This window comes from Carlito syrichta, unplaced genomic scaffold (assembly GCF_000164805.1).
Source record: "Carlito syrichta isolate Samal-C Ts95f unplaced genomic scaffold, Tarsius_syrichta-2.0.1 Scaffold306787, whole genome shotgun sequence".
Lineage (NCBI taxonomy): Eukaryota > Metazoa > Chordata > Mammalia > Primates > Tarsiidae > Carlito > Carlito syrichta.
The window spans coordinates 494,430-566,518 of NW_007250883.1; positions in this window are offsets into that span (position 1 = coordinate 494,430).

The window sequence follows — 72,089 nt, forward strand, 5'->3', positions numbered from 1 at the left end:
CTATCACAGAAACAAAGAACTGAGTACCACATGTTATCACTCATAAACGGACCTTGAACAATTATCATAATACTATAAGAAAAGGATTGGCAGTAGTGGGAAACTGCCAGGGGAGAGAGGGGCACACCTCATCAAAAAGGATACCTGCATAATGAACATTCATACCTAACTCTGAATTGTACCCCACATCTTTAAAATAAAAAACTTTAAAAAAAAAACTGAACTAAACTGAACTTTCCAAAACTCATAATGCTTAGTATTCAATCAAAAATTACTGGGCATGCGAGGAAGTAGAAAAATATACCAATGATGAGGAGAAAAATTTTTCAATGAAACCTGACCAAAAAATGACATAGTTGACAGAAATAGTAAGAACACATTAAAACAGTTACTATAATCCTACACGATATGTTCAAGACAGATGAAAGTATAAGCACGTTAAGGAGAGACACAAAAGATATTTTCAAAGACCTAAATCTAAGATACAGAGAAAGAAAATATAATGTCTAAGATAAAAATTACATTGGATAACATAAACTCCAGCCTGGAGACTAGACAGATTTGCAACCAAGAAATACCAGCAGGTTGAAGAAATAGTACAGGCATTTCTTATCCTTTGAGCAAATTAAGCAATGATAGTAACGCTGTGGTTATTTTCTGTTTCTTTGTTGTCACCGTTGTAGCTATTCATTTTGCGTTTTGATTCCTCTTCTAATCATTCACTTTACCAGAAGTGATTAACAATAATTGGGCAAAGAACAAAAAGCTCTCTCTCTCTTTACTGTTTCAGCAAACTAAATAAAGTTTATAATGCAGAAAAAAAGAACCTCACACACACTAGATAGGATTAACAGCAAATTGGACATCAAATTTTAAAAATTAGTAGATTTAAAGAAATTGTTATAGAAACTATTCAAAATTAAACAGACAGAAAAAGACTGAAATAATTAAGAGGACATTGGTGAGCTGTGAGGTAACTTCTAGTGGCCTAATATACATGTATTTGAAGTCACAGAAGCAGGGAGAAAACATTACAGTGTATCCAGATTTTAAAATCTTGTGTCTGAGGACCATCTCTTGGAGCAGGGGATTCGATGAAATCAAGAGAGAAGACCAATTACGCCCTGACATAACAGTAAAGTACATGGTGACAATGAAACATTGTCTGTCATAAGACATTAAAAGGATTGTTCTTTAATTGTAGTTATGAGTATTGAGTGATAGTGGTCAGTCTTCATATGATGCCTGTCTTCCCACTCCTTATAAACATCTTTCTTTGTTGACAGAGTTATATGATGGTCTACGAGATAAGTGAGCAAGAAAGATAAAGCAGTTACAGCTTAGGCAGAAAATAATTTTCATTGCCTCTAAAACTGTCAATTGCTAATCTACTTCCTTTTCTTTCTCTCTTTTACTCATCTCCATCCCTCACTTTCTTCAGACAGAGGCCATACTAGCTCTTGGTAGACCAATGAGCTCCTATTTACACTCACGATAGAAGGAGCAGAAAACTCTATGATGGATATCATCACACTTGAAAGTACAGTGGCAATGAAGATATTTATTCATATAGATCATTTTCTTTATATAAAATCTTCTTTGGGCCTGGCACTATGAAATGTGCTGGGAATATATTAGTGAACAAGGCAGATACATTCCTGATCCATGGCAACTACAGACTGTCTAGTGAAACTGGCAAAATACTCATAACAGCACTGATGAATGTGTAATTACTTAATATACAAACCTTAAGTATTTTCCTCAGCTTAACTTTTTTCTCCCAAGTTGCTTTGTTATATAGTTTGTATATCCTTACAAACTCTATAATACAGAATCCTTTGCCAGCTGGCTTCCATTTAGGTTTGGTTAATAGGAAGCAATGGTGCAAGATTTTAGGAAAGAAGAGGTCATGGGTCTATCTCTCTTGGGTAGTTTTTCCTCTGTCTTGTGATCTGTCTCTTGGCCCTGATTTCTCCTCTTCAGCTATTGCCATGTTGCCTTATTTGGTAGGTCTAACCCCTGCTATGCAACCCCGGGAGTCACAAATATACTTCCTATCTCTGACATTTTCAGTTATTGCTCGTTCGATGCTTTTTGGGTAACTAATCCCCTCTATTAAATTCACTCTTGTTGAAAGATCTCGTATGGTCTTTGTTACCCTAATACACATACCATTTTGATGAATGCTAAATATGCAGTCCAATGATCATATTTCCAGACCCATTTTTGAGGACCCACCAAAAATGGAATTTATTTATTGGAAATTGTCTATTTTTCCATGTTTCAACTTCAATCACTCTCTGTTTGATGAAGTACACCCATCGAGATGCTTTTTCCACTGCTCAAAACAGTTTTCAAAACTCATTCATTTTTATGCCTGTTAGTGCTTCTGCTTTTTTTTGTTTCACCTCTTCTACGTCAGAAAATTGTTTCCCTTTGAGGACTTTTTTCATCCAGGGAAATTTTTTTTTTAAAGTCTCTGAAGGAGAAATCAGGTGAATAGGGAGGGTGGAGCACGGGGGTCAGGCCGTTTGGGGTCAAATTTTCACCACCGCAGGTTGTTCAGTTGAATCGCCCTTCATGAAATGGACACACGCATTTAGAGAATCTCCAAACAAAAAATTCCTGAAGCTGAACACAACCTCTCACAGCAATGCTAGCTGGTACACTGATGCTGATGGATTCCTAGAACACTTACCTAACAGGAGACACCTGTACTGCAAGGGGCCAGCCTTCAAAAAAGATAATTCCGGGGTCTTTTTGGTCCCTCCTTGTATATAATGGGAGATCTAATCTATTCTGAGGAATTTGGAATGATTTCCACTGAGGAATTAATATTTAAACCAAGAACTGGAGAATGAATGGAAGTTAGCCAGGGGATGCTACACAGCAGTGCCATTGAACCTACAGAAAGCCTGCCAGGGTTTACATCAAAGGTTTGAAAGAAAGGTTTGTTTGGTTTTTTTATTTGTTTGTGCTTGTGGTCCTATCAGACTCAGGCACATCTTGCTTTCTATTAGCTCTAATGTCTTTGCAGTGCCAAAAAAAAAAAAAAACATTTTCAGGGAGAAATGTACGACTCGAGAAAGGTCTTTTGCACTTGCTTTTAGTCACATCTCCAAAGTACTATTCCTACTTCACCACTCTCAGGTCACACATTTAATCAGGAACCTTAAGATATCAAAAAGATTAGGTTGGCTGACTGAATAACTACTTATATCTTTCCATCTTTTTAATAACATTGAGATGTGACTGCCTAATTATTGAAATATATCTTACCAGTAAAATAAAAGTTTATTTTCTTTACCACTTCTCAGATCAGCATCACTCGTTGGTTTTTTCCTTTTGCTCCAGGCTCTACAGGCTCTAATATGGATCAGTACTACAGTACCATTACTAAGTCTTTTTTTTTTTTTTTAAGTCGGTGTCACTCCATCGCCCAGGCAGGAGTGCAGTGGCATACTCATGGCTACCACAGACTCAACCTCCTGGGCTCAGGTACTCCCACTGTCTCAGTCTTCCAAGTAGCTGGAGCTACAGGCATGCACCACCACACCCAGATAATTTGTTTAATTTATTGTAGAGACAAGGTTGCGCCAACTTGCCCAGGCTAGTCTTAAACCCTGGATCCAGGCAATTCTCTCACCTCTACCTCCCAAAGTGTGGGATTACAAGTGAAAGCCACCACATACAGCCATTACTGAGCCTTTGATACTTTGCTCACTTTCGAGTTCAGGGCATACATTTTGATTTTTTAAAGTATTGCATTAAAATATTACTTATCTTGATGTCTGAGGGGTTGGAGGGGGCATTCTCTTAAATTTTGTACCTGAGTCAGTTTCTTTACTCTCCAAACCCTGGTCCTTGCCTGAAGGAGTCCTGTTACTCCCTGAAGGAATCTTAACCTGTGTTGATAGCAGAGTGAGATTTGTATGTCTACAGTGCCCCAGAGGTTCCCAGCCATTGGGATGAAAGGAATTGCATGAGGGAGAGAGAGATTACATTCTCTTAAAGCACATTCAAAGACAGGTCATGGAGCAAGTTTGCATAAGCAAATTTGAATGTTAAGTTCAATTATTTCTAAAAAGCATTATTTCTCTATAAAATATATCATGGGTACCAAAATTTGTTTTAAGACGGGCATAGTGACTCACATCTGTAATTCCAGCACTTTGGGAGGTGGAGGCGAGAGAATTGCCTGAGCCCACAGGTTCGAGTTCAGCGTGGGCAACTTGGCAAGACATTGTCTCTACAATAAATCACCAAATTAGTTGGGCATGGTGGCACACGCCTGTAGTTCCAGCTACTTAGAAGGCTGAAGCAGAAGGATCACCTGAGCCAAACAGGTCAAAGTTGTGGTGACTGTGAGCATGCCACTGCACTCTAGTCTGGGTGACAGAAACTCCAACTCAAAAAAAAAATGTTTTTAAGATAAAAAAATCTATTTTAAAAATTGCCTAGATGTTATATCAGTCCTACTTCGAAGATTGCAATCAATTCACAATTAGCAAAAGATATTTAAAACAAGGAAAATGAGATATTATAAAACAGAGAAATATATTCTTCCATATGGGCTCTTCCATAAGTATACCCATTCTTAGCCTTGATTCTTTCTAACAGTTTGGCTACGTAGAAATTGTTCATATGTATTTTAGCTACCTATTTATTGTGATTCTCTAGAATTTCTACTTGCTTTCTCAAGGGCTTGCTTTTGCATTTCCTGAATGTCCCCTGCCAATTTGCCATCTCGCTTATCAATGTTAACAGACTTTCGTTTAATAGGAGAAAACATAAGATGTTGGTTTCTCTGGCTGCTTGTTTGTATGGGGGGACCCCAAAAAAACAGAATTTATTTACTAAAAATTGTGTATTTATTCTTACATGTTTCAACTTCAGTCAAAGTACTCTCCGTTTGACGCAATATACCCATCAAGATGCTTTTTCCACTGCTCAAAACAGTATTTGAACTCATCAATTTTGATGCCTTTTAGTGCTTCTGCCATATTTTATTTCACCTCTTCCACATCAATAAAATATTTTCCTTTGAGGAATTTTTTTCATCCAAGGAAACTAAAAAAAAAAAAGTCACTTGAGGCAAGATAAGGTAAATAAGGAAGGTGAGGAAACAGGTCATGCCTTTTAGGCCAAAATCTGCTGAACACTCAGCATAGTGTGGGCAAGTGTGTTGTCATGGTAGAAGAACCAGTCACCTCTTTGCCACAACTCATGACTTTTCTTCTATAAATCATGATCAATCTTCTCAAAACTTCCAGATTAAAAACTTTGACTGACTGTTTGATCCAGAGGAACCGATTTCAAGTGAACTACAAGAGGCCTGTCCTCCAAAAAGATCTTTCCAGGTTTTTTGGGCTCCCTTGTTTATGGTAGAGGTATTTAGGCCTCCACTCCTCATCTCCTAAATGAAAGGTTTGGACTAAATGGTCATTAACATACTTGGCCATTTTCACAGCCTGTGATCAAGTAACTCTGCTCTACATATACATTTTAGAACATATGGAAGGTTTAGCTTAAGTTGGTCTTATTGGCACTCCTTTTCATCTTAGTTGTTGGTGTAATACTAAATTTTACTTTGAATTATCTATAACTAAAATAGCTTACTTGAAAATAATTTGTGCACTTCCAATCATAGCAAGAGTTTGGGTTTTATAGGTCCTCAACATGTCTCAGATTATCTTTCCTATACTCTCTTATGTTCTATTTTAAATTTTTGTCTTTCCTTTATCATATTTCCTAAAATTTCTCTGTCTCATGTTTCCTTTCACATGCAGTAGATTCACAAGCGTGTGAAAGCATAGAGTTGCCTAAATTTATTAACAAACACTTATTTTGCCTCATCTTTCTCTTCCCCTCTTTCTCTTCTTTTGTCTTCCTTTGACTCACTTTTCCCATTTTCACTTCTTTTTTTCCTCTCCTTATTTCCCTAATCACGGTTAACATGATCTGGATATTTTGACCAAGTAAGTAAGCAAGAACAAATAACATTATTATTTAATGGTTAAGGTTTGCATACTAAATTCAGTGCAGATGGAATAACTCAGTAAGGAAAATACATTCTACAAATAAAGTGAGTTAATGACTTTAAATAGTATGTAGTGACTGAAAATAAGTTTTGTAGGGGATGAACAGTTTTCTTGGGAGAAAATGAAATCAGAACTCTAAGGGGAAACAAAAAATAATATATTGAGTATGAGGCTGGGAAGTGAAAGGAGATGAATAGATACAAAAATGCCCAAAATATATTTTCCTCTCTTTTGGGTAACTGGGCTCCTGATAACTCTCCTGACTGTTTCCTCCTCCTAGAAGCTTTCCCTGAGCACTGCTAGGTTGAATTGTTCAAGGCCTCTTGAGATGTGACTGTACATTATCCAAACTTGTATTCTTCATCTGGTACACATCAGATACCTATATTTAAATTTTATATCCCCTATTTACTATTCATGTGGACACACCCAATTCGTTCTTATCCGAGTTACCATTGCCTCATTTGTACAATTAGGAAAATAATACCTCAGAATTAAAATGAAATAGCTAAGTCTGAGCTTTCCCTAAGCACTGGGGAAACACCTAAACTTTTGTTTTTGAAAGCCTATCACATTTTGGAAATTATTTTTAAAGATTTTTAAAGCCTATTCTCTAGTAGAAATTAGGCCACTCAGAGCAGTTTGCCAATTTATTATACAGTCACTTAAATCATTTCACTATTCCATTATCTTATGTTTTTCTTCATATATTGAAAATCCTTCTCCATTTTCTACATTCAAATTTATCTTTCTAGTATTCTGTGTGGTTCATACTCATTACTATTTTCCCCTTGTATGTCTTATAACATTCTTCTGAGATATAACAATAGTGCCATTTGAACCTCACAGATTTGACTACAAATACAAAAAGAAAAAAAAGTCTTTGATCAGGTAAAGGTAGTAAAGAATCCAACAGAAAAATATTTCTAAAATCCAATTCTATATTTGCCACTTAAACTCTTCAATATAATGCTATGAAAGATGTTTCTGGCCCGTTTTCCAGTTTATAGAGTCTTTTATAGTAATTATATATTTTTCCCCCATCTTCAATAAGTTATATCAGCTGAAATGTTCTGTAGCTTTAAATAAGCATTATGGACAAGAAAAGAAATACCTAAAATGAGTAAACCAAATTATTTAGTTATGTGAAAAACTATGCAAACCTCTGAAGTATGCATTCCCTCTTCTTGTCAGCTTCATGTAATTGAAGCAACTAAATATATCTCTAGCGGAGTTTAACAAGCTCACATCTTAATTATGCTCACTAAGCAATTTATTTTCTATTTTTTAAAACTTCTGACACAATTCCCAAAAAAAGTATGCTAATGAAAATTGTAATGATATCCAAAAAAATTTCTTTTAAGTTTTGAGGTATAAAAATATTTAAGAAGTTCTTTTATACTCTCCTTGCTTATAGGAAAAGATAATGGATAAAAAGCTGAATTTTTAAACTTATTTTACAATAGTATACTACTATTGAAATATAATATTACTTCCTACTATAATAACATAAATTCTATCTTATAGTAGTTTACAAATCCCCATTAATATTGTATAATTGAAGACAGCATTTGCTTATTGTACTTGCTTTTATTTTTGGTATTTGCTCATATTAAAAACCTGAATTAGCAAAAAGTTATCATCAAAAATTTGTTCACTTTTGTCCTTAAAAGATTATAAAATGTTATATTAATTTACTTATTATATAATTTTTATCCTTCAAACAATAATGAAGCTCAATCTTACAAATGTGAATTTGAATAACTTGTTTTATACTGTTCACATAGAATTCAAGTGACTCATTTCTTTAAATGATTTTATTTTTAAGTAACTTCTCTTTATTCAAAAGTCATCTGAAATAAGATTCAACATGATAAAAGAAATAAGCAGTAAGTTCCAAGTGTATTTACTTTTGTAAATAATGAGAAATAAATGCCTCACTTTTACTAAATTGTGAAATTCAAATTTATTTATGCCTGACTTTAATAAAGTATAGCTTTCAGAAGTTTAAGCTTATGAAGTAAATATCTTTATCAACATTATACATTTTAAAATCATATAACTACAAATTTCAACCTAGTTTTAAATGTTTAAATATTATTAACTTTTAACTTTAATTTGCTCAGAAAGTTAGAGATAGATAAGATGCTTAATGCTAGCATTTATTTATTATTGGTAATATTTTATTATAATGCTTTAGTGATAAATTTAATAGAAGGGAGAGTAAATGAGGAATTAAGTAACTGATACGTAACACTTGAAAATATTATTCCCTTTTGACTCTGCAAAAGTGTTTTCTAATTTAAACAAAGTTTGTAGAAAATTGTCATGACTGTATTTCTTTTATCTCATGCAATATATTTGTCTCTGAATATATAATTATTATATATAATGTAAGAAATATTACTCTATCTTCCATCACTCATCTCTCTAACAAAACACAAGTTTAAAAGGTTATTTTATAGAGTATAAGTTAAAAGTCAATACTTAAGCATTTAAAACTAAGTTGAAACTTGTAGTTATATGATTTTAAAGTCCTTAATAAGAGTAATTTATTGATTATCATTCTAATCAAATAAGTAAGAGAAAAAGTTACCTTTAGTAGTGGTTCAGGAATATAATCCGTGAGAGTCAATCTTTCCATTTGCTTCTTATGTACTGTAAGCATTATCTTTCTGTTTGCTCCTACATCTCAACTTTTTCTACTTCTGATGACAAGCTTTATAAACCATGATTTAGTTCCTCTTTTGACATTATATTCATTTCTCACATCCCTGACTATAATGTTAAAGAGAATGAGTAATAATTAACAGAGCATGATTTGGACAACTTGCAGTTACAAAGACCACCTCTATTCTTTTCTCCCCCCCCCCGGTAAAATACCTTATTATTATATCAACACATAGCTATATACAAATAAAAGTTAGAGGTGATCAATATGAAACTGAGTAGCAAACACCGTCTTAAAAATGTAATACGAGCAGCCAACAGATACATGAAAAAATGCTTAACCTCACTAATCATCAAAGAAATGCAAATCAAACCCACACTAAGATACCACCTAACCCCAGTATAGATAGCCATCATTCATAACTCATAAAACAACAGATGCTGGCGAGGATGTGGAGAAAAATGAGCACTTCTACATTGTTGGTGGGGGTGTAAATTAGTACAACTTCTGTGGAAAACAGTGTGGCGATTCCTAAAAAAAAAAAAAAATCTAAAAATCAACCTTCCATATGACCCAGCAGTCCCCCTTCTGGGAATACACCCAGAGGAACTCAAATCATTCTATGAGAAAGATGGCTGCACATGCATGTTTACTGCAGCATTATTCACAAAAGCAAAAACATAGAGCCAACCGTGATGCCCATCAAAAGTGGATTGGATAAAGAATATGTGGTACACATATGCAATGGAATATTACACAGTCATAAAGAAAAACAAAATTATGGACTTCGCAGCAACTTGGATGGATTTATAGTCTATAATATTCAGTGATCTATCACAGAAACTAAAATCTGAGTTCCACTTGTACTCACTTATAAGTGGACCCTGATTTACCATAATACTATAAGAAAGAGATTGGTGGTAGCCAAAAACTGCCAGGGGTGGGGGGATATCAGGAGGCACATAACATCAAAAAGGGTACCTGATTTCAAACTGGGCAAAGTGGGGACCAAAGGGAGGCCCAAACTTTACCTGCATGATGATCACTTATATACCTAACTCTGAATTGTACCCCACATCTTCAAATTAAAAAAAAAAGAAAGGGATCGGCAGTAGTGAGACACTGCCAGGTGGGGGGGTGCACACAACATCAATAAGGGTACCCAATCTCAAACCAGGCAAAGTGGGGACCAAAGACAGGCCCAAACTTTACCTGTATAATAACCACATATGTACCTAACCCTGAATTATATCCCATATCTTTTAAATTAAATAAATAAATAAAATCAATATCATCTAAAAAAAAAGACCACCTTACCACTGTTAGGTGAGAGCTCCCAGGAGAAGGAAATTCATCCCTCATTCATCATAATCTGGCTTCAGTTTCCCTGGATTTTACAAACCTCTTCTGGAGAAGTCAGCAAGTAAAACCAAGTGGGAAACACTGGACTTACCACAGTCAAAGGATCCTGTAGGAAAAGTAGGTTATCGTCCCAGGAAAAAAAAAGAAAGAAGGAAAGAGAGAGAGGGTGAGATATATGAAAGAAAGAAAAAGACAGAAGTGGGGAGGGAGGGAGGGAGGAAGAGAGAGAGAAAGAGAGGAAGGAAGGAAGGAAGGAAGGAAGGAAGGAAGGAAGGAAGGAAGGAAGGAAGAGAAAAGGTAACATATGCACGTGTGTATGTGCATGTGTGCATATTTGTCACTGAGTAGAGGTCACAGTCATTACCAGTGTCAGTTGTTTTCACCCATATTCCATTCTCCTCTTCTTGCAGTTCATTGGAAGTTAGGAGTTGCCATGAAAATAGTTCTGGTCAGTGAAGTGGGAGGGTTAAAACATTGACTCTACAGTCCTCCTTTGCAGCTGCCTTGGTGATCACCAAAGGTGTTCAAACAGAGCTTCTATCAACCTTGGCCCCAAGTGACTCCAATGAACAAAGATTCCCTATAAGTTATGTTGAACTTGTAGCATAAATGAAAAACAAACTATTTTACTAAAGCCACTGGGGGTTATGTACTATGACCTAGCCAATTCTGACTGGCTCAAGGGATGAGATTATAATTACTCTATTTTCAAAAGTAGGGTCCATTTAATACCAAAATCTAGAAGAACAACATCCTTTGCTTACCCATATGTAATATATGGTTCTCTTCTCTCTAGAGTAGATATGTGGAATAGCCATGTGATAGAATGGAATGAGGACAAGGCTAGTTGATCTGACTATTGTCCAAAGTAAGTCAATTAACAAGTCATTTAAGCACTCTATGCTAAGTTTCACATTTGCAAAATGGGGAAAATCGCTCCTCTATCTGTATACCAAGGTTGAATATCAAATACATTTTTATTTGTTGCCATTAACAGAGGATAGAAATAGTTTATTCTTACCTAAATTTCCAATTGTCTAGTAAAGTATATTATAATACAATAGGTACCAAATTGATGTTTAATAAGTAATGGAAAATTCTAATACAATTACTTAAGCCTTAACTAACAGCTGACTCTGGTTTATAAAACACAGTCAAACCTCCTTACCATAACTTTTGCACTTGTGGATTCAAAAAAATGTGTATTAAAAATATTTGTTAAAAAATAAAAAGCAATAAAAAGTAAAAATACAATAAAAATAATACAAATAGGCCGAGCTCGGTGGATCAGCCTATAATCCCAGCACTTTGGGAGGCTGCGACAAGTGAATTGCCTGAGCTCATGGGTTCAAGATCCACCCGGGCAACTTGGCGAGACCTCATCTCTACAATAAAATCAAAAATTAGCCGGACATGGCAGTGCGCACCTGTAGTTCCAGCTACTTGGAAGGTTGAGGTGGGAGGATCGCTGGAGTCCAGCAGATCGAGGCTGCAGTGGCCAGGAGCATGCCACTGCACTCCAGTCTGGGTGACAGAGTGAGACTCCAACTCAAAAATAATAATAATAATACAAATAAAAACCAATACAGTGTAACAACTATTTACATAGCATATGTATTCCATTAGGTATACCAAGTAATCCAGCAATGATTTAGAGGATCCTGGAACCAGACTCCCACAGATATTTGAGGACATGTTCTTTATGAAGTACTTTGCTAGCAGAGTGTTTGTTTGTTTGTTTATTTATTTATTTATTTGAGTCAGGGTCTCGCTGTCACTCAGACTGGAATGTAGTGGCATGCTCACGGCCACGACAGCCTCGACCTGCCGAGCTCAGGTGTTCCTTTCACCTCAGCCTTCCAAGTAATTGTAGAGATGAGGGCTCACCAAGTTGCCCAGGCTGGTCTCAAACCCAGGGGCTCAGGCAGTCCTCTCGCCTCTGCCTCCCAAAATGCTGGGATTACAGATGTAAGCCACCGAGCCCGGTGAGTGTTTATTTTTAATGTGTTACATACTTATTAATCAGTTACCACATCCAGCATTGTTCTAGGCACTGGAGAAATGGATCAATAAAAAAATTAAACAAATTCTCTGCTATCATGAAGGGAAACAGATAGTGATAAGCAAAGGCTATTTGTGGAAGGAGGAGGAGAAAAGAGTGAATTTGATAGATGGTCTCCTATTTATAGAGACAACAGAAGAGTTTTTTAGAAAGAACAGGTCGGGCACAGTGGCTCATGCATATGATTCCAGCATTTGGGGAGGCCAAGGCAGGAAAATCACTTGAGCCCAGGAGTTCAAGTCCAGCCCATAGGCAACATAGCAAGACCTCATCTCTAAAAAAAACCAAAAAAACTATTTTGCAAAGTACCAGGCATGGTGGCACACATTTGACACTTGAGCAGAAAATTAAAAAAAGAAGTGTAAACCACATAGATACTTGAGGAAATGGCATTCCAGGCAGTGGGCAGAACATGTGCAAGGGCATGGAGGTAAGAGTGTTTTTGTGCTCAAAGAATAACATGTAAACCATTTAGATTGAGGCAACTTGAGGAAGAGAAATTATATAAGGGATGAGATCAGAGAAAGAAAGGAGGAACCATATCACTTGTAGGCCATGATGAGGGCAATAAAATTTTTATTCTTAGTGAGTTAGAAAGCATTAGAAGGTTTTGAGCAGAGGAGGAACATGATTCAACTTACATTTCCAAAAGATTCCTCAGTCCACTTTGTAAAAAATAGAATGGGGAGGGGAATGCAATTGTGGAAGTAGGATGATAAGTAGGAAGGCTATTGAAATAGTCCCGGTAAAATATAAATAAAAAAAGAAAGAAAGAAATAGTCCTGGTGAGAACATTGGTTCCAACTACCTTGATGATGTGTGCATATATCTATGTATATATACAGATGGATGGATGGATAGATAAATAGATAGATAGATAGATAGATAGATAGATAGATAGATAGATAGATAGATAGATAGATATTCAAACCAGGTTTCGTACTACAGTCATTCACAGGACTGTCCTATGCTACTATTGGCAAGAATTCAACTGGAGAGCCAAGGAACCTGTCTGCATATGCAGGAATGTATACATATAGCTACAGTCAGGAATAGCATTGTGATATGGAACGGGGGAAAGTGGACTTTGCTTTCATAGATGCACAAAAAACAGAGTTTGTGTAGAAAAAGGGGAAGGAGAGAAGAAGAGGAGGAAAAAGAAGAGGGTAGGAAAAGGAGGAGAGATTTTACTTGCTAAAAATTATTTTCAGAAAGTGTCCCTCAATAGGAAAGATTAGGAATCAAAACAATCTAGATAAAGAAAAAAAAAACATGGAGGCAACATATGTAGCAAAACAAACAAAAATAAAATCTGTGGGCCTATTTATGGAGGCTGCAGAAGAGTATTTTTAGAAAGAACAGGTTGGGCGCAGTGTCTCATGCGTAAAATTCCAGCATTTGGGGAGGCTAAGGCAGGAAAATCATTTAAGCCCAAGAGTTCGAAACTAGCCTAGACAACATAGAAAGACCTCATCTCTACAAAAAAAGTCAAAAAATATTTTGCAAAATGCCAGGCATGGTGGCATACATGCCTGTAGTTCCAGCTACTTGAGAAGCTGAGGCAGGAGGATCACCTGAGCCCAGGAGGTTGAGACTGCAATGTGCCATCATTGTGCCACTGCACTCTAGCACTCCAGCTTGGGCAGCAGAGTAAGATTCTGACTCAAAAAAAAAAAAAGAAAAAAGAAAAGAAAGAAAGAAAATATCCTGTAAGACGTAGGATTGCTGTGACATATCTTGCAAATAATTGTTAGTTTCTATTGCTGCAACAAAATTTTCCCTTGTTACATATGATCAGCAAAATGACCAGAGCCTGGGTTTACAAATCCCAAACTCCATAGAAGTCATTTTCCTAAATTTTAATTAAATTTGAGGCAATCAAAAAGTGACCCCTTAAAATACAGCCCAGTGTTCAATGCCAGCAAAACCAGCTTGACAACTTCTGAGCCTATTAATGTTGGCACAACTCAGATCCATAAACCAGCAGCTCAATTGAGATTTCTGGAATTTCTAAAGGTCTCTGATGTTTCTGACTTGTCACCACCAGATATCAGGATTGTACACTTGAGGGAATAAAGAGCCCACAAATGTGGTCAATTTATCTGGAAACTACCTACCTTTTCTCTAGGTTAGTGCTGAGGGGTTGAATTAGTAGGGCACAGGCTGAGCTTCTAAAAGAGATCCCAAATACAGTGGTTTAAACAAGGTAGCAATATATTTTGTGCTCATTGAATTGTACAGAGATAAGTGGTCCCAGGTGTGGTGAGAAAATCTGCCGTCCTCAGCAGGGGGCTTCCATCTGGGCCACTGTGGCTGTCCCAGTCTCATCACCTTCTAGGACATATAACTTTCTCTCCCATAGATCAGAACTGAGTCTATAAGGGAAACTGGGAAACATAATGCCTAGCTAAGCAGCCACAGAACTCAGGATTTCCTTTTAAAAGAAGGGGAAAATAGATCTTGGTGGACATCTAGGAAACTCTTCCACAGGAACTTGACAAAGCATCACAGATGTGAGACTTGAGGCGAAGATATTTATTGGGTTTTTCCCCCATTTGTAGATGAAAAAACTAAAGCAAAGTTTTGTGACATTTTTAACTCATTCAGAAAATCTGGAAAATCAGTGAGTGACTTTCCTTGCTATCATTTACTGTAAAGACTCCATGTTCACATACTTATTTTCCTTAAGCATTTATATTCTTTGTATTTACACAAATATTACTGGAAATCATTTTATTCCTTCTCCTATTACTTTTAAAATTATCAGTGGGCCAGAGCTCAAGGACCAAGAATTATAAGACAATACTGTAAAAAACTTAGCTATAAGTGAACTCTCCATTGATCACACTAATGAGGAGACATATTTCAATAAACATGTGCAGACCATATGCTCAAAGGAAAACCCCTTTGACTAAGAAAGATTGAGAAATTTGTATGCTATTTCACCCAAAATCATTATTCCCATTAACAAACGATTCCCCGTCTAGAGATTATTTTAAATTCTGATTCTTATTTTAAAGTAAATATACAAGAAAAGAGTAACAAGTAACTATACATTTTTATGCACTGCAGTAATATTAGTCATGCTGCACCACAATTGCTTGAGGTAGTGATAGACATTTTATACAAATCACCCCTAATATGTAATGCCTCAGGGCACGTATTGTGATTCCCATTTTAATATTTAGATGATAGAGGTTTGAAGTATTTAAGCATCTTGCCCAAAATCACACAGCCAGTAAGTCACAGAACTGGAAGCCCAGCTGAGATCTTTCAGTATTCAAGATTTGCATGGTACATACTGAAGTAGCATTTTGTGTTGGCACTGCTGTTGAATGAAGATGAGTTCCACAGACTATTTGACAGTGAACTCCTGAAGGGTGCCAGCACTTGAAATCATTACTACTTTTAAGCCCCTCCTTCCCTTAGTGTCCTTTGATTTTCACTCCATTGCCAACCATTTTCATTTTATATTTTATTTAAGTATCTGGGGAAAAAATCTAAGAAATTTTTACCACATAGAATTAGAAATTTTACTTTTAAGGCATTAATACCAAATGAAGATCTTGGCTAATAGATTATGAGGAATAGAACTCACTCTGTGAACTTAGAAATGATCTGTATCTAAGTTCATGATGCTTATTTGTGACTTGTTCACCCAATTAACCTTTTTGAGACTAGAATGACTTTAGCCAAAATGTCCATCATTAGGTTGTGAACGCTAACTTTATTCCATCAGTACAACTAATTCTCTTTTTTTTTCTGTTTTCAGTATAATTCCTATTTAGAAGATTGACACAGTTATGGAAATAGGGGAATTCATCTAACATACAGACTAGAACAAATAAAGCAAACACTCTCAAAACAAAACCTTCTTCAGGAAATAGATCTATTTTCATAAAGTAAAATCTATAGCGGAGTTTACTCTTTTCAAAAAGCTATTAAGACATAAGCAATTGGCATTCTTCACTTCTCTATTCTTGCTGATATAGTTCCTCTTTACACAACTTGCATAATAAAAATGTAATAACAGTCTTAGTTCTTGTTAGAAAGTCCCTGGGTGGTAGGGCAGATATTGGAATTAAACTGCTGACTCACTCTCATATGACTGCACTGTAAAGTCCTAGAATTTAGGGGTCTAGAAGGAAAATTTTATATCAAATATACACTCTGTGATATATACACTCTTGTGATAGTCACAAGAAAGAAGCAAACTTAGAACTGAATTGACTGTGGCTAGGTGGAATTTCCATAGGCTACATATCACACTTTGAACTTCTAATCATAAACCCTAAGGCTCAGTTGTACCTTCTCTGAATTAGTGATTGGACAACTTGTTAAAGCCAACTGAGAGGAAGACTGGAGGGAAAGGTGCCAACATTCCAAAATACCTTCAAAGGCTGAGGAATAATACTGGGTGGGAATGCACCGAGCCCTATAACATGACTATACATTTGCCTAAGTGCAGTAAGAGGAAAAATGGATAAAGATTGCCCAGATTCTATGAAGGTATGCTGTAAATTCACTTCACTAAGCTGTTGGCCATCTCTCATGCTATGCTTGTGAATCAGATGATCAAGTCTCAGCAGATTTAAGCTTGAAGACTGGTATTGCCCTGAGGGACAGGCATTGGTGAAATCCAGTAGACTCCAACAAGTCAACTTTGTGATCAGCTCGCTGAGGGAAGTCATAAGGCATGCTGTTCTAGTTCTTGCCCATTTGCCCACCCCACATTCCATGTCATTCTCTGCCCTCCTTTGCTCCACTCTGTGCCCAGGAGCAGAAGCTGATGTACCATGGAGTGAATGAAGCTTCAGCTCATTTAAGTGTTGCCCCTCCAAACTCTGTACCTGATACAATATTGAAATATTTTTCTCATAGAGAGGCTCCTAACTGTATAAGCTTAATCCCCACATACCCTGGAGGCGGCCCTGCCTAGGAGACTGAATCTTGTAGACTGTTAGCCGATGTGATAAGCAGACTAATGTCACTTTCAAAGACGTCCATATCCTAATCCCTGGAACTTGTGAATATGTTACCTTACATGGCAGGAGCAGTCAATGATGCTATGTGAGGACTCAATTTGCCATTGCTGGCTTTGAAGATGAAGGAGGGGGCTACAGGATGAGAATGTGGATCCCGTATAGAAACTGGAAAAGGCAAAGAAACTGATTCTCCCATAGAGCCTCCAGAATAGAACACATTCCTGCTGACCCATTTATTTTAGGCCAGGGAGACTTCTGTAGGACTTCTAAACTACAGAATTGTAAAATAATGAATTTGTGTTGTTTGAGGTCACCAAAGTTCATGGTCATTTGTTACAGAAGTAATAGGAAACTAATACACTTGGCCTCTGGTTGGATTTGGCTAATGAGAATCAGATCAGAGGCTGAAAGGAGAAAGTGGTCAGAGTATTTCTTTACTGCTCTCCACCTGGCATCTCTTCCCAGCTAGAATTTCTCTTCCAGTGATGCAGCTCTCACTGGGATTATGGGACACAATTTTCTCTTTATCCCTTCTAGTCTAGGGCTAGTAAGAGCTTCCCTTTCTTATTTATCTTCTTACTCTACCCACAGTTCCATGAATGTGACCTATAATAGGTCAAATAGTGCCCCGAAAATATACATCCACCCAGAACCTTCTTTTTCTTTTTCTGAGTTGGAGTCTTACTTTGTCACCCAGGCTGTAGTGCAGTGGCATGTTCACAGCCACCATAGCCTCAACCAGCTGGGTTCTACCTCAACCTTCCAAGCTGCTGGAACCACAGGCATGCGCAACCACACTCAGCTAATTTTTTATTTATTGTAGAAGTGAGGTCTCGCCAGATTGCCCAGGTTGGTCTTGAATCTTTGGGCTCAGGAAATCCTCACTCCTGTCTCCCAAAGTGCTGGGATTACAGGTGTGAGCCACTGCGCCTGGCCAAAATGTACACTTCTTATCACACGGTGTTTTAAGAGCAAGAAGAAATAATAGAACACAGGGAAATAAGTACAGATTATGAATCATAAAACCTGAAGCAGATCTGACTGTATAATCTTCCTTAAATTAACAGTAATATTTCTAGTTCCCTCATTTTTAAAATGAGGAGGTTGGACTAGATGATCTGTAAATGGATCATTTAGTGCTAACATACTATAAATTGGCTGCATAGGATAGGGAAAATGTGAAGAAAAAGCCATCATCATGAAAAAGACCAAGGGGATTTTTGGTAGTTGATCATATGCACAATATTAACCAATATGAAGTCATGTGACTGCTAAAAATTAGTTACTTGATTAAGTAGCTAGAAGAAAGAACTTAAAACATTTTCAGCAGATAAAAATGATAAATACTCAAGGTGATGGATACTCCCAAACACCCTTGATCATTGTGTACATGATCATTACACATTACACATTCTATGCATATACAGATACATGTAACTCATAAGTATATAAAATAAGATGTATCAATTAAAAAGAGAGAAAATGAAAACAATATAGATTCAGTCTACATTACAAATATATCCACCTAAAAGAAGTTCTCTACTAAACGGTGTTATGTGGTCAGTTATAAACATCACATTTGTAAAGGAATATTAAGAATGAAAAATACCACCAATGCAGGGTTACCAGGATGAATTGGCCTCTGGGAAATGTCACATCTGTATTGACTTAATGAGAAAAGAATGCACAATTTGAAGAAGGAAAGGCTTAAGATGATAATAAATAAGGAGAACTAAGTCCAGTGAATCAAAGTAGAGCAAAAGTAATATTAGAAGCAAGACAGGAAAAGAAGTATAATCATTAGAATTGTCAAATAGTGGAATGGTAGTGTTGGTCACTAGACCTGTTCAGAAATAAGACTGGGTAGCATCTTAGCGTTACTATCACCCCATCAGGGTTTGTTAAAGCTGGCTTATACCAGCTCACAAGAGACAGTTGCTAGTATCTCTTCCAAACTCATGCTCACTGACATTATTTCAGCATGTTAAAATTAGCCATCATAGGAGTAGATACACCAATGAAATCAGCAAACACCGAGAACAAGGGTCTTTTGCTCTCCCTGGAGACCTGGTGGGTAAATATTTATCATCACACTACCGGGTGCTATGAATTTCTGCACTGAATAATCTAACCTCTGCAATTCTACTGCCAACTCTGTAAATCTAAGATTCTGTTCGACTTGGTCTAGCAGAGGGTCAAAATCAAAAGAGACGACTCTAAGTAAAGCTAAAATGCCTTCAGAATAGGACTTCTGGACTCAGCTTCCTGGCTATACACAATCCTACTCTTCTTCTTCCCCTTATGGTGACCCTTCAACCCTCTTCGAATATCCTCTCCTTTGCAGCTTTTCTTTTCTTTTTTCTTTTTTTTGTAGTGAGGATTGGGTCTCAGGTGGCCCATTCTCCAGAGAGCAAATATTTTACACAATAGGTAATTTCTGCACCATGGTCTCCCTATTTGTCTCCCCGCTTTTTGGTGTCCTCAGTGTTTATTATTTCCATCTTTGTGGTCATTTACCTCCCACATATGAGTGAAAACATGCAGTGTTTTGTTTTCTGTTTCTGAGTTAGTTCCAGGTCCATCCACGTTGCTGCAAAGGACATGAGTTCATTCTTTTTTATGACTGCATAGTATTCCATGGTCCATATAGCACATTTTATTTATCCAGCCAATTGTTAGTGGACATTTAGGTTGGTTCCATGGTTTTGCCTTTGTGAATGGTGCTGAAGTGAATATATGCATACAAGTATCCTTTTTATATAGTGGTTTATTTTCCTTTGAGTAGATTCTTAGTAGTGGGATTGCTGGGTCAAATAGTAATTCAATTTTTAGTCCTTCAGGAAGTCTCCATACTATTTTCCATAGCATTTTAACTAATTTACAATCCTACCAACAGTGAATGTGTTCCCTTTTCTTCACAACTGCGCCAACATCTGCTGTTCTTTGACTTCCTAATAATAGTCATTCTGACTGATGTGAGGTGATATCTCACTGAGGTTTTAATTTACATTTATCTGATGATTGATGATTAGTGATACTGAGCATTTTTTCATATGTTTGCTGACTTGTGTGTCTTCTTTTGAGAAGTGTCTACTCACGTCCCTTCTCCACCTTTGGATGGGGTTGTTTGTTTTGTTCATATTGAGTTGAGTTCCTCGTAGATTCTGGATATTAATCCTTTGTCTGAGGTTTAATTTTCAATTTGTAATTGTAATTCAGTCGGTTTTCTGTTCATTCTGTTGATTATTTCTTTTGTTGCCTTGAAGCTTTTCTACTCCTTTCTTTCTGATCAAAACTTTAATAGATCTGACAACCAGAGAAAATGGAAACACAAACACACAATCAAGACTTTCAAAAAGGGGAAAGGTTGTCCTACAGAAAAGAAATGAGGCCATTATTATTATTAGCCATGTCTTGTATTAGGAGAGGTATTAGGTATTATGGTCTGACTTAAACAACATCATGATGGTATATGGATTAAAATCATTAGTTAGCTACATATGTGAGTAAATCACTTAACAGTCCCTGTGTTTCTCATCCATGAAATAGGACTTTTAATTCCTAGCTCAAATGGTTTTATAGTTTCTAATCAAAATGGAGAAATGAAAATATTGTGTCAGGTTCTATGCAAATAAAAATTGTTATTGATAACAGTATATTATTACTAATTGTATTTATATCTTAATTCAAATTTGTATGTGTTCTATGATTATAGCAGGAGCAAGAAGAATGAGCTGCACACCCCCACGCCTTATCTCCCACCCTCAGCTTCATTCTGAACGTGACCCATACCCAAACAATGAAATCCAATCCTTGCTATTTCCCATTTAACAGCAGTAACAGTAACTGCTAACAGGTGTTCTTCGTCTACCACTTTGCCCTCTTCTCAGTATTTTAGTAGAGACCTGTTACATCAAGGGCATCCCAGACCTTGCTAATGTGGACTATATCCTTCCTCGATATGATTTATACTGTGCCGTAAGAAAGAAAGAGAGAAACTTTTGAAAATGAAAACATTTTGAAATACCTCACATTGTATTTTTACTTGTATTAATCCAACTTTTTCCTTCCCTTGAAGGCCATGCCTTTCACCACTGAGGCTAAGGCATAATGTTCACTGTACTAGAAAACAGAGAGAATGGAAAGAGCCTAGAACAAAGAGGCTTCTCTTTGAAGCTCAAAGTTTAAATACTTTAGTTCACAGCAAGGGGAGACTCTTGAAAATCAGGCTTTGTTGAGAAAATAAAGAAGGTTCTAATCCAAAGTCGGTCTTTGCATATCAAGGTTGGAGGTCTGAATAGAAAATTTTTCTATAAAGTGTAGGCAGAGAAGATTCAGTACATCACATTATATCCCGAAGCTCATAGTTACCTGTGCCCTTGGGATGGACAATTAGGGAGGAGAGTGTTGGAGAAGTAGAAGGGACAGGGAGTAAGGAGAGAAATTCAGATGAGACAAGTCCAGGGGACAGAAGCACCTGAAAAGGGGCCGACCTAGTAGTTGATAGAAAATTTGATGGAAACTCCAAATAAGTTGAGAACAAATCTGAGAGCAACTGCATTGGTGTGCCACGTCACAGCTGAGAAACAGTAGAATGGTAACAGCAGATAAAGAGGTCTCGACTCAGGGAGCTGGGTAGCCCCACATCTTCCCCTTGTCTCCTGAGGAATAGGAAGTGATACAGAGTTCTCCACGTGTGGCAGAAGGTGGATGACATGAGCTTACCTGAGGGGTCTGGCTGAGTAGAAATTTCACTTACAGCACAGAGATCTGGAGTCAATTTCCCACATCACAGATTGAATCTGAGTGACCCTAGGGAAAGTCCACTAAGCCAGAAATACTCAAGACAGGACTTAATGAGAGAGGTGACCAATTCCCCAAAAGCAATCTCCTCATCATGACAATGCCAAGACAACAGACCATAATTGTATCACCTCAGTACACATGAGAAATGATAGCAAGTCAGGCAGCGGTGACTCATGCCTGTAATCCCAGCATTTTGGGAGACAGAGGTGAGAGGGTTGCCTGAACCCAGGGCTTCGAGACCAGACTCGGCAACTTGGAGAGAACTCACCTCTATAATAAACCCAAAAAATCAGCAAGGAGAGGTGGTGCATGCCTGTAGTTCCAGCTACTTGGAAGGCTGAGGAGGAAGGATTGCCTGAGCCCAGCAGGTTGAGGCTGCGGTGATCGTGAGCATGCCACTGCACTCCAGCCTCGGTGACAGAGTGACACACCAACTCAAAAAAAAAAAAAAGGAAAAGAAGTGACAGCAGTAAGAAGGTATCAACGATGGGCTAACGAACTGCAAGTTACAGAGATGTGTGTCATCAAAAGACTAATGTGGCTTACATCGTGAGAGTGGGTTGTATACCGAAAGAAGCCAGCACGAGGACTGTGGGAGTCACAGACAGAGACAAAGTGCAAAGCAGATATTCCTCCTTGATCCTGCTGTGAGTTTTGGTAAAAAGAAGAAGACAGTATGGCAGAGACTGAGCTTAACAAAAGTGACTATTTTTAAACAGAAGAGCATGAGCTAATTAATTGACAAATTCATGCCTGTTCCCACAATCCCCCATTAGCAAAAAATGAGGCTTTGTTAGCAAAATGATATCAAAACAAAGAAAATAAGCCGGTTACTTTTTAATTGCACATCTGAATAGTAAGGTGGGATTTTCACCTCCCATCACCACTCCCAGACATTTGCTTTTGGGAAAGGTGCTTTGAGTTATGTCACCTAACCGGGCATGGGGACTCAACACCTGTAATCACAACACTTTGGGAGGTGGAGGCGAGAGGATCGCCTGAACTCAGGGGTTTGAGATCAGCCTGAGCAACACGGCGAGACCTTGTCTCTACAATAAATCAAAACATTAGCCAGGTGTGGTTGTGCATGTCTGTAGTTCCAACTACTTGGAAGGCTGAGGCAGAAGGATCACCTGAGTCCAGCAGGTCGAGGCCATGAGCATACCACTGCATTCCAAACTAGGCAATAGAGTGAAACTCTTTGACTCAACAACAACAACAACAAAAGATTATGCCAATTAATAAAGAGATAGCCAGCAGACCCACAGTTCTTGCCATGAAAGAATTAAATAGGAAGCGCTAATCGGGAGATCTATATTCACTGTCTTTTAGAGGGCTGAAGATAAACATTAATGCCCACCAGGCTTAAAGCCCAGAGTATCAGACTCAAGAGATCCAGGGAGTGACAACCTTCCTGTGGGAAGTCGTAGAGTTTTTCCGAGGAAAGCTAGTGGAATTTTTAATGGAGTATGTCAAGGAAGGATATGTGCAAACTTGGAGAGGAGAGGTTTTAAGACAAGGACGGGCCAGGCATCTTTAGAGGGTATAGTGGAAATTGCCCATGAAGTCCCATTCCTGAGAGCTCTAAGTGTTAGGTACCTTAATATGTGGTTAGAAAAACACTTAAGTTGGCAGGGTGCGGTGGCTCATGCCTATAATCCCAGCACTTTGGGAAGCCGAGGTGAGAGGATTGCCTGAGCCCATGGGTTCAAGACCAGTCTGGGCAACTTGGTGAGATCTCATCTCTACAGTAAATTTTAAAAAATAGTCGGGAATAGTGGCATGTGCCTGTAGTTCCAGCTACTTGGAAAGCTGAGGCAGCAGGATCACCTGAGCCCAGCAGGTCAAGGCTGCGGTGACGGTGAGTGTGCCACTGCACTCCAACCTGGGCAACAGAGTGAGACTCCAACTCAAAAACAAAGAAAAACTCTAAGCTAAGGTGTTAACCATGGTCTTTTCACCTTGCAATTCCTTCCTAATGTGGCCCTCATCCTCAAGAAGTCACATAATATCCTTAGAAAATCAGGTGTGATGGTTTTGTGGAGGAGGAAAGAATAGGGTGGCCAACAGTTTTCATGAATCCAATGGGAAAAAGTGTAATATAATGGGGCAACTACACCCCAGAATCCCAGAGGGAGAATAGAAATGCCAGAGCACGACCCACAGAGAAACTGAAAATGCAGAAGATCCCTGGAATCTGAGAAATGTTCCAGAAAGGTTGAGGGATTTTACAACCAAATCTTCTAGCAACTCTCATAAGTTACTGAAGGGGCAGATGAGGACTTGTGAAATGCAAATTACATAGTTATGAATCCTCTCCAAAGACTAGATGGGATTATGAGTGATTTTGTTTCCTTTCTATTATCTAGAATATATGTAGACACATAAATACTTTTCATCCAACAAATAGTTATTAATATATTAATACGTAAAATGTGCCAGGCATTCTTCATCCATGAAAGAAAGAGGCAAAAATAAATTCCTGTCTGTTTTTATTTTTGTGGGGTTTTTTTGGGGGGTTTTTTTGCGTTGGAGTGTCACTCTGTTGCCCAGGCTGGAGTGTAGTGGCATGCTCACGATCACTGCAGCCTCAATCTGCCGGGCTCAGATGATTTTTCAGTCTCAGCCTTCCAAGTAGCTGGAACTACAGGCGTGCGCCACCATGCCCAGCTATTTTTTTGATTTATTGTAGAGATGAGGTCTTGCCAAGTGGCCCAGGCTGATCTCGAATCCGTGGGCTCAGGATATCCTCTCACTCTGGCCTCCCAAAGTGCTGGGATTATAGACATGAGCTACCACACCCAGCCCCTGCCTTTGTTTTAAACAAATAAAATATAAAAGCAGAAAAAAGCAAACTTGAGTATTTTTAACTCAGCGATCAAATTTGCCTCTCTCTCTCTCTCTCTCTCTCTCTCTCTCTCTCTCTCTCTCTCTCACACACACACACACACACACACACACACACACACACACACACAGTATCTTTCCTGCTTTTCTTAATATAAAATTCAGCCCGTTGATTTCCCCAACAACCCCTCATGGTATGACTAATTCTTCATTTCCCTCATAAGTTTATTATTCGAATTTCTCAAAGTCCTTTGAGCAAAAAAGTTCAACATTTATTACACATCTATTGTACTCTGAAAGCTTTATTAAATTTTACTAAAATAAAATTATAGAACACAAATCATGATGCTTTAATTAAAACTTAGTCAAACTACTTTCATATTTTCTTATATCTGCTGTATTACCACCTCTACAACACACATATACAAAAATCACATAAACTATTAATATTAAAATTAAGAGAAATTAAAACATCAATATATGATTCAAGTATATTTGTTAAAATAATTGTTACAGCTTTTGAATGAATGTTCAGAGAGGTGAAAGGAAATTGTTTATTGCTGAATAATGGAAAATATTACCATTGTCCATTAGGTGGCAGCAAAACTCTTCCATGCTTTAAATTCTCAAAGCCTTTTTCTTTAGGGTCTTCATGCAAAGTTCAACTGGTAACTCTACACACAGAGCAATCAAAATGTTCAGTTGTTACAGTTCAGAGGAATGAGCATTAGAAACACTGGAATTAGGTTGTATTCAAGCTGAAGGCTTACACTTAGCAGAGAAAATTAGTTTGTTAATTTAAAAAACAAACTTTTAGCTGGACATGATGGCTCATGCCTGTAATCCCAGAACTTTGGGAAGTGGAAGCAAGAGGATAGCCTGAGCCCACGAGTTCGAGACCAGCCTGGGCTGCTTGGCAAGACCTCATCTCTACAATAAGTTTAAAAACTAGCTGGGCGTAGTGGCATGCACCTATGGTTCCAGCTACTTGGAAGGGTAAGACAGAAGGATTGCCTGAGCCCAGCAGGTCAAGGTTGTGGTGGCCATGAGCGTGCCACTGCCCTCCAGCCTGGGCGACAGAATGAGACTCTGACATAAGAAAAAAAAACTTTAATATTTTTCAAACCAATCAAAAAATTAGTGTTGAAACTGTGCTGGGCATTTTCTTTCATTTTCTGAATTGGCGCCAACAGGTAGAATGCTACATAGAACCAATAAACACCTGCAACATCAAAAACAGCAGACTGCAATCTTCATTTCCTCTCTCATCAATCTCCTGTCACCTGAGCAAAATCTCCTCCCTCTTTGTAAAAAGTTAGTTCTTGATTAGAAATGTAAACTAGCAAATCACCATAACACATCATCAAAATTACTCTGGCTAAAATGTCATAGACAAGGCAAAGATATCCACCTTCAGTTCTCTGAGAACTTCTTACCCCTACCTTCGTCAGTATTCTGAGGTGTAGCAGAAAGAGGTCCAAATAAGAATGGAATTATGCAGGGTGTGAGGATTCAAAATACCCATCAAGAGAATGTTGCCTGTGCAACAAGTGAAATCCTGAAATGCAGGCAGTGTGATAATCTTTCTCCTACAGCAACTGGACTCTATGCAAAAGAAGGATAAGGGCTTCTCAATGAGCGAATAGGTTGACCAGAAGAGCAGACTGTCCCTTTCTGTGGTGCCTGAGGGGTACTGGACCAATATGCCTCTTAGCTCTTAAATAATGTCCACATATTTTTCTCTGAGTCCAACTCCAAGAGCTTTATCATGCCATGGATAAAGTTCAGGCATCCAAACTCTGTATTCATAGCCTTCCCTCCTCACCACCCTGCTCCCACCCTTTGTGCCTGTCTTGACCATTAAATGCAAAAAAAGAAAAGGCCGGGCGCAGTGGCTCAGCCTATAATCCCAGCACTTTAGGAGGCAGAAGTGAGAGAATTGCCTGAGCCCAGGGGTTCGAGGCCAGCCTGGGCAACTTGGTGAGACCTCATCTCTACAATAAATTAAAAAATAAACCAGGCATGGTAGTGCGTGCCTATAGTTCCAGCTACTTGGAAGACTGAGGCGGAAGGATCACCTAAGCCCAGGAGATCGAGGCTGCCGTGACTGTGAGCCTGCCACTGTCCTCCAGCCTGGGCAACGGAGTAAGACTCCAACGAAAGAGAGAGAGAGAGAGAGAGAGAAAGAAAAGAAAACATCTGATATTTCCTTATTTCCACTCACCAGAAGTAACTGGTTTAAAGTACCTCTGTTTTATTTTTCCTAATTACCACCAAAATAATGAATTGTATGCTTATTTATTTTTAATGTTATCAACTTTATTGAGATATAATTTTTATATGATCAAATGCACAATTTTTAAGGATACAGCTTGATGCATTTTAGACAAATCTGTACATCCACTTAACCACTATCTTAATCAGGATATAAAACATTCCATCTACCCAAAAGTTTTCTTATCCCATTCCCAATTAAATCCTTGCCTCCTAAGCAATTACTGACATGATTTGTATCACCATAGTTCAGTTCTTCTGTTCTGAATTTCTTAAAAATGGAATTGAGATCTACTGTTTTGTGTCAATTTTCTTTAGTTTTTGAGATTTTTGAGATTTATCAAAGTTGTTGCGTGTATCAGTATTTCTTTCATTTTTATCGCTGACTGGTATTCCATTATATGAATATACCACGATTATTTTTTCCCATTCTCTTATTGATCAACCTTCAGTTGTTTCTACCTTTTGACTATTATGAATAAAGATACTATGAACATTCTTATTTAAGTCTTTCTGTGAATATATATGACATTTCTTTTGGGTAAATTCCCAGTTGTTTCCACTAGAGAATGGAGACATGGGGTAAACATGTGCTTAACTCTTTAAGAAACTGCCAAATTCATCCTAAGTGTTGTCCACTTTTACACTCCAAGGAGCAATATGCAAGAGTTCCAGTTTTCCACATCTTCACCAACACTTGGAATTGTCAGTATTTTAAATTCTACTCATTCTAATGTGTGAAGCGGTATCTTCCTGAAGTTCTAATACTACTGTTTTTAAGCCTCCTCTTATTTCCATATAATCTTAATGAGAAAATCTAGGTAAATGAGCTGGGTCATATGGGCTGTGGCATGTATGTGTAACAGGGGGACAGATATCTTTATTGCTTTGGTCTTCTGGATCTCCAGGCTTAGGACAGCCAGATTGTCTATGCTGGTCACTTCCAGATCTAAGGACCTCATCCATTTACCTTAAAGTGCTGTACAAAGAGCATTTTCAATGTATACTGTAGCAAAAATCCTGGGAAGCACTTTAAAACATATACTTAAACCTTTTTTGTACTGGTCTGTCTATTTCAGGCAGTATTGCTTGTCACCCAATTAGTAATTGGTATCCTTTGGGAGGATTTGGTTGTGGACTAAGAAAACAGTCCCAAAATGGATATGCTATATCCTGAGATCCTGTCATCAGGCATATGACTTACACATGGTATAAATTATGAACTCGGAATGGCATGGCTCTCCAATTCCCCTCATATACATAAGTGCTTCTCAATGGCCTGATTTCCCAAAAACAAAATAAACTATCCTCTGCTTTTCTTTTCAGACATCAAGAAGTCCATTGCATGTCTCAGGAAGAATCTTTAGCCCCAGAGAGCTGGAGATTGTTTCTTTACAATGTGTCTGAGCAATGTCCACTCCTTATCTGTTCCAAGTAAGATCCAAGTTAAGCAAAACAGAGAGGAGCACCTTGCGTCAGTCTTTCAGGTAGCCCCACACAGAGTAGAACAGACAGACACAGTAATTTTCAGCTCTGCTCCCTCTCTCTGGAACCAGGGACTAGAGTCCCACATGGGGACTGGGAAGTTCATCTATCATGTTATAGAGAAGCAGGCATAAATAATCTCTTACAGAATAAGATGCAAAGATTTTACAAAATGTCCCTTGATTCTTTTTTCTTTCCATCTATTATTGGAACTCAATAAGATCATTTTTAGTGATTTGAATTTCCCAGGTGTTCCCAGAGTCTCACTCTGTCACCTAGGCTGGAGTAAGTGGTGTGATCATAGCTCACTGCAGTCTAAAACTTCTGGGCTCAAGGGATTCTCCTGCCTTGGTAAGCTATGCATGGTGGTGTTAATTCAGATGGTAGATTTTTGGGAATATCATGTTACTGGTAGAAGTATACATATTGGTAGAATAATTTTTAACTTTGTAGGAAGTTTAGGTTCTGTACGTAATCTAGGCCATACGAGTTGGATACCATAACTAGTAGTGCTAGGCCTACGGCGGCTTCACATGCTGCAGATACTCGAAGAATAATTGGAATTATATTGGCCAGAGGGAAGTGAAGGTTTAGAATCATGGGTGAGCCTGTGATAAATACTGATAGTATTATGCCTTCTAAGCATAGTAGGGAAAATATAAAATGTGATCAGTAGATTAATATGCATAGAAGGGATGTGGTAAAAGCCAGGAGTAAGTTAATATAAACGGAAGACATGTTAGCAATTAAGATATAGTCATAGTCTAATGAGTTGAAATCATTTGTTTCATTTTAAACTAATCACCATACTCAACTCACTCTAATAGCTGGGATTACAGGTATGAGCCACCAGATAGGCCCCATAGCACTATATTTTGAGAAAACTATTGACACTGAGTTTTTTGTTTTGTTTTGTTTTGTTCAATCCTGGGAGTTACTGCAGCCTCGACCTGCTGGGCTCTGGTGATCCTTCCACCTCAGCCTTCCGAGTAGCCAGAATTACAGGCACGTGCTACCACATCCGGCTGATTTTTTGATTTATTGTGGAGATGAGAGCTCGCCAAGTTGCCCAGGCAGGTCTCGAACCCGCGGTCTCAGGCAATCCACTCACCACAGCCTCCCAAAGTGCAGGATTACAGGCTGAGCCACCGAGTCCAGCGGGTTTATTTTTAATATCCTGTTTTGAATTGTGCTCTTTCTACCTTGATACCTGTGTCTTTCTTCTTCTAATTTGAGATGTTTTCTTCTCATGTTTTGATCATTTTCTTTGGCATATCTCTTCTTTTTTGTTGTTGCTGTTGAAACCTTTAACATTTACTGGCTGTTGGATGTCCCCTTTATAGCTCAGCTTTTCTTGCTGATGTATTTTTATGCAAATGTTTACCCCACATCTCTTTAATAGCTTATAGTAGCACCGTTTTTCCTGCACATTCTTCTAAGGCTCTGGGAAATGCCACTACCAGCTGCCTTGTGGCATCTCTCTGATTGCCCATCACCATCTGGGGTCCTGGAGCAGTTGTCCCAGTAGGCTGACATCTTTTCTACATTCTACATTGAGTCATAGGAAATGCTTCTCTTCACCTTTTGTAAGAATTCACATCACACCAGCCAAACATGACTGTCTTTTTTCAATAGCAGATCAGGACAGTCACAGAAACAAATTCCACATTTAAGTTATAGCACCTTCCCTTGAATGTCACAAAGGAAGAAATCTGAAGACTTAGGCCTCCATGAGGAAAGAATGCCTACGGATGCCCCAAGTCCTTCCCCTAACCAAGCTTACCTAAGCTCATGTGTATGTCTGTGAGGGGAAACGTTATAAGAAAACACTTAAATAGATATTTATTGGGTTAAGATAATAGGAATACGGGGAATTTAAAGCATACTAATATGTTTAATTAGACAGCCAAATACTGAAGATTTTATTGTCCTCCCTGCTTTTTATGGGTCATTTTCTCTGTCCTTCACTGTCTCATATTCCCTATTTTAAGCAAAAATTATCTTGCTAAGCACTCCATGCCTGCAGGATATTGGTGCTTTATGGTATTTCTTAGCTTCTGTTGCTTTTCAGCTCTTGACCCAAAAGACCCTTATGAAGACCAATAGCACCTCTTGTTCTTAAGCCCCCCTGGTATTTCCTGTAATCTCTATCATTTCCTCATGTTTAGAGCTAACTAGTTTAAGAAGTTTCAGTTGTTTGTGATAAAAAATTGTTTGAAATCATCAACTTGCTAGTACTACATGAAGAGCTTAAAAACAGCAGAAAGACCTGCCATGTCTTAAAAGAGGACTTTAGGAAAGTCATCGCCAAAAGCCATTGCAGTTGCATTCTTGATTTGAGTTATAGGAGGAGAAATCAGGTAGCAGTCATTTTAGTTATGAGAACAGCTGACTTAGGAAGTCATCTACTTGAAACTTCACCCCCTTTTCTTCTACAAGTAGCCATTTGGTTCATGCTTTTAGAACAAAACACATGTTTTAAAGGTCGAAATGATAATGGTTCCTGAAAGGAAAAACCTAGGGTGGGAAGCCATTCTTCATCTTCTTCTTAAACCCTGACACAATGATGAGAAAGTAGAAGCTATGCTTTTGGAAAAATGCACACTTCAGGTAAAATTAACTTTACCGACTTTGTCTTTTCAGAAACAGACTTCCAGGTATCAGAGGTATCTCATAGTGGCAATCAAGCTTGCCTAGAGTAAAGGGAATTTACAAGGCCCAGGACATCACGCATTGGGCAAGGATTGTAAAAGTCATGAAACTTGTAATTTAAAAAGTTATGACTGTTCAGAGGGAGAGCAGGTGGGGATTCGATCTTCCAGTAAATAGAGGACTATCTACAGAGAAGCCAAGGATCCCCTGAAGTTACCCACTGGGAATGCATAGGAGATAAGGGGAGGTGCACCCTCCACTAGCTCTAAGGAATGTCGTTTGGGAAGGTGCAGGAGAGTCAGAATCCTTGTCACGCCCTTCTCTAGGCTATGATAATGTGGGCAGACATTAATGGGTCTCTGTGTCACAGGATCTCCAAGACATCCACAGGTGGTCAATAAAGAGGTCTTGGCAGTCACGTGCAACATCTCCAAGAAAAGGGTTTAAGCCAGGGCTTTGGGGGGCTACGAGGCCACACTCACCTAAAGTGTAGACCCACTCCCTGTCTGTGGGGGGTGAACTTTTCTTAAATAAATCTTTTCTTCTCTCACCTCTGTGTGTTGCAATTCTTTGCATTTACTCGGATCTCTGGGTTGCCAGCGTGCACCTCTGACTTGCCAGCCCTGGCAGTGCCGCGAGGCTCGCTGCGCCTCTCCACCCTCACCCTGCCGTACCCTAACAGTTTCCTTCAAGGACCAAAGTTAATCAGAACAATTAATCTTCCACGTGCTCACATTTACTTTTATTTTCAAGTAGATGTCATTATTCCCATTTTATAGGTGAGGAGAGTAGAGCTCAGAGAATTACTTGTCTTGAGATCTCAGTCCTGATAACTGTGAAACCCAAAAATAAATCCCTAGGCTTTTGATTCTGAGATAGTGAACTTCCCACCCTTCCAGTGTTACCTCTTTAAGACAAGAATATAGCCTGAGACCACGGGTTCAAGACCAGCCTGGGCAAGTTGGAGAGATATTGTCTCTACAATAAATAAAAAAATTAGCTGGGCATGGTGGCACACGCCTGTAGTTCCAGCTAATTGGAAGACTGAAGCAGAAGGAATGCCTGAGCCTAGCAGTTCGAGGCTGCGGTGGCCATGAGCATGCCATTGCCCTCCAGCCTGGGCAACAGAGACACCAACTAAAAAAAAAAAGATAAGAATATAGGGCATTCTGATCTCAGTGGAGACTAGCCTTAGGAACAAAAATAGTTGAAAAATGCTAAGTGGTCTAACCAAAACCTCCCACTCCAAAAATTTCTCTTAATACCTAACACATTCCTTTATCCTTTGACTCAGGTCAGTAGGAATTTAACTGAGATGAAAGGAATAACAATCTGCCCTTATCAGTAACTGATATCAAAATCATGTTAGAAGTTCTTTCACCATACATATGCCTGCATCTGTGGCTCCATCACCCCTGCTCTAAAACCCAGATTCAGTAAGCCTGAGGTAGGACTAGCTTAGGTGTGCTGAAAAAGCTCCCCAGGGGACACTGAAGTACTGCTCTAATGTAAGAACAACTGCCTCATAAAGATTTGTTGATAGATAATTCACTGAGAGCGAATAGACATTATGTACATTTTATTTTTCCTTTAAAGTAAATGTATGCTCAACTATGGGTCCTACACTGTATCAGGCACTGGGAACATTCTGATGAACAAGTCAGCTCCGGCCTTACTTTCTCGGAACTTATAGCTCATTTTATTGCAGTGTAACAATTAATTCTATTCCATTCATAGGCAGGTCGAGGATTAAAAGATAATAGGGGAGATAACAGGAAGGGAAACAAAAATAAATTATCCATACATTAAATTTTAGAAGAATGAACAGTAATTAAAAAGAAGCATTGGTTGGGTGCAGTGGCTCACACCTATAATCTCAGCAATTTGGTAGGCCGAGGTGAGAGGATTGCCCAAGTCCATGGGTTCAAGACCAGCCTGAGCAATTTGGTGAGACCTCATCTCTATAATAAATCAAAAAATTAGCCAGGTGTGGTGGCACGTGACTGTAGTTCCAGCTACTGAGAAGGCTAAGGTGGAAGGATCACCTGAGCCCAGCAGGTCAAGGCTGCGGTGGCTGTGAGCATGTCTTTGCACTCTAGCAAAGTGAGACACCAACTCAAAAAAAAGAAAGAAAGAAAGAAAGAAAAAGAAGCAGCATTAAGCATTACTATAAATATTAAATATTAAGACTTTGGAAATAGAGATATCGATACAGAGACCATCTTCTAATGTCTGTCCGTATTGCCACAGTCCCTAGGCAAAATACTCCTGTACATTTCTGAACATTCCTGAGAATCCCCTTATCTCTTTTTTTTTTTTTTTTTTGAGTTGGAGTCTCACTGTGTCACCCAGGCTGGAGTGCAGTGGCATGCTCCCGGTCACTGCAGCCTTGACCTGCTGGGCTCCAGCGATCCTTCTGCCTCAGCTTTCCAAGTAGCCAGAACTAGAGGCCCACACTACCACGCCGGGCTAATTTTTTTGACTTATTGTCGAGATGAGGCCTCACCAAGTTGCCTGCGCAGGTCTCAAACCCATGGGCTAAAGCAATTCACTCACCTCGGCCTCCCAAAGTGCTGGGATTGCAGGCTGAGCCACCGAGCCTGGTTCCCCTTATCTCTTATGCAGTTCCAGTAAGTAGCTTCAGGGGATCCTTGATTTCCCTGTAGACTAGGCTCAATCAACTGAAAGACGCAAATCTCCATTTACTCTCTTTTTCTGAGTAGTCATAAGTTTGAATAATATAGTATCAACGTCATCCTAAATCTTGTGATGTGTATAACTTTTGTATCAATGTAATCATGAGTTTTGTGATTTGTATGACGTTTGCATAACGCATGAGGTCTTAGGCCTTGTAAACTCCCTTTACTCAATAGCAAACTTGATTAATGCTTCTGCCAGGCCCTACTGATAAAAACTATGAGATATCTCTGATACCTGACACCAGGGAGTCTGGACAGAAAAATGTCACTATCAATAAATGTGGCTGAAACTCAAGTTCCATACAATGCTCTGCTGGTCACATGGCTAATGTGTAGGTACTAACAACCATGGACTTAAAAAAATGAACTGTAAAAGCCTAGAGGATGAGCAGACCCATTTTAGAAAGATCTCAAGTCCAGCTCTGCTCCCTGGATTCGAACTTAGAAATAAACTTCTTTCTACCAGTTCCCTGCCCAAGGGTTACTCGGACCATAACAATATTAACTTTAAAAAGTACAGTAATGTGTTACTTAAAAACGGAAATACATTTTGAGAAATGTGTCTTAGGCAATTTTGTTGTACGAACATTATATTATGTGCTTATACACACCTAGATAGTACAGTCTACCACACACCTAAACTATGAGTATATGTGTAGCTTTATTGCTCCTAGGCTAAAATTCTGTACAGCATGTTACTGTACTGAATACTGTAGGCAATTGTAACACAATGGTAAGTACTTGTGTGGCTAAATATAGAAAAGGTACAGTTAAAATATGGCATAAAAGATTTTTTAAGGGAGAACATCATTGCATATGTATTTTATTGCTGACCGAAACACCATTATACAGCACATGGTAGTAATAATATTATAGCTAGATCCAGCTTATGTAAGCACCATCTCAACAAACTTGCTGTAACAAATTTCATATTGTTAAAACATAAACACTACAGAGAAGAAAGCAGTAAAGCTTGGAATATGGGAGTGAAAAAAGTATTGGCATAAAATTAAGTAAAGAAATATTTTGATTGCTCATGGGGGATAAAAATCTTCTGAGAGAAAATAATTAATGTAGTTCTTAAAAATATTTGTCCATCTTTTGGACAATTGGTAATTATAATCATGAAACACTGCTAGTTATTAACATGGAAAACCAGATTCGACAAGCCAATGGTTAACTTTGATTGGAAGGAATTAACTGAAATGTATGAGATATCCTTCAATACTGCTTCTTTTAACTCTGTGTCTTCACCACTCCCCTCAAATTTCTACTATTAAATTTGGCACATGAGGCCTCTGGTAATCTGGCCTCTTTCTCATGACTAGACTCATTGCTCCAAATTCCTCACATCCTGACCCCATGCTGGACTACTAATAGTTCCCCAAATAAACTAATGATCTTTGGTTGTTGTTTTTGCATATTCTCTTTCCTCTGCTTATAACAGTCTTACCATTATTTTGAAAAAGAAATCAGACTACAGAGGGTGCCAAAAAAAATGTATACACATTTTAAGAAAGGAAAAAAACTATTAAAATTGTAATACTCAGTATACACCAATCACCAAAGATGAATACATGTTATGTTTGACTTCTGCAATTACAAGAGATGCTCAAGGTGGTTATCGTCAGCATCCAAACACTTCTGATTACAGTGAACTAAAAGTAATACATACATAACATTTCTTAAAATGTGTATACAGTTTTTTGGCACCTCCAGTATACTAGTTTTCTAATGCTGCCATAATGAAGTATCAGAGACTAGGTGGCTTCACCAGCATAAATTTATTTTCTCATAGTTCTGGAGGCTGAAAGTCCAAGATCAAAGTGTCAGCAGGGTTGATTTCCTCTGAGGAATCCCTCCTTAGTTTGTAAATGGCTATCTTCCTGCGTCTTCACATTGTCTTCCGTCTATACCTATCTGTGGACAAATTTCCTTTCCTTGTAAGACAACCATTGTGAGGGAGTAAGTCTCACCCTAATGACCTCATTTTAACTTAATGCCCTCTTTAAAGACTCTGTCTCCAAATACATTCACATTCTGAGTTACTGGAGGTTAGAATTTCAACACAAGAATTTGGGAGAGGGACACAATTAAGCTCATAGCACAGACAGATTCTAACTATCTGTAAAACATAGCTTGATAGCAATTTCTTCTAGAAATCTTTCTTCTTGAATCTTTCCAACTCGGCCTCGGTTACACCTCTTTTTTCAGAACTGCCAAAGTAGGATATACATTCCTCTGTCACGTTAAAGGACCTATTCTTCATTCTGCCACAATATATGCTTTTCTTTTCCTTCTCCCAGCACCTCTCCCTGTTCCTGGCACATGGTTATTGTGCAATAAACATTTCATTGAAGTATAAGCCCTCTAGCTTGGCTGTGTTGTGATGTCATTTCACTGGATAGGAAATAGAGAACTCGTAAGTTCAAGCAATACGTTTTCACTGGGGCATGTTCAGTTTAAGAACTATCTAAATGGGAATATCTAGCAGGGAATTCAAAATGCGTGGGCCTCAAAGAAAACTGTGCTGAAAGTATGGTTTGGTGAATGGATATGATCATTTGGTGAAAACATAGACATGAGAAGAATGGCATGTAAAAACCTTTAAGGAATGACAATTTTGCTTGTTTGTTGTTTGTTTGTTTGTTTGTTTGTTTGAGTCAGAGTCTCACTCTGTCTCCCAGGCTGGAGTGCAGTGGCACGCTCACAGCCACCGCAGCCCTGACCTGCTGGGCTCAGGTGATCCTTCCACTTCAGCCTTCCAAGTAACTGGAAACACAGTCAGCTACCACCACGCCAGGCTGATTTTTAAAATTTTTTTTGTAGAGACGAGGTCTAGCAATGCTTCCCAGGCTGGTCTCGAACCCATAGGCTCATTCTATCCTCTTGCTTCCGTCTCCCAAAGTGCTGGGATTATAGGCGCGAGCCACTGCACCCGGCCCGACAATGTTTTTAAAGAGCAGGAGAAAAAAGAATGAAATGGAAAGGTCAGAGAAGGAAAAGGAGACTCCTAGAGGATGGCTTCCATTCCCATGTATGCAATTTTCCACACCAGACTCAAATGTTGTGGTGAGTTGTTTTTTCCTTTATCTTGCCACCAGGGGTCTCTAACAACTTCTGTGATGTCTGACAGAGTCTTCTACAGGTATCTTTTCGCTGTCATTACAAGGGCTTTTCCAGCTTCTTCCCTTGAGCAAGGAGACCAGGTAGGACACAACAGTAGCAGTTTATTGCATGCCTTATGCTCTTGATTGAGCTGAAGGTCAGAAGTGTCCAAGTGACTCATGGTCTGTGGTTTACTGACTTCCAGTTAGTCTCCCATATTGGCAATTTTGTCACATGATAAATAACCGAGACATACTCTACTTAGCTCAAGAATTGGGACTGGTAGCTCACCTAAAACATACTGGAGCCCAATATATATGTTAAATGAGGTTTGGTGAGTACCCAAAGCTGACTGAAAAAAATGAACTAAAGAAAAAAATGAAATCATGTTATAGCAACTCTATTTATTGTGATTCTGGAAATTCTCTATCTTCAAAAAATAAGAAGAACATGTTTTTTTAAAAAAAGTCAGGCATGAGGTCAGGCATGGTGGCACATGTCTATAGTCCCAGCTACTCTGGAGGCTAAGCAGAATTGCTTGAGTCCAAGAGTTTAAGGCCACAGTGAGCCATAATTCCTAAACACTTATTCCTTAAACTTTTTCCTTTTTCTAATGAATTAGTGCAAACAACATTCTTTCTGTATAACTATTGTCAACAGATTAAGATGCAATTGAGTATGTTATATGTATATGTGCTTTGTATTGGATTTTTAAAATTTTTACTAAGAGAAAGCATTTAATAATACAGATGGCTGGGTGCGGTGGCTCACACCTGTAATCCTACCACTTTGGGATGCTGAGGTTAGGGGATTGCTTGAGTTCAGGAATTTGAGACCAGCCTGGACAAATCAGCGAGATCTCAGCTCTATAAAAATAAAAAATAACAAAGTCAGCTGGGCGCAGTGGTGCATGCCTGTAGTCCCAGCTATTCAGAAGGCTGAGGTGAAAGGATCGCTTGAGCCTAGGAGGTCAATGCTACAGAAAGCCTTGATCATGCCACTGTACTCTAGCCTGGGTGACAGAGTAAGATTCCAACCCTCTCCCCTCACTATATATATATATGATTAGAAATAGTACAATATCACCCACATGCTTCTGCCTCATTAACATTTTGCCATATTTGTGTCTTATATATATGCTTTGTCCTGAACCATTACAAAATAAATTATAAACATTAGTGCATTTCAACATAACTATTTCAGCATGCATTTCCAGAAAATGAGAGAATTATCCTACCTTTAACAGTTCTGTCATTATACCTAAGAAATTTAGAAGACTTCTTAATGTCATCTATTTCTCAGTCCATTTTTAAATATTGCCACTTGTCTCCAAAATATTTGATCAAGCAATTTAATCCAAAGCATTTCCCACTCCCTTTTACTATTTCTTCCATGATACAGACTTGGCAAAGAGACAAGCTGTCTTGTAGAAAGAGTGCTACATATATTTGGTTCCTCTGTTCATTTCTTTGTGTTATCCTTTAAATTGATCCTTTATCACCTGTATTTTCTAAAAACTGGATGTTAAAACTATAGGCTGAATTAGATTTATGCCAAATACTTTAACAAAAATATTTCATAGGTGATACTGTGTACATTGTGCATCACATTAGAAGCCATGTAATGTCTGATATCATAGTATTAATGATAGAAAGTGTGATGACTAAATTAAAGGAGAGATGAGCTAATCTGTTTTACCGTTATGTTTTCACTTAATGTTTTAAAAATTCACTAATTATCCCTAGTGAGATCATCATAATAATGCCCCCCTCCCTTAAAGATACCTATGTCCTAATCCTCAGAACCTGTGAATATGTTACCTTTCATTAAAAAGGGGAGAATTCAGATGGGATTAAGGTTAACTACCAGGAGATAAGGAAAGTAGCTTTGAATATCCAGGTGGATCCAGTTTCATCGCCTTTCCCAGTAAAGGAAAGAACCTCTCCAGGCTGTGAGAGAAAGAATTGTGCTGATGGAAACAGGGTCAGGTAGATACTAAGTTGCTGACTTTAAAGACAGAGCAAGGGATACAAAAGCCAAGGAATTCAGTCAGTCTGTAGAAGGGGGAAAAGGCAAGGAAATGTATTTTCCCCTGAACTTCCAGAAGGAAATGCATCCTGCTGACACCTTGATTTTTAGCTCAGCGTTACCCCTATAGGAATTCTTTTTTCTGATTAATTATTTTTAAATTTTGTTCTTATTGACACATAATAATTGTATATAATTATGGAGTGCAGTGTGATGTTTTGATACATGTATACATTGTAAAAAAAAAACAACAACAACAGAGTATTTACCTATCCGCCACCTCGTATGTTTATCATTTCTTTATGGTGAGAACATTCAAAATCCTCTCTTCTAGCTATTTTGAAATATACAGGTGGCCAGGCGTGGTGACTCAATCCTGAAATCCCAGCACTTTGGGAGGTCGATGCGAGAGGATTGCATGAGTCCAGGGGTTCAAGACTAGCCTGGGCAACTTGGTGAGACCTCATCTCTACAATAAATCAAAAAATTCACCGGGTGTGATAGCACATGCCTGTAGTTCCAGCTACTTGGAAAGCTGAGGTGAAAGGATTGCCTGAGCACAGTAGGTCAGGGCTGTGGTGGCTGTGAGCCACCACACTGCACTCCAGCTTGGGTGACAGTAAGACTCTGACTCAAAAGGAAAAAGAAAAGAAAGAAAGAAAGAAAGAAAGAAAGAAAGAAAGAAAGAAAGAAAGAAAGAAAGAAAGAAAGAAAGAAAGAAAGAAATAGTATTGTGAGTCATAATTACCTGATTGTACAATAGAGAATAGAATACCAAAATGTATTCCTCCTGTCTAACTGTAACTTAGTACACACTGAACAATCTCTCCCCATGGCCCCATTCCTCTTCCCTCCCTCCCCAGCCACTGGTAACCACCATTCTACTCTCTATTTCTTTCTTTCTTTCTTTTTTCCTTTGAGTAGGAGTCTCACTCTGTCACACAGGCTGGAGTGCAGTGGCACTCAGGGCCATGGCAGCCTCAACCTGCTGGGTTTAGGTGATCCTTCCGCCTCAACCTTCCAAGTTGCTGGAACCACAGGTGCACACCACCACACCCGGCTAACTTTTTGACTTATTGTAAAGACGAAGTCCCACCAATTTGCCTAGGCTTGTTTCGAACCCGTGGATTCAGGCAATCCTCTCACCTCGGCCTCCCAAAGTGCTGTGACTATAGGCTTGAGCCACCGTACCCAACTCTACTCTCTATTTCTGTGAGATTAATTTCTTTGGACTCCACATACAAGTGAGATTGTATGTTTTTTGTCTTTCTGTTCCAGGTTTATTTTACTTAACATAATGCCCTCCGGGTTCACTTAGATTGCTGCAAATAACAAAATTTCATTCTTTTTATGGTTGAATGGTATTGCATTCTGTGTGTGTGTGTGTGTGTGTGTGTGTGTGTGTGTGTGTATGTGTGTGTGTAACACATTTTCTTTGTCGAGTCATCCATCTGTGGATATTTAAGTTGATTCTGTATCTTGGCTATTGTGAATAGTGCTGCAATACACATGGAAATGCAGATATCTCTTTGATATATTGATTCCATTTTCTTCAGATATATACCATGTAGTGGGATTGCTAAATTATCCAGTAGTTCCATTTTTAATTTTTGAGAAAACTTTATACTGTTTTCCATAATGGATATACAAATTTATATCTCCACCAACAATGTTTACCTTTCTCGACATTAACACCAGTATATTTTTTTCTTTTTGATATCTATTCTAAGAGGAGTGAGATGATATCTAACTGAGGTTTTTTTGTTTTTGTTTTTTGTTTTTTGGAGTTGGAATCTCACTCTATCACCCAGGCTGTAGTGCAGTAGCATGCTCATGGCAACTGCAGCCTCCACCTGCCAGGCTCGGGCGATCCTTCCGCCTCAGCCTTCCAAATAGCTGGAACCAGTCGTATGCCACCATGCCTGGCTAATTTTTCGATCTATTATAAAGATGAGGTCTTGCCAAGTTGCCCAGGCTGGTCGTGAACCCCTGGGCTCAGGCAATCTTCTCGCCTCTGCCTCCCATAGTGCTGGGATTATAGGCTTGAGTCACCAGGCAGAGCTCACTGCAGTTTTGATTTACATTTCTTTGATGATTAGTGATATTGGGCATTTTTTCATATACTTGTTGACCTTTTGTTTTTCTTTTATTCTAGCCTTTTGTCCATTTTTAATCAGATTATTTAGGTGTGTGTGTGTGTGTGTGTTTGCTATTAAGGCATTTGAGTTCCTTCGATATTCTTTATATTAACCATTTTTCAGGCACAGAGTTTGCAAATATTTTTTCCTATTCTGTAGGTTATCTTTTTACTCTTTTGATTGTTTCCTTTGCTGTACAGAAACTTTTTAGTTTTATATAATCCCGTTTGTCTATTTTTGCTTTTATTGCTCATGATTTCAGGATCTTATCCAAAAAAAATTACTGCCCAAACAAATGTTGTGATGTGTTGCCCTGATGTTTTCTCCTATTAGTTTTATTGTTTTGGGACATATGTAAATCTTTCATCTATTTTGGGTTGATTTTTGTGTATAGTGAGAGATAGGGTAAGCTGTATTCTTCTGCATATAGATATTCAGTTTCCTCAACGTAATTTATTGAAAAGACTGTCCTTTCTCTATTGTGTTTTCTTGGCACCTTTGTTGTGGTTGACTGTAAGTGCAAGAATTTACTTTATGTTCTCTATTTTGTTCCATTGGTCTGTGTGGCTTATTATTTTTGTGCCAGAACCATGCTGTTTCTGCTACTTTGTTTTTGTAGTATACTTTGAAGTCAAGAAGTGTGATGCCTCTAGTTTCTTTTTGCTTAAGATTGCTTTGGCTATTGGGGTCTTTTGTGGCTCCACACTAATTTTAGGATTGTTTTTCTATTTTTGTGGAGAACTTTTGACCCACCAAATTTTAATATACTTTTCTACTTTTAAACCAGCAAATTTGTGATAATTTGTCATAGAAACAATAAAAAACTAATATACCTACCTTCATAGTTTTTTTTTTTAATCAAAATGTAAATGAGAGAGAAAGAAAGAGGGCAGGCGGGGGGAGTAGAGAGAGTTTTATAACACTTGTATGCCAAACTATGTGTTTTGTTTGTATTGAGCTATAAGCAAAATCATGTTTTATTAATATCTAAGTATAGAATATTTTTGCTAATTTTTTTTGTCACAAAATGGGATTTTTCTGGTTTACCTGTTTTGCCTATCGAACTTAGGACTTTACTATATAACAGCAACAACATAGAAATATCCCAGTAAGCATTCATTTCTAGAAAGTATTGTCACTCTTACTTAAAGAGCTCCAACACTTTTTTCCAACACTATTTTATTGGCATTCACTTCCTTAACTGTCCCTCACTGCTTGCTATTATTCTTCCTGTCCTCTCCTTTTACTTTTCTGAAGTAGCCTAATAAATTGATATGGAGCACAGAGATGAAGATGGCGACCAACAGGTTGGGCTGTAAGAATCTCCGTGGAGGCAAGTGACAATAAAGACTCTCTGCGTGAGTAGACAGGCACTGGTGGGAGCGTGAAAGTCCATCTGAGGGGATACTCAATTGCATGCACCTGGGTCTCCCCTCTGAGAGAGACTGCAAGCCCCCACCACCCTGAAATTAGAGCGCAACTCGCAAGATTGCACGCAGAAATGTCTGCTGCCTGCGGGAATGCACCTGAGAAAAGCCTGCTGAATCCAGCTGATTCCCAGCGCCTGGCACTGGGCGCACACCATCACCTGTCATACTGGACCCATTGGAGTGCAGGATCTGATTACTGGAGAGAGAGCATTGGGGAATCCGGAAAGGAATACTTACCTGGTGAGGAACCACCCACTGTAGTCATTTTTCAGGAAGAGATTTGCATTGCCCTGTCCAGCTCCCCCCTCCTCCACTCCAACTTGTTGCCTAAGCAGCACCAACAAACTATTACCCCAGGCACTCCCTTACCATTGAAGTAGGAGATAGACTGTTCCAGGCTTTACCTCACCACTTCAGCACCTAGCAAAGTGCTGGAAAGGGCTGCAGACAGAGTCTAGAGGTCCGATCTCTGTGAATGGCAGATCAACTACTCAGGGCTGGATCATGGTCCAGAGGAAATATCCTGAGAGCACAAACTTCAGAGGGACCTGACCAGTGCTGAGTTCCAGGCACCCCACTCCCCTACCCTGATCCAGTCCTGGGACAAAAGGTGTGGCCAGAAAAGGATGAGGAAGAACTCCAAAAAGATCAGTGGTTAGTCCGGGGCTAACCCAAACCCCTTTCTCCCCAGCAATCCTCTAAATGTCAGTCCCACACAGCTGGGCCACGACTGAGAGGGACAAACCCAGACGGAGCCTGGACCTTAGTCGCAACAGGAGAACCCCATTCCAGGATAGGCCTGGCTGGGGCAACATCGTGAGAGTGCATACCTGGGGAAGAGACTATCCTGTACATCCTCACCAGAGATCTCCCTGACCATACAAGAGTGGGAGGGGAGGATTGCAGCCCCACCCACCTCCACTGCCCCTCCTCTTTCCCTGCTTCATTCCCTGAGGAGAGTGCAAAAGATCTGATTAGAGGAACAATTACAGAGCCTGCCACAAGAGGACAGATTTTTTTTGTTTTGTTTTGTTCTATTGTTTTTTCAAATTTTCAATTATTTTTTAATTTAAAAATTTTCTGTTTGTTAGTTCATCTATTTTAAAAATATTTTTCCTTTGTGCATGAATGTGTATGTGAGGCTTTGATCTGCATCTCCCCCCATTTTTTTTTTTCTTTTTCTGTTTCTTCTTTTATTTCTCATTCTCTGTTTATGTGTGTATGTGAATGATTGAGCGTTCATCTTTTTATTTTGTTGTTGGTTTTTGCTCCTTTGTTCTTCTGGATTTTTTTAAATATTCATTTTTTATAGTTTAAGGGGTGTGTCAAAATATGTGTGAGGGTTCCACCTGAATCCCTTTTTTTTTCTTCTTATTCTCCCCCCTTCTGTCTTTTTGTCTTTCTTCTCTATTCACTTTGTACTAGGCATGTGTGTGTGTTTAGTTTTCTTGGGACATTTTTGTGTGTTGTGGTTTGTTTTGTGTTGCTTTGTTGTTATTCCAGATCGTTTTGTAGTGTGTGTTGGTTTCTGATTTGTATCATCATATAGAGTGGTGGTGGGGAATGGATCTCAGGGAACACATACCACAATAAGTAAACATTTTAATTTGCAAGTAGCATGTGAATCCTAGTGCCCCATCCCCCACTTTACTCAGATTTCAAAAACTGCAGGAGACAGCAAAGCTTCCCATCCACCTTCCTATTTCAAAATAGAACAAATCCAGAGCCCGGATCAGGGAAGAATAGAAGACTGAGCAAACATCAGAAGGGAAAGCCTCTCCCACTGACACTGAAAAATAGAACTAAAGAAAAACAAAAACAAAAAAAACCAAGAGATCTGTCACAAATGAGGAAAAGTCAGAGGAAGACCTCAGGCAATTCCAAGTCTACCAAAGGCAAAACCCCTGAGAAATTAGACCTTAGTGCCCAAACAATGGAAGTTACCAACGACTGGCCCCAGAATACGACAGGGATTAGAGAATAGTTGGGAAGAGTGAAAAAGACTCAAGAAAGACAAGATGCAACAGTGAAAGAACTTGTAACAGAGATTCTGGCAATAAAAAGTTTCATCCATGAAATAAATAACAAGATGACAAGCATGGAGAGCAGAATTAATCTAGCTGAAAAAAGTGTCTCAGAACTTGAAGACCAGAACATGGAATTAACTCGATCTGTAAAAATCAGAAAGAAGACTCAGAAAGAAAGAACAAAGCCTATAAGAGATATGCGATTATATCAAGAGGCCAAACCTACACCTGATTGGTATCCCAGAAGAAGAAAGGGAAAATGAGAACAACTTGGAACAAGTATTCCAGGAGGTAATCCAAAAAAACTTTCCCCATCTCACCAGAGATGTGACCAGCCAAGTGCAAGAAATACAGAGAACCCCCATAAGACATCAGATGAGAAGACCAACCTCTAGACACACAGTAATTCACCTACACAAAGTAGGCACAAAAGAAAAAATCCTAAAGGCAGCAAGAGAGAAAGGTCAGACTACCTATGGGGGAAAATTAATCAGAATAGCAGCAGACCTATCAGCAAAAACACTACAAGCAAGAAGGGACTGGAGCCCTATATTCAAAGTCCTCAAAGATAAACAATGTCAACCAAGAATTTCCTATCCAGCCAAGCTCAGCTTCATTAGTGATGGAGAATTAAAATCCTTCCCAGACATCTAATCCCTAAGAGATCATGCAGCTTCCAGACCAGCTCTACAGGAGACACTTAAAAAGGTATTAAACAAAGAAGAAAAAGATTGACCACACACTTCCCAAGAGAACAGCAGAGTACAGAATCAGCAGAGAATATAACACAACAAGAAACTTGAAAACACACACATACATTAACCCCAAAGCCAAAAGAAAACAAACAAACAAACAAAGAAAACACTTTATAAGAACCTTAAGACAGGGATTAATCAGCCTGAATGTGAATGGATTAAATGCACCACTGAAAAGACACATAATGGCGAACTGGATAAGGAACCATGACCCCATTATTTGCTGCATCCAGGAGACTCATCTCACTACAAGGAATGCACACAGACTCAAAGTTAAAGGATGGAAAATGAGTTTCCAGGCAAATGGATCACAAAAGAAGGCAGGAGTTGCAATCTTAATATCAGGCAAAACAACCTTTAAGTATCAAAAACTTAAAAAAGATGCAAAAGGACACTACATAATGATAAAATGTTCAATCAGTCAACAATAAATAGCCATCTTAAATATATATGCAGCAAACACAGGAGCACCAGCATTTATAAAGCAGCTACTAAATAAACTAAAAAAAATATTGACTCTAACACTATTATAACAGGGGACTTGAATACCCCACTGACAGCCCTAGATAAATCATCAAGGCAAAAAATCAACAAGGAGATCCAGAATCTAAACTTGACACTTGATCAAATGAACTTAGTAGATACTTACAGATTATTCCACCCAACAACCACAGAATATACATTCTACTCATCAACATATGGAACATACTCCAAGATCGATCACATCCTTGGCCATAAATCATGCATAAACAAATTCCATAAGGCTGAAATCTTGCCATGCACATTCTTAGACCACAGTGGAATAAAAATAAATATCAAACCAACAACATTTCCCCAAAGCCCACAAAGATATGGACACTAAATAGCATGATACTGAACAACAACTGGGTCAACACTGAAATCAGAGAAGAAATTGAAAGATTACTGGAAACAAATGAAAATGAAGAAATATCTTACCAAAACCTCTGGGATGCCATGAAATCAGTTCTAAGAGGGGAATTTATATCTCTATGAGCACACATCAAAAAAATGGAAAGATCACAAGTGGAGAGCCTTACAAATCACCTAAGAAAACTGGAAAGAGAAGACCACAGAAACCCAAACTTTAGCAGAAGAATCAAAATCACAAAAATAAGAGCCCAAATACAGGGCATGGAAGACAAAAATACCATAGAAAACATCAACAAAACAAAAAACTGGTTCTTTGAAAGAATTAACAAGATTGATAGACCCCTAGCCAGAATAACCAAGAAAAAGAGAGAAAAAGCCCAAATAAACACAATCAGAAATACAAAAGACAAAATCACAACTGACCCTGAAGAAATACAAAGGATTATCAGAGATTACTATATACACCTATATGGTAACAAACTTGATAACCTAGATGAAATGGAGGACTTTCTGGCATTACACAACCTCCCAGGTTAAAACAAGAAGACATTGAGACACTAAATAGACCAATAACAACCCAGGAAATTGACTCTGTCATACGAAAACTACTTACAAAAAAATGCCCAGAACCAGATGGCTTTCCAACAGAATTCTACAAAACATACAAGGAGGAGTTGATACCAATCCTATTGAAAGTGTTCCAGGCAATTGAGAAAGATGGAATACTCCCCATATCATTTTATGAACCTAGCATTACAAGATATCCAAACCAGGTAAATATCCAACAAAGAAAGAGAACTACAGGCCAATATCTCTTATGAATATAGATGCAAATATCCTCAACAAGGTTCTAGAAAATCGGATTCAAAAACACATCTCAAAAATCATCTACCATGACCAAGCAGGCTTCATCCCCAGGATGCAGGGCTGGTTCAACATTCACAAGACCATAAATGTCATTAAATGCATCAACAGTTATAAAAACCTGAACCACATGATTATCTCATTAGACATAGAAAAAGCTTTTGATAAAATCTAGCATCCCTTCTTGATAAAAACCCTCAAACACCTAGGTATAGAAGGAACATACCTCAAAATAGTAAGTGCCATCTACAACAAACTAACAGCTAACATATTGCTAAATGTACAGAAACTAGAAACATTTCCCCTGAAAACTGGAACAAGACAAGGCTACCCACTCTCACCCCACTTATTCAATATTGTGTTGGAAGTCATAACTCAGGCAATTAGACAAGAGAAGGAAATCGGGGTTATCCAAATAGGAAAAGAGGAAGTCAAGTTATTGCTCTTTGCTGATTATATGATCCTATCCTGAAAATCCAAGAGAAATTGTTAAAAACCTTCTTGCACTGATAAAGGACTTTGCCAAAGTCTCAGTGTACAAAGTAAATGTGCAAAAGACAGTTGCATTCCTATACACCAACAAGTAGGCAGAGACCCAAATAAAAAGCAAAATCCCATTAACAATAGCCACCAAAAAAATGAAATAATTCGGCATCTTCCTAACCAGAGAAGTGAAAGCCCTTTACAATGCAAACAGCAAAACACAGCTCAAAGAAATCAAAGATGACACAAACAAATGGAAAAATATTTCATGTCCATGGATAGGAAGAATCAACATTGTTAAGATGTCCATCCTACCAAAGGCAATCTACAGATTCAATGCAATACCCATTAAGTTACCAACATCATTTTTCTCAGACCTGGAGATGACAATACAGAAATTCATATGGAAACATAAATGACCACGAATAGCCAAAACAATCCTAAGCAAAAGAAACAAAGTAGGAGGTATCACACTTCCAGACTTCAAACTTTACTATAAGGCTACAGTAATTAAAACAGCCTCTTATTGGTACAAGAGCAGGCACATAGACCAATGAAACAGGATAGAGATTCCAGAAGCAAAGCCTCAATACCTCAACCAACTCATCTTTCATAAAGCCTCCAACAACAACCACCGGGGAGAGGAGAACCTATTCAGTAAATGGTGCTGGGAAAACTGGCTGACCACATGCACAAGATTGAAACAGGACCCCTACCTATCACCATACACAAAAATTAACTCTAAATGGATCAAAGACCTAAACGTAAAACCTCTAACTATAAGAATCTTGAGCCGGGCTCGGTGGCTCAGCCTGTAATCCCGCCCCTTTGGGAGGCTGAAGTGAGTGGATTGCCTGAGCCCGTGGGTTCGAGACCTGCCTGGGCAGCGAGACCTCATCTCTACATTAAATCAAAAAATCAGTCGGGCGTGGTAGCGCATGCCTGTAGTTCCGGCTACTCGGAAGGCTGAGGTGGAAGGATGGCCGGAGCCCAGCAGGTCGAGGCTGCGGTGGCCGGGAGCAGCCACTGCACTCCAGTCTGGGCGACAGAGTGAGACTCCAACTCAAAAATAATAATAATAATCTTGGAAAACACAGAGACACCCTTATGGAAATTGGGAACTGGAACCAATTCCTACTCAGAACCCTAAAGGCCACTACCTTAAGAAATAGGATAGACAAGTAGGACCTCATCAAATTAACGAGCTTCTTCAAAGCAAAAGAAACCATCAATAGAGCAGGGAGACAGCCCACAGAATAGGAAAAAATATTTGCCAACTGTATATCTGACAAAGGCCTAACATCTAGGATCTACAAGGAACTCAAACTCAAACGAAAGGAAAAAAACAAACAGCCCCTTTAAAACGTTGGCAAAAGACATGAATAGACACTTCTCAAAAGAAGATATACTGGCAGCCAACAGATACATGAAAAAGTGCTCAGTCTCACTAATTATCAGAGAAATGCAAATCAAAACTACATTGAGATACCACCTAATCCCAGTAAGAATGGCCATCATTAGCAAAACAAACAATAACAGATGCTGGCAAGGAAGTGGAGAAAAAGAAACACTTCTACACTGCTGGTGGGAATGCAAACCAGTACAACCTCTTTGAAAGACAGTGTGGCAATTTCTGAAAGAACTAGAAATTGACCTTCCATAAGATCCAGCAATTCTCTTACTGGGAATATACCCAGAGGAACTCAAATTATTGTACAAAAAAGATACCTGGACACATATGTTTGTTGCAGCTCTATTCACAATAGCAAAAACGTGGAACCAACCATGTTGTCCATGGAAGCTGGACTGGATAAAAAAAATGTGATACATATACACAATGGAATATTATGCAACCATAAGGAAGGACAAATATATGGACTTTGCAGCAACTTGGATGGATTTGGAGTCGATCATACTCAGTGAGATATCACAGTAACAAAGAACAGAGTTCCATATGTTCTCACTCATAAACAGGGCTGAACAATTATAATGCTATAAGAAAGCGATTGGCATTAGTGGGAAACTGTCAGGGAAGGGGAGGGTGGGATTGGCAGTTGAGGGAAACTGCTGGGGAAGAGGGCGCACACTTCATCAACAAGGGTACCTGCATGATCAATGCTTATATATCTAACCCTGAGCTGTACCCCACATCTTTATAATAAAAATTTTAAAAATAAATAAATTGATATCAATAAAAATATGGGGCAAGAACAACTGAAAATTCTTTCTTTCATAAAAGTAATGAGAGCATTGGCAAAAATTATTGAATTAACTTTTTTAGAACTCTAGAAAGTTACTGTGAAGTTGGGGGAGAGTTGAGACTAGGACAAGTTAAAATGCCACAAAGCTTGTCATTCATATCAAAACTCAGCAGTTTTTCTTTACTAAATTTTCCTGTTAGTGTTGTAAACATTTGGTTAATTTCCAATTGCTAGCCGACTTCTAAGATAAGTAGAGACTTCAGTGTTCACACATGGCTAAGAGTACAAACTTTACAGAATTAGTTAAGAAAAGTCACTAAACAAACAAACAACAACTAAAACAACAAAGAGCAACAAAAAAACTCTTGAGGAGGGAGAGATCAAATTTCCTGATTAGTCATATTATATTATTTAAAATCCAGTTTTTTTCCAAAAATTATAAGACATGTAAAGCAACAAGAAAGAGTAGTCTATCTATAGGCAGGAAAAAAACACATCAGTTTATAAAAATTGTCCAATGGAAGTCCAGATGTTTAATTTACTAGATAATGTCTTTAACCCATTTTAACTATATTAAAAGAATTAATGCATACCTTTAAGAGGAAAAGAAAGCATGAGAACAATGTCTCACAAGTAGAAATATCAATAAAGAAATAGAAATTATTTTTTAAAAGAGAGACAAATATTTTTTCTCAGACTGTGGGCTGTCTCCCTGCTCTGTTGATGGTTTCTTTGGTTTTGCAGAAGCTTGTCAGTTTGATAAGGTACTACTTGTCTATCTTATCTCTTATGACAATGGGCACTTGGGGTTTTGATCAGGAATTGTTTGCCAGTTCTGATTTCCATAAGGGTGTCTCCTGCATTTTCCAAGGTTCTTATAGTTTGAGGTTTTAAGTTTAGGTCTTTGATCCATTTACAGTTGGTTTTTGTGTATAGTGATAGGTATGGGTCTTCTGCATGTGGTCAGTCAGTTTTCCCAGCACCATTTGCTGAATAAGTTCTCCTCTCCCCAGTGGTTGTTGTTCAAGTCTTTGTCAAAGATGAGTTGATTAAGAAATTGAGGTTTTGCTTCCAGAATCACTAACCTGTTGCATTGGTCTATATGTCTGTTCTTGTACCAGTACCAGGCTGCTTTGATTATTGTAGTCTTATAATAAATTTTAAAGTCTTTGTTTCTTTTGCTGAGGATTGTTTTGGCTATTCATGGTCGTTTATGATGCCATATCAACTTCTGTATTGTTTCCAGGTCTGAGAAGAATGATGTTGGTAACTTAATGGGTATTGCACTAAATATGTATATTGCCTTGGGTAGGATGGACATCTTAACAATATTGATTCTTCCAATCCATGAGCATGGAATATTTTTCCATTGTTTGTGTCATCCTTGATTTCTTTGAGCAGTGTTTTGCTGTTTGCATTGTAAAGGTCTTTCACTTTTCTGGTTAGGAAGGTGCCGAGGTATTTCATTTTTTTGTGTGGTTATTGTGAATGGAATTGAGCTTTTTATTTGGTTCTCTGCCTATCTGTTGTTGTTGTAGAAGAATGCTACTGTCTTTTGCACATTGATTTTGTACCCTGAGACTTTGGCAAAGTCCTTTATCAGTGCAAGAAGGTTTTTGACAGATTCTCTTGGATTTTCTTGGTACAGACTGGGAAAATATTTGCCAACTGTATGTAACAAAAGGCCTAACATCCAAGATTTACAAGGAACTTAAACATGCTGAAAAGAAAAAAACAAGCAGTTCTATTAAAAAGTAGGCAAAAGATATGACTAGATACTTCTCAAAAGAACACATACAAACAGCCAACATCTCAGCCTCACTAGTCATCAAAGAAATGCAAATTAAAATATACTGAGATTCCACCTAACTCCAATCCAGATGGCCATCATCAATAACTCAAAAAACAACAGATGCTGGACAGGATGTCAGGAAAAGGGAGCACTTATACACTGTTGGTAGGAGTGTAAACTTGTACAACCTCTGTGGAAAACAGTGTGATGATTTCTAAACTATCTAAAAATTGACCTCTCATGCAATCCAGCAGTCCCCCTTCTGGGAATATACCCAGAGGAATGCAAATCACTCTGTGTAAAAGATACCTGTGCGTGCATGTTTATTGCAGCACTATTCACAATAGCAAATACATGGAACCAACCGTGCTGCCCATAAAAAGTAGACTGGATTAAAAAATGTGGTACATATACATGATGGAATATAGCACGGCCATAAAAAAGGACAAAATTATGAACTTCACAGCAACTTGGATGTATTTAGAGTCTGTAATACTCAATGATCTATTACAGAAACAAAGAACTGAGTACTACATGATCTATTACAGAAACAAAGAACTATGTACTCAGAAACAAAGAACTATGTACTCAGAAACAAAGAACTATGTAACTGAGTACTCAATGATCTATTACAGAAACAAAGAACTGAGTACTCACTCATAAGTGGAACCTGAACAATTATCATAATATTATAAGAAAGAGATTGGTAGTAGTGGGAAACTGCCAGGAGAGAGAGTGAGGGATGCACACTTCATCAATAAGGGTACCTGATCTCAAACCAGGTGACATGGGTACCAAAGTAAGGCTCAAACTTTACCTGTACAATGACCATTTGTATCCCTAATCCTGAATTGTATCCTCCATCTTTAAAATAAAAGTTAAATAAAGATAAAAATAAGAGAGAGACAAAAATCCTGGAGTTGACAAGTATATTAACAAAGAATTCACCAGAGGGGTTGAATAGCAGACTTCAGAGGATAAAAGAAAGAATCAGATAATTCTAAGACAAAATAATTGAAATTTTCCCATCTGAGAAAAATAAAGAATGAAGAAATATGAATAGGGTTGCAAGGAACTCTAGAACACCATCATGCATACAAGCACACACATAACAAACATTCCAGAAGGAGCAGAGAGAGAAAATGGGGCAAAAAGAATGTCTGGAGAAAGAATGGATGAAAACTTCCCAAATTTTATGGAAAAACACTAACCTACACATCCCAAAAGGTTAATGTACTCCAAGTGGGATAAGCTCAAAGAAATTCATATCTTAGGTGATAATCAAGCTGCTACAAGCTAAAAAGACAGAAAATCAAAAGCAGCAAAAAAGAAACATGATTCATTATATAAAAGGACCCCTCAACAAGATTGGGCTGATTTCTCATCAGAAACCATGGAAAGTAGGATGAAGTATGATAACATATTCAAAGTGCTGAAAGAGAAAGGCTGTCCATGAAGAACTCTATAGCTTGCAAAATTATCTTTCAGAAATGAGAGAGAAATTAATGTATTCCCAAATAAGGAAAAACTGAGAGAACTTGCTGGTAGCAGATCCTTTTTTTTTTCTTTTTCTTTTTCTTTTTTGAGTTGGAGTCTGACCCTGTTGCCCAGGCTGGAGTGCAGTGGCATGCTCACAGCCACTGCAGTGTCAACCTACTGGGCTCAGGCAATCCTTCCGCCTCAGTTTTCCAAGTAGCTGAAACCACAGGTGTGTGCCACCATGCCCAGTTAATTTTTTTTTTTTTTTTAATTGCAGTCACAGGGTCTCACCAAGTTGCCCAGGCTGGTCTCAAACCCCTGGGCTCAGGCAATCAAAATGCCTCAGCCTCCCAAAATGCTGGGATTACAGGCTTGAGCCACTGCACCCAGTGCAGATCTATCTTAAAAGAAATACTAAAGGGAATCATTTTAGGCTGAAATGAAAGAACACTGTGTTGTAATTTGAATGCACATGAATAATAAAGAAGTAAAGAAATTCACATAAATGTAAAAGGCAGTATAAATGTATTTTATGTAATTTTTTTACTCCTGTCTGATATAAAACAATAACTGCAAATTTTTGTTGATAGGTATACAACACAAAAAGATGTAATTTGTATGAAAATGCACACAAAAGGAGACAGGGGATAGAGTTCTACAGGAGCAAAGATTTTATCTACTATTGTAGTTAAGTGAATACAAATCCAGGCTAGGTTGTTTTACATTAGGATGATAGATTATTGTAATTCCTAGGCTATGCAGGTGAACTCAAAAAATAGAGTAAAAGAAACAACAAATGAAATTTAAAATGGCACACTACAAAATATCTATTTAACACAAAAGAAGGAAGAAATGCAGGAATGAAAGAACAAAAAAGGTCTAAACCACGTGGAAAGCAATTAGAAAAACTGTAGACATAAAGTCTGCTTTATCGGTAATCATATTAAATACAAATGGATTTAACATTCCAATAAAAGGTAGAGATTGGCAGAAAAGGCTTAAAAAAAGACATGATCCAATTATATGCTGTCTATAAGAGACACTTTAGATTCAAAATACAAGTAGATTGGAAGTAAAAATAATAGAAAAGGTATACTATGCCAACAATAACCAAAAGAGAGTTTGAGTGACTATGCTAATCAAACAGACTTTAAGATAAAAATAGTTACTAAAGACAAAAAGGACATTTTATGATGTTAAAAGGATCAAAACAACAAAAAGATATAGCAATCATAACATATATTTACCTAACAACAGAGCCCCAGAATACACAAGACCAAAAAAAAAAAAAAAGACAGAATTGAAGGGAGAAATAGACAATTCACCAGTAATTGTTAAACACTTCAATATTCTTTTTTCAATAATGGATATAATAACTAGACAGATGATTCTCAAGGAAATAAAAAGCACAAACAATATAATAAACCAACTAGATGTCACAGACATCCATAGAACACACACCTCAACAACAGAATATGCAGTCTTTTCAAGTGTACATGGAACATTCTCCAGAATAGACCATATGTTAAACTATAAAACAAGTCTCAATAAATGTAAAATAACTGAAATCATACAAAGCGTGTTCTCCAACTACAATGAAATGAAATTGGAGATCAATAACAAAAGGAGATTTTACCAATATGTAGAAATTAAATTCACATTTCTAAGTAATCAGGGGCTCTACCTGACTGAGCAGGGGATTGGTCAGTGCTAGTTTTGTAGATGATTATCAGTACAGTAATGAGGCTAAAGACTAAAGCCAGTATTAGGCAGGGCCTATGAAGTACTGCTGTGTTTGATTTTCAACTATTTCTTAGATCTGTCTTTGTAAACATGCAAACATTTAATGACTTTTCAGATAAGCTCCCAATCCCAGTATAATCCAAGTTTATGAATCTGTTGATCTATTTCTTATTACTACTCTATCCAGCAGTCCAGCCAGGTAGATCCCTCAATGTCTTGTAATGCAGAGATTGGGCATGGTGCCTTACACCTCTAATCCCATCACTTAGGGAGGCCAAGGCAAGAGAATTGCTTGGGCCCAGGAGTTCTAGACCAGCCTGAGCAGCATAGTAAGAACTCATTTCTACAAAAAAATCAAAAGCTTAGCTGAGCATGGTGGCACGCACCCGTAATGCCAGCAACTCGGGAAGCTGAGATGGAAGGACCACCTGAGCACAGGAAATTGAGGCTGTGGTGAACCGGAATCATGCCACCGCACTCCAGCCTGGGGAACACAGTGAGACCACAACTTAAAAAAATAAAAATAAAAATCTTGTAATGCCTTGTGAACGTGCCTTCACATTCTCTCTGCCTTGGCTATGCTATTTTCCTTTTAAATGCCTGCTCTCATCTCTTTCTGCTTATTAAAAACTCAATATGGCATCATATTCATGTAATGTTTTGCAAACTATAAAACAATATATAAATATGAACTTCCTTTACTGGAAATCACAGCCTGCAAGAACCAGTTATGTCCTCTCCTTCCAGGAAGACTCACTGTGGATCTCAATGACTACCTTTTTTTTTCTTTTCTACATTTTCTGCTTGCCTATATTCCTCCAACTATCCTGAATTTTGTGCTAATTATTTCTTGTTTTGACATAGTGTTTATCATCCATGTGTGTATCCTCAAAAAATAAACTGTTTTATTTTGCCTGGGTTTGGGCTTCACATAAAAAGCAATCATGCTGTATTTATTCTTCTGTACTTTGCTCTTTCTTATCACATGGGTCTGTAACCAGTAGATATTATATACATGCGTCAAAATTCAAAGCAAAGTAATATAGAACAAACTGAAAAACCCTGCTTCCTTCCCTGTTGTGGCCAACCTATGGATCCTTCTACCTTCTCCCCTTAGGTAATCACACTTTTTAATTTCTTTTGAATCTTTGCAATATAAGCAAATATAATTATATTTTTCCCTCCCCCTATTTTTGATTTAACATAGAACATTTTCTCATTATTTATTTATTTATTATTTATTCTGAGTTGGAGTCTCACTCTGTCACCCTGGCCAGAGTGCAGTGGCACATTCATGGCCACTGTAGCCTCTACCTGCTGGGCTCAGTCGATTCTTCTGCTTCAGCCTTCCAAGTAGCTGGAACCACAGGCACACTACCACATCTGGCTAATTTTTTTTATTTATTGTAGACACAAGGTCTCACATGTCTCAGGCTAATCTCGAACCCCTGAGATCAGGCAGTCCTCTCACATCCTTCCCAACATGCTAGGATTACAGGCTTGAGCCACACATCCAGCCTCTCATTCTTTTTTATAATTGTAAAACATCCCATAATGTGCATTTGAAATACCTGTACAACCTATAATAGCTTGTTTAATATAAGTACTTTCATGATGTAACAAATCCTCCATTTTAGCTGTTTTAACCCAGAGATGACCCCCTACATAACCTTTCTGTAACTAGGGACCTACACCCTTGTTTCCCCTAAACACTGGAAACTCCCCCACCCACAAATTCCACATTTATTTGTATACATTTGCACATTTTGCTCTCCTCTTAATTTTGGTGTGCTCCTCTTAATTTTAATGTTCCTTATGTTTGTGCCCTGTACTATGTAGCCTAATGTACCTTATGTCTGTACCCCATGCCATGTGCCATGCCATGTGACCCACTTAAGGTTTTTGCCTTTATAAAACCTCTCTCTGCCTCATTCGGGGCCAAGAATTTTTGGAGGCATGAGCCCCCTCTCAGTCGCCAGCTAATTTAAGGACTCATAACCTAACCCTCTGCGTGTTAATGGCTTCTTCCTCACACTCTGGTCACAACATTTGGAGCCCCAGCAGGATCATCAACCTTGGGAGATGGCCTTGGTCCAGCTCTCCCCGGCTCAGGAAAACATTATAGGAGCGGCGCCCCCTGGGTTATTCCAGGACCCCATAGCCTCTCATCTGGCTTGGAGGCTGTTGGAACAACTGCTGATTCTCTCCCGCCTCAAAAGAACCTGAGTTCATCTGCAATCTCCCAGGAGGTAAGTTTCTGTTTTGTTTTGTTTATGACCACAACTCTATTGAGGAGGACAGAGCCTGATGAGGCCACTACTTAGACGCTGTTCGGTGACTCAAGACGTTGGTAGAACAGTGTCTTGGTTTAGTATCTGTTTTCTGTTTGGGTACCCACTTTAATTTCTGATTGCTTATGACATTTCCAGATTCTTGTCATCCTTGACTCCTTTCTTTCCTTTGCACTCTTGTTGTACTCTTTGCTACAGGACTTGCTTCTGTTGCACTTTCTGATTGGTCATCAGGTCAGAAATTTCTTCTGACTTTTATTTATCTCTTTTTGGTTGGAGGTCTAATACTCATCAGGTGCCTCTTGAGTTTTATTGGTTTTGACAACATGAGGTAATGGGCTTCAAAGCCCTCCAATCCCCTGGACTGTATGATAAGAAACTTCTCTGCCAGGTTAGCGGAGAATTATGGGGTCCGTCTCTCAAAAGGTGGACTCCAGACGCTCTGCGAAATAGAATGGCCTTCGTTTAATGTTGGGTGGCCCTCTACAGGGTCTCTTAATGTTCCTGTTACTAAGGCTGTCTGGAAAATTGTTACCGGACAACCAGATACAGGGTCTCCTGGTCACCCTGAACTGTTTCCCTTTATTGACCAATGGTTATCTCTGGTCCAAAGTCCTCCACCTGACTCAAGGTATGTGCCTTGAAAACCCCCTGTGGAATTCTGGTTTCTAAGTCTCTCAATAAGCCAGGTCATTGTAATCCTTGTGTTCCACACCCTCTGCTGCCAGAACCCCCCAATTATAAGAAAACTGCCACCTGGGACAATTGCCAGCAGCTCCTTTGACCCTTTTTATTTCTGAGGAGCAGGAATGTATCAGGGCTGAGGCCAAGAAGTTTGTTTTGACTTTGGCTGCTGACACAGAGGAGGGAAATCAAGAAATGGTGAACAAGGCTTTCCCCTCCTCCTGTCTGGACTGGGACCCTAACACTTTGGCAGGGCCCAGAGCATTAAACACTTATCACTGGACTCTATTAGCTTGTCTGAAGAAAGCAGCCCAAAAACCTATTAATCTCTCTAACATTACCAAGAAGTCACCAGGGGTATTTCTTGAATGTCTTCAGGAGACGTTCCATACTTATATCCTGTTTCACCCCTCGGCACCCAAGAGTGCCCAGACTATCAATTTGGCTTTTGTGGCTCAGGCAGCTCCAGACATCTGGAAAATGTTACAGACACTTGAGGGTTTTGTCAGAATAAACATTTCTGAGTTACTCAAGGTAGCCCAAAAAGTTTTTAACAACCATGATGCTGAAAAACAAAAACAGAAAAATCAAAAGTTAGAGCAACAAAACGGCAAACAAAAGTACAAGTTGCTGCCATTCAGGCCTCCCAACTCACCTCAAAGTCACACGAGAAGTTGAAAAAGGACAGAAGGAAATTGGACGCATCAGCTAGCTAAGAATCAATATGCCTATTGTAAAGAACTGGAACATTGGGTGAAAAATTGCCCTTGTCACCCAAAGACAGAGAACCCCAAATTGGTTCTGGTCCTGCCCTCTACTAGTAAAACTGGAAATAACTCTATCAAATTAAACTCATTTAAACATACACAGTTTTTATTAAACTGCCTATTGGGACAAAGTTTAGCCAAACAAGCTGGTTCCAATTTTGTTAAAAAATATAATTTAAATTTAAATATCTTTTAAAATAATAAATTTGTTACTGTTTCATGGCTGAAGTTTAAAAAACATTGTTCAATCTAAATTTGTTTAATGATGTTTACATATATATGTTTTATCCAGTGTACTACCAAATTGGCTTTTAAGTAAATCAGTGCTCATAAAATCCTTTTCAAGTTCATATAACTTTAATAATTTTAGGTAAATAACTTTGACATTGTTAATATAAAATATATCTTTAAAATTGTCAACATCCATGGTCATCTAAGTCTACTGATAGTTTTGTGACATCTATGTTAAATCCTAGATTTTAAAATATCAGGGTGTGATGTAAACATTGTAAAACTATAAGCCTAGCCAAGAGCAGAATAATTATTTATATAACCGCTTTGTTACAAGAATAAATAATTTGAAATTATTGGTTCCAAACAGCTGACCTTGGGGTTGAATGCACAGCATTTACTGATAATTTAGAAGGTTTAATGAGTTGCTCATGTATTTAACTTTAAGGTTAAATAATCTGTTGTACCTGACTGGCACCCTCTTATGAGACAGGTAAAGCTTGAGATGCTAAACACTTTGCATGACATGATAAGGTTTAAAACTGGCCATTTCCTCCTGGTTAAGTCATTTTTTTATGTCACTTCTCCAGTGTTTTCTAAAGTTAGATACACTGTCAGATCCTTGGGCATCAGAAGAAATTTTTTAAAATTACCGTCCATTATACATCCATGTGGTCTGTTTACTTTATAAAAGTTTTACATCAGCCTGTAACAGTAGGTAAAAGTTTCATATGTATAACCTATTTTTAAAAAAATAGTTTTAAGATTCTGTTAACTGCTGGGCTCAGTGGCTCAGCCTGTAATCCCACGCCTTTGGGAGGCTGAGGTGAGTGGATTGCCTGAGCCCGCGGGCTCGAGACCCGCCTGGGCAGCAAGACCTCATCTCTACAATAAATCAAAAAATCAGCTGGGCGTGATAGCACATACCTGTAATTCCGGCTGCTCAGAAGGTTAAGGAGGAAGGATCACCGGAGCCCAGCAGGTCGAGGATGCGGTGGCCGAGAGCGGCCACTGCACTCCAGTCTGGGCGACAGAGTGAGACTCCAACTAAAAAAAAAAAAAAGATTCTGTTAACCAAACGAAATCAGTGCCAGCATGGAGGGCAGCAGAGCCAGAGGGCCAAAGGGGCACCCCAATTGACAGTCGCAATTAGTGACCAAAACTCCAAGCACCCATGGAACACCTGGTAACAGCAAACTTGCTAAGGGGGTGGTGTCCATTGCTTATGGGTACAGTCTGTGGGGGCACTGGAAGCATAGTTGCCCTAAAAAGGCCTTAACCTTTAGCAATTGGGAAGCAGGTGCACTCTCCTCTGAAGAGAGGGGAGAACACTTGACTCACAAGTGGTAGTCACATAGGGAAGCCTAAAAACCTGCTAAACTGTCTGGCACTGGCTCACCAACACCCCAACAACAACAATATATATATATGTACTTTCATGGTGTAACAAATCCTCCATTTTAGCTGTTTTAATCCAGAGATGACCCCCTACATAATCTTTCCATAACTAGGGACCTACACCCTTATTTCCCCTAAACACTGGAAACTACTCACCCATAAGTTTCACATTTATTTGTATACATTGGCACATTTTGCTCTCCTCTTAATTTTGGTGTGCTCCTCTTAATTTTAATGTTCCTTACGTTTGTGTCCTGTACTATGTAGCCTAATGTACCTTATGTCTGTACCCCATGCGATGTGCCATGCCATGTGACCGACTTGTGGTTTTTGCCTTTATAAACCCTCTCCCTGTCTCATTTGGGTCCAAGAGTTTTTGGAGGCATGAGCCCCCCTCCCAGTCGCCGGCTAATTAAAGGACTCATAATCTGACCCTCTGCGTGTTGACAACTTCTTCCTCGCACTCCAGTCACAGCACATTTACTCTAGTTTCTATCACTAGTCCTCAATTAATGAACCCTTGACTATTCTCTAATCTTTCACTAATATAAATAATGTTACAGATAATAACATACATTATTTTTTATGTGTGTATGTATTTCTGTAGAATAAATTCATGTAGCTGGGAAGCCGAGTCAAGGGGGAATTACATTTGTGAGGTTTTTTCTCTTTTTTTTTTTTTTTTTTTGAATTGGAGTCTCCTCTGTCACCCAGTCTGAAGTGCAGTGACATGCTACTCATGGCCACTGCAGCCTTGACTTGCTGGGCTCAGGCAATCCTTTCACCTCAGCCTTCCAAGTAGCTGGAAGTATAGGCATGCACTACCACGTGCAGCTAATTTTTGATTTATTGAAGAGACAAGGTCTCACCATGTTGCCCAGGCTGGTCTCAGACCCACAGGCTCAGGCAATCTTTTCACCTCCACCTCCCAAAGTGTTGGGATTACAGGCATGAGCCACCACAGCGGGCTACACTTATAATTTTGATAGACATTGCCAAATTGCCTTTCATAAAGAATATCTATTTTATACCCATGATATATGATACTGATGATATATGAATGCTTATTTCCTCTCACTAACCTTATATTTTCCCAATCTTATAAGTGCAAAATGCATCTCATTGTAGTGTAATTTGTAATTCTCTCATCATGAAAGAAGTTGTATATTTTTTTCTTATGCTTATAATCATTTGCCTTAACCTTCTGTGAACCAGTTTTTCATGTCCTTTGCACATTTTTCTCTTGGATTATTGATACTTTAAAAAATAAATTGCGCTGGGTTCAGTGGCTCAGCCTGTAATCACGCCCCTTTGGGAGGCTGAGGTGAGTGGATTGCTTGAGCCCGCAGGTTCAAGACCCGCCTGGGCAGCAAGACCTCATCTCTTCAATAAATCAAAAAATCAGCCGGGCGTGGTAGCGCATGCCTGTAATTCCTCGGAAGGCTGAGGTGGAAGGATCGCCGGAGCCCAGCAGGTTGAGGCTGCGGTGGCCAAGAGGGCCACTGCACTCCAGTCTGGGTGACCGAATGAGACTCCAACTCAAAAAAAAAATAAAAAATAAAAATAAATTGCTAGCATATTAATTCTGAGTAACTATTTTCCTCTCTGGTTGGTTGTCTTCTGACTGTTTATGATGTTTTTGTCACAAAATAGATTTTTGTAATGTAACCAGTTTTGTCAGTTTTAAAATAGCTTCTGCATTTTGAGTCAAAATTAGCAAGGTCTTTCCTAATCTAATTTTATTTTTAAAAATTCTCCAATGTTTTCTTTTAAATGATTTTTTAAAAAAATCTTTCAGTTTGGCCGGGCACGGTGGCTCAAGCCTGTAATCCCAGCACATTGAAGCTGAGGCAAAAGGATTGCCTGAGCCCGAGGGTTCAAGACCAGCCTGAGCAACATGGTGAGACCTCGTCTCCACAATAAATCAAAAATTAGTCAGGCGTGTAGGGCACACCTGTGGTTACAGCTACTCGGAAGGTTGAGGTGGAAGGATCGCCGGAGCCTAGCAGGTTGATGTTGGGGTAGCTGTGAGTGTGCTACTGCAATCCAATTGGGGTGATGGAGTGAGACTCCAACTCAAAAAAAAAAAAATCTTTGAATTTGCATTGGTATATGGCAGAAGGAATAGATTTAACTGTATCTTTTCTAAGTGGAGCTACCTAGTTGCTCAACATTGTATATGATATTCACCAATGTCAATGTATATAGCTGTAGTTAATTCATTTTAAATGTCGAATCCCAATGTGTGAATATAAACAACTTATTTATCTTTTCCACTGATAATGAGCACTTTAGTTATTTCCAGTGTTTTGCTGTTGTGAATAGAGCTGTTATAAACATGCTTATATATATCTTATTTTTTAAGTCTATAGCACTTACTATCACTTGTACTTTGCAATATTTGAATAACTAAATTGTTATTTTACTATTTCCTACTACCTATTCATTCTTTTTCTATGAGGACTTAAGAGAAAGAAGAAGATGTTACATCACTTGGCTATATGCCATATTGACCTGGAGAGAAATAAGCTGTCATTGGGAAATGAATTAAATTGAGTTGAATTAACTTGAATAGAATTAGTAGCCTGCTGTGGGCAGAGAAATGTAACATGAAATTAGCTATTTATTTCCTAATAATTCACCAAAAAAAGAACAAATAGGATGAAATAAATTGTACATTTTGACCATATGTGTAGGTTTTTATTTTTTAAGCCTTTGGAGAAATTCAATCTTAACCAGAGGCAAACAAACCAACTAATTAATTCATCTGTCTTTGATGTTCTTGTAATTTCTTGCGTGTGTATGAATACCGATATAGCTTCTGTGACCTATCAAAAACAGATGAAATATAATGGAAATTTTTTTGCATAATTTATTTTTAACTGGTCCAAAAGGAACATATTGTCCTCATTTGGCATATCTTTCTCATCGTTATTTTGACTAATCCATTTGTTTAAATGATAGGCGTCTAGAACTTTCTACATCCTCTTATGGTAGAAGCAAATGTTATGTCTTTCAGAATGCATTCCAGACTAGGTTTTTATCCAGGGATTAAAAGCCTGAGCATTAAGTGAACAAAATCTACATCTCTTTCAAAACTATAATTGATTTTCCTCCTTACCCCGTGATCACAGTAAGTGCTATACTAAAATAGTCACCACTAAGCTGGTGCTATCCCTTTTTAGGGCTGATTGAACTTATGGAAAATAAATTAGTAGCTTTTGCTCACACTGAGGCTTACCAGAGACACATATTTATATTACAGTTAAGAGGCAATCTTAAAAGCACAACACTTCCGTCAACCATAATATACTGAGCTCTCAGGAAATGGTATACCCAAGGAAGAGCAGTTTTTAAAATGGGACTGTGTGTACATTTTAAAAGTAAGAAAATGTATGAAATGATAATTTATAGATAAAATAATGTTTTGTTTTAAGTTACTATTTTTAGCTGGCCATGGTGGCTCAAACCTGTAATTCCAGCACTTTGAGAGGTAGAGGTGAGAGGATTGCCTGAGCCCAGGGGATCAAAACAAACCTGAGCAATTTGGCGACCTCGTCTCTACAATAAATCAAAAAAATCAGCCGGACATGGTGGCACACACCTGTGGTTCCACCTACTTAGGAGACTGAGGCGGAAGAATTGCCTGAGTCCAGCGGGTCGAGGCTGCAGTGACTGTGAGCAGCATGCCACTGCACTCCCACCTGGGTGACTGAGACTCCAACTCAAAACAAAAAAAAACAAAAACCAACTACTATTTTACTATATAGTAGTAATATTCCATTAAGATAAGATTTTGTGTTGTAATTAACATAGAATGAAAATGTTTTTGAACTCTGAGTCTTGTGGAAATAGTACATGGTCCTCTATCTAACAGTCAAGCCAACTTCTCTTTTTTCAGAAATAAAACACTGTACTGGTACCCTACTGGAAAAACCATAATTATATTTTTTTTAGAAAAATGTATTTCTACAATAGTTAAAAGAATGTAAAAATTAATGACATTTGTTTAAATTTGCATGGTATTCATGGTTCTTTGTTCACAGAACATTTCCACAGTTATTTTGCTTACTGAGTTAAAATTTTAAAAGCCCTTATTGCTTATTCCTGAAAGGTATCAGTCTTCCTAGGGAGCATGCTGCCATAGACACTCATTCCACAAATATCACTCAGCATTCACTGTATTTGCCCACAAGAAATATTTGTTTTGAAAATGATGTGAAATTCTCCTTTCCAAGACTCACAGGGATTCCTAGCAAATTACCTCAATAAACTTCAATGCTATAATGTCTCATAGTTCTATTTTGCAGTCTTATCATTTAGATCACATCTTCTCAGTTTGCCTAGGAAACTAGTAAGCACATATTTATCATTACTGTTAATATTTAACATTCACTTATGGAAAAAGCAGACTATATCTTTCCTCTCTGCTTTTTTCATCATTTCTAAATTTGTCCAGCAATTCAAAAAAGATTACTCTCTGCTCTGGATTTAGGTTAAAAACAAATCTTACTATATTTTAATGCAATAGTATAGTTTTCTCAATCAAAACAAAAAAATTGTTTCTAGAATAGACAATGAATATCTTGTGCCGGTATTTGCCTTAAGATTACAAAGGATAGAAGTGAGAAGAGAAAACTCAGCTTTTGCAAACTTGAATTTGTAAAGAAGAGACCTCTTTTGTCTGGCTATGGAAGATGTGACCTGGAACTGTCTGCAGCTATGTTCTGCATGACATTCCCCCATGACATGGAGAAGCTGTTCTAAGAGAATGAATGTGGAGTGCTGCACAGAAAAGAGAGAGTATTCTTTTTTTGAAAGCAGGATATATTAAGAGGACAGAAAAGCTCCCACAGTGGGAGGGGACCCGAGGGGGTTGCCCAAGAGAGAGTATTCTAACTGTTTGAAAGAGAATTTGAAAATTCTCCCTTTAGTAATCCTGAAAGGCTGTTCCAACCACCCATCTCTGACTGTACTTGATGCCAATAAAACTCCAACTTGCTTAGTTCAAATCATGTCCCTGCCATAAGTAACTAGATAACAGGAAGACATTCAAGTATACCAAAAAGTGAGGTTTTACAAAGTAAAAACCATAAACCATGGTTCTATTCGAGGTGGGAGACCATGAGGATATAGCAAACCTTTGAAAATTATATCAAGAGAGTTGTTTAAATCTTTTTCCAGTTTTCTGTTAGGACATAGGCCATATACACCAAAGTTATTACTTAAGAGAATTTCATAGCAAATGTCATGGCATTGGAGGATGTGGTGACTTATTGCTGCCTTCAGTAAGTTATAAGACAGAGATGAGCCAGGATCCAAGCAGGCTCTCAGAAAGAAGAAAGAGTATATTAGAAAGAGTCAACAAGTTTGTTAAGAGAATGCCTTTCCGGTTGTAGCCAGAAATCCAAGGCAGTGAAAGTCAAAATATCATGTATCCTGCTGAATTACAAAAACTGAACACTTTGTCCTATATTAAACATAGTTAATTGGCTTAGAGAAGTTTTTCCAGAACAAATCAAAGAAATGGGGAAGGTTTAATCTTCCATGATTCATCAAATTATAGCCATGCATCACTTAACAAGGGGATATGTTCTGAGAAATCCATTCTTAGGTGATTTCACTATTGTGTGACTATCATAGAGTGTGCTTATACATACCTAGATGGTATAGCCTACTACACTCTTAGACTATATTGTATAGCTTATTGTGCCTAGTCTACAAACCTGTACAGCAAGTTATTGTACTAAACGCTATAGTCAACTATAACACAATGGTATGTGTGCATTTAAGTACAGAAAATATACAGTAAAAATATAGTATAAAAGATAAACAATGGTGCACCCATATAGGTCACTTATTATGAATGGAGCTTGCAGGACTGGAAGTTGCTCTGAGTGAGTGATAAGTGAATATGAAGACCTAGGCCATTATTGCACACCACTGTAGACATTATAAATACTGTCACTTAGGCTACAATAAACTTATTTAAGATATTTTTCTTTCTTCAATAATAAATTAATCTTAGCTTGCTATAACTTTTTAACTTTATAAACTTTTTTACTTTTGTAGTAACACAGATTAAAACACAAACACATTGAACAACTGTACAAAAATATTTTGTTTCTTATATCCTTGTTCTATAAGCTTTTTTCTATTTTGAAATTTTTTTACTTTTGAAATTTTTTTTTTGATTAAAAACTAAGATGAGCTGGGCATGGTGGTTCAACCCTGTAATCCCAGCACTTTGGGAGGCTGAGATGAGAGGAATGCCTGAGCCCAGGGATTCAAGACCAGCTTGGGCAACTTGGTGAGACCCTGTCTCTACAATAAATAAAAAAAATTAGCTAAACATGGTGGCACATGCCTGTAGTTCCAGCTACTTGGAAGGCTGAGGCAGAAGAATCAACTGGGCCTAGCAGGTCAAGGCTCGGTGGCCATGAGTGTGCCACTGCACTCCAGCCAGGGCAACAGAGTGAGACTTCAATTCAAAAAGAAAAAAAAGAAAAAACTAAGATGAAAACACATCCCTTGGCCAACTCAGGGACAAGATCATCAATATCAATGTCTTCTACCTCCATGTCTTGTCCAACTGGAAGGTCTTCAGGGGCAATAACATGAGCTGTTATCTCCTATGATAACAATGCCTTCTTCTGGAATACCTCCTGAAGGATCTGCCTGAAGCTGTCTCACAGATAACTTTTTTCATAAGTAGAAGGAGTACACTCTAAAATAATGATAAAAAGTTTGGTATTACAAAGTCATAAACTGATAACATCATTGTTCATTATCATTGTCAAGTATTATGTACTGTACAAACTGTAGGTGTTATACTTTTATATAACTGGTAGCACAGTAGGTTTGTTTATAGTAGCATTGCCATAAACATGTGGGTAATATATTGCACTATAACATAATGGCTACAGCTTCACTAGGAAATAGGAAATTTCATCTCTATTATAATCTCATGGGACATCCATTGTGTATGTGGTCTATCGTCAACTGAAATGCCATCATGCGGCACATGACTGTATCTCCTATGTGCTTCCTGCCTGACTCCTTCCTTAAGATCCTCATTTCAAGACACAGTCACAAATATATTTAAAAATAAAATAAAAATAAAAATAAACCACAGTCCCCTCCTGGACTATGCGATATTGATATTGACACTCTTCCTATTGCATAGTGTAGCTTATGTCCCCTTGATCTTGAGTGGATCTTTATGACTGGCTCAACCAAGAGAGTTTAGTGAAAGTAGTGAAAGTGAAGCCATAAGACTTAAGGCTAGTTCAGAAAAATGCTATACACTTCCACCTTACTCTCCTAGAATATGAAGTGTTAGAAACCAGCTATTATATTGTGAGGAAGTTCAAACTGGCCCATGAAGAAAAAACATGCTGAGGTCATACAGAGAGGCACTTGCTAATAGTACTTGTCAATAGCTATCAACCAGATATATAAAGACACCTCTAGATGATGCTGGTCCCTAGCCAGATAACTAAGCCATCTCCAGCCTTCAACACTTCTAGTGAAAGTCCCATACGTCATTGAAAAAGACTGTCCCATTGTTCTCTGTCTTAATTCCTAGCCCAAACAATTTCTAAGTTTGTTAAAATGGCTGTCACATTGGAGTGGTTTGTCACAAAGCAATAAACTACTATTATAGCATAGCAGTTTTTGGATAATGGAAGTAGGGTGCTGCCAAAAGAAAAAAAAATCTAAAACATAACGCATTGGCTTTAGGCAAGAGAACACACACTCTAAGGGCCTTGAGGATATCATTGGAAAATCTAAATGGTTTCCAAGAGAGTTTGCTGAAGCTAAGGGGCCTCAAGGGGACAGTCAGTGAGTGCTTAAAGGGAAGTTATGCCGACACGGTGGCTCACACCTATAATCCCAGCACTTTGGGAGGCAGAGGTGAGAGGATTGCCTGAGCTCAGGGATTCGAGAACAGCCTGAGCAACATAGGGAGACCTCGTCTCTACAATAAATCAAAAACTTAGCTGAAGCGTGTTGTTGCATGCCTGTGGTTCCAGTTCCTTGGAAGGCTAGGGCAGAAGGATCACCTAAGCCCAGCAGGTCGAGGTTGCAGTGGCCGTGAGCAGGCCTTGGTGACAAGAGTGAGACTCCGCTCAAAAAAAGGAAAGTTATGGCAAATTTACTAGAAGGTGGAGAAAATAAAACAATATTATATAGTGGCAGAAAGTTTGCCAAGATTATTTCCTGCAATAAAGTAGAAAATAGAAAATGCACTTCGAATTTAATGATTACAGAATATTGAAAGTGCCACCTGGCTTATTCTCACTGCCTGTGAGAAAATGTGAGAGAAGAGATGAATTTATACTTGGTTCAATAAAAAGAGACGGGTGGTTTCCATGTATGAGCAACTTGTTGCTCATACATAGTACTTCCATGTGGCAAATGATTTTTAAATTAGAAAATAACTTCTGGATAAAGATCAAGTCCAGGTTGATGGTTACAAGCCTGTTTTCAGAAATACATAACAGAATGACTCATGTATAACCTTTCACACAGGTAGAAGACCCCCTAGGGATCTTAAGAGTGCACTGCAAAAATATTACACATTTAAAATATAAGGTTTCTAAAAATACTAAATATGTTATTCCATGAAAATCTCACACTAGGAGCACAAGATAGAGAAAAAATAATTTCAAAGAGACTGTGAGTGCAGCTTTGACCTAATAGAATGGCTTATACATCAATATGTAAGAAATTTACAAGGTTTTAAAAATAAATTACAACAGTTTAGATTAAAAGGGACAAAGTCAGTACCATATCTTTGAGCAGGTGACTTCCTAACTTTGCAGGCAGGTAGCAGGTTAAGAGAATGACTCATGTATACATGGAGTACTTCGATGGAAAAAGAAGAATTACTCAGAGAGCAGAACTCAGAGAGCAGAATTACTCCAGAGAGTGGAACCAAGATTCATGAAGAACAATGTTTAAGGAGCAGGAATAAGCCCTAGTCAAGAAAATGGCAACACATACGTACATGACTGGATTTCAGAATTACTGTGGAAGAGTGACTGCTATGTGCTTGCTATTTTACTCATATTTGAAAGGGAATTTTTAAAGCAGATATTCGTGGGACTGTCTCACTGTACATTGAGTGTGTGTGTGGAACAGATAACTTGTCCCTTTAGTTCAGAGCTTTTCAGATCAAGAGTAATGGTACTCAAGCAACCGTAACTAACTGACCACACCTGAGAAGCATTATCCACAACAAGAATTTAGCTGACAATACTAGATTTTGAGCTTTGGAGACCTGAAGATCTTAGAGAATGAAACAATTATATTAGGCACATGGAAAGGATGCATTAGTGTCCACAGGGCAGATGGCAAAAGATTATATTTTCTAAAGACGATTGCAACCATCTCTCCCATTCCACATACTCTTCTTAAATTGTGACTTTGCCACTCTCATTTAGGTGGAGTCTATGTCTTCTCCCCTTAAACTTGAGCAGATCTTCGTGACTATCTCAAACAAAAGAGCATGATGGAAACGACACTACATGATTTAGAAAGCCAAATCATAAAATTTCCACTATACTCTCTTGGGGCATTTCCTTTTGAAACCCAGTGGCTATGCTGTGAAGAAACCCAAGCAGCTCAGAGAGGCCTAGGAAAGGAATCGGGGTCCCAGATGATGGCCAGCACTGACTTGCCAATTAAGTAAAGCCATTGGGCAGTGCCTAAGTTGGGTGACCTCAGCAGTTGTATGCAGCAGAGACAAGATATTTTTGCTTTTCCTGCCCAAACTACAGATTTGAGAGCTTGAACTAGGGTCCCAGCTGGCAGCCAGCACTGACTTGCCAACCATCCGGTTAGCATTGTGAAGCCATTGGGTTTACTTGTTCATTTGTAGTGGGTCGAATAGTGTCCCCCCAAATTTATATATACCCAGAATTTCCGAATGTGACTTTATTTGGAAATAGTCTTTGCAGATAAAATTAGTTACAATGAGGTCATATTGGATTAGGGTGGGTTTTTGTTGTTTAAATCTTCTAAATTTGGGGGGTATTTTGTTGTAAAACAATAGATAATAGATTTATGGCCTCACATAAATCAATAGTTCTCAACTGGGAATGATTTTGATCCCTAGAAAATATTTGGCAATGTCTGGAGACATTTTTGGTTGTCACAGCTGAGACAGGGTGCTACTGGCATCTACTGAGTTGAGGCGAGGGATGCTATTATATATTCTACAATACACAGGACATTCCTCACAACAAAGATTTTCTGGCTCACATTGTCATTAGTATTATAATTAGGGAATACCGATTTAAAAGTTTCCATTAAATGACAGGTAAATACTTAATTTAATCTCAAGCCTAGCAAAAGCAGTCTATAGTTCATTCCCTTATGGTATCTCAAATACCTCAATCCTCTAAAAGGGTACTCTTACGGTAGGACAACTCTTCAAAAGGAAAATATCAAACAACGCGTTTTGTAGCTAGGTGTGGTGGCTCACACCTATAATTCCAGCTACTTGGAAGGTAGAGGCGGAAAGATCTGAGCTCCACAGGTCGAGGCTTCAGTGACTGTGAGCATGCCACTGCGCTCCAGCCCGAGAAACAGAATGAGACTCCAACTCAAAAAAAAAAAAAAAATGCGTCTCTGGGAAGTCACGATAGGGGACAATGGATAAGGAGGAAGTAGTAATAATTCAGCGCATCCAAAATGGAAGACCAATAAACTAATTCTACTAAAAAGGAAGTCAGCCGGGCTCCGTGGCTCAGCCTGTAATCCTGCGCCTTTGGGAGGCTGAGGTGAGTGGATTGCCTGAGCCCACGGGTTCGAGACCCGCCTGGGCAGCGAGATCTCATCTCTACAATAAGTCAAAAAACTAGCCGGGCGTGGTAGTGTGCACCTTTAGATCCGGCTACTTGGAAGGCTGAGGTGGAAGGATCGCCGGAGCCCAGCAGGTCAAGGCTGCGGTGACCGGGAGCGGCCATTGCACTCCAGTCTGGGCGACAGAGTGAGACTCCAACTCAAAAAAAAAAAGGAAGTTAGTTCTTATAGTTCCAAACCTGTAAAATATATATTTGCAGTGGAACAATGTGGAACAGAACTGATTGCTTCTGTTTTTTCCAAAGAGTTTAATTTCCAAACAGTTTAATTGTAGCTACATTTGTGATTATCTCAAACAAAAGAGCATGATGGAAGTGACATTGTGTGATTTAGAAAGCCTGATCATAAAAATTCCACTACACTCTCTTGGGATATTTTCTTTTGAAACTCAGTTGCCATGAGAGGCCTAGAGGGGGAGGAATTGGGATACCAGCTGACAGCCAGCACCAACTTGTCAACTAAGTAAAGTCGTTGGGTTTATTTGTTCACTTGTAGTGAGTCGAACAATGTCCCTCCAAAATTTATATATATCCAGAATTTCCAAATGTGACTTTATTTGGAAAGAGAGACTTTGTAGAAATGATTAGTTGCAATAAAAGGCCATATTGGATTAGGGTGGGTCTTAAATCCAAGAACTGTTGTCTTTATAAGAGGAGACGGAGATTTAGACAAAGATACATGCAGGGAGAAGAAGGCCATGTGAAGATAGAGGCAAAAATTAGAGTGACGCAGCTACAAAACAAGGAATGCTTAGTATTGCTGGTCAACACCAGAAACTAAAAAGAGGCAAGGAACAATTCTTTCCTAGAGTCTTTAGAGGGAGCATGGCCCTTCTAATAACTTGATTTCAGATTTATAGCATCCAGAACTGTGATAGAATGAATTTCTGTTATTGTAAGCCACCCAGTTTGTGGTAGTTTGTTATGGCAACGCTAGTAAACTAATATACTCACTCTATATTATTCAAGATGGTTGTTGGTTATATTTATCATTTAGCTCATTTGAACAGAATCATGAAAAGTC